The sequence below is a fragment of the Tenrec ecaudatus genome, unplaced genomic scaffold (assembly GCF_050624435.1).
Source record: "Tenrec ecaudatus isolate mTenEca1 unplaced genomic scaffold, mTenEca1.hap1 Scaffold_730, whole genome shotgun sequence".
Classification (NCBI taxonomy): domain Eukaryota; kingdom Metazoa; phylum Chordata; class Mammalia; order Afrosoricida; family Tenrecidae; genus Tenrec; species Tenrec ecaudatus.
Genome location: NW_027459626.1, coordinates 125706 through 197794, shown reverse-complemented (window position 1 = coordinate 197794; position 72089 = coordinate 125706).

Genomic DNA, 72089 nt, shown 5'->3' with positions numbered 1-72089 from the left:
TTGTTGTGGTGACCCCCCCCCCCGACCATTAAATGATTTTCTTGCTACTTCATCACTGTAATTTTGCTACAGTTATGAATTGGACGAGCCCTGTGAAAGGGTCATATGACTCCCAAAGGGGTCGCAACCCACAGGGTGAGAACCACTGCACTAAGGGTTCCCCTTCCGGGCAGCTCTACCAGTGTCTGATGTGCATAGTTCTGTGAGGTGAGAGAAATGAACTTAGTGTCTGCTTCTGGTGACAGTTGATGTGGGTGGGCTTTCTCCCTATGTCAAATCCCTCTCAAGCCATTTGTCACCACAACAGAGAGAGCCACACACATAAAGCAAGAAGAGGAGGCAGCATAGCAGGACGGTAAGCAGAACAAAGATTGAATAAGCACAATTCACTTCAATCATGAATCGGGTGCCCTTGAGATGTGAGGAAGACCCCAGTCTAGTGACATTAGATCAGGTTTAGGGATTGAGTGACGGGACCCTCTTGGCTCCCCTCAGCCCCTATCTTGCTTTCCCATTGACCCTGCCCCTTACATCGTGATTGGTCCTTATTCCAGCATGATGGTTGGTTTCATAATCACAACATGTGGGAATGTGTTAGTCGATAGGTTATACAGGCACAGTCTCTGGAATGGGTAAGTGAGGAGGTGTGACTGGTGACATGACTGGTGGAATGGATCATGTGAAGTGATTTGAGATCGTTGTTCAGACCTGATAGGTCATCCAGGCCTCTAGTTGATCCTGGCAGTACTCTAGTTTAAGGAAACAGAATGTTAGGCATTTAAGTCATATTTAAGCTTAAATTTTGAGCAATAGGCTGTGGCTCACAGTGAGAGTCTATGTGGAGACCCTAAATCCATTTTGAGGGGCCACACATTCAGCCACCATTGAGTTCTTTCCTACTGCTGACCGGCAGTGGAAAGCTTGCGTCCACTCCCCGGGCCAGACTCAGCGATATACGGTCGTGTGCACATCCCAATGAAGGTCCCGCTCATGCTCTCACAGGCCCTCCCGCAACTCCATGAATTGATCCGTCTTCAGGGACAGTTTTGTGACAAAGGTGTTTGTTTTCCATGTCTCATTTAAGCTTTCAGGAGCTCAGGTGGTGATGCTGGATAGTGTTGGACTATTAACAGCAAGATCGCTGGTTCGAAGCCACTAGTCATTCCACAGGAGAAAGATGAGGTTATTGCTTCCTGTAAAGGTAGCAACTTCAGGATCCCTACACAGAGTCACTATGAGTCAGAGTCAGCAGGACAGAATGAGTGTCATTTTATTTAAGTAACTGTGGCTGTGGGTCCTTCCGACACCATTGTGGCCTCATGCGGATGCTCTCCTTCATCCAGAACAGCGGTTTGTGTCTTTTTCTTGTGTAAAACATAGCAAAGGAGTTCCTAATAAAATAAAGTTGAATTGGGAGTCTTTTTTCCCTCAAACAAAGTAAATCCATAAATAGAAATGAGACTATGGTGCTAATAACCAGTTGGAGAGTTGAGAGAGCTGAACTCTCAATCCTGGTAGAAACCCATTGTGACTTTAAAAACTTGCTCAAGGTCATCCATAGCCTATGAGGTTGAGTTGAGCAGACACAAAACAGATGTGTTGGGGAGTAATTGTGTACATTAAGTAAACAATTTATCTTTCTAAAGATTCTGTCTAAAACTTACTTTAAATAGTAAGTTTTCCCCTGGGCTAGGGAAAGGTCAGGGAGCTTAACCCCCTAGTATCCACCCCCTCTCAGCATTCATCATGTTAGGCCAGAGGAGCCAAATCACACCCACTACCCAGGGAGCACTGCTTCCAAAAGCCCATTGCCTGTGCCGGGGCAGAGGGCAGGTACCCGGACCAGAAATGCTGACAGAGTGGAACCAGCGGGCTCAGCCCCCAGCTTCCTGAGAGAGCAGCTGTGATGGTTCACTTTTGGACAAATGTCAATGCATGACTTGGGCAGCACGAAAAGCAGATGTGCAGAGGTTGTTCGCTGTGTTCCAGAAGTTCACACACTCCCCGCAGGCTCTTTGGTGGCTTCCACCTTCAATCCCAAAAGGCCACTGCCGTCCAGTGGATTCCAACCACAGTGACCCTATATGGAGTTTTCAAGACTGTAAATCTTCATGGGAGCCAGCAGTCTCATTGTCCCCCTTGGGACAGGGAGCTAGCAGCCCGTTTCACCTCCAGGACCCCTTCCTCTCTAATTCTGGATCCAGTCCCTCCAAATATCCTGCCCTGCCCTTGTCTAGGCTTCTTAAATGCGTTCCATGCTGCTTATGTTAGTCTGGGTGCCTTAGCGAAACAAATCCACAGAAACGCGTATGTATAAGAGAGAGTTTTATGTAAAGGGTGAGTGCACATCAGGAAAACATGCCCGCATTTGCTTATGCACCCGCTTTGTCTTCAGCGATCATGTCGAGATAGGCTGGTGGCTTCTTCCATGTGGGCTTTGTTGTTTCTTAGCTAGATGGCCCCTTGTTTATCTTCCAGTCTTTAAGACCCTGGACACTATATCTTTTGATAGCCGGGCCCAGGGTGCTTAACCACTACACCACAAGGGTTCATTAGCTTGTGACTTATCTCCTGCCATTCACACTAGATGCTCAAAATAGCAGGAAACCAGGTTTCTCCTTTGTGGCCACACCAGGTACTGACAGAACCAAGAACAGAGAAATGCTTAGTTATATATCTTGACTATCATTAGCATATTATATGCCTGGCAATATGTAAGCCTTCGCTCCCCTGACCTCTCACAGTCTCGGTAAAATGAAGCTAATAAAAGTAGTGCTCTCACAAGCTTGGTAGGAGATTAAACAACTCACATAAGGGTACACAGCCTATCAACGAGGAGGCGAGATGAGGCAGTGTGTGGCTGCTGAACCCACACCCTTCACAACACCTGCATTAAAATGACTGAGGGCTATGAGGAACCAGACAGAAGCAGGTTCACACCCCAGATTGAGTCAATTTAACTGCCTATTGTGCCTGACCCTTCTATCTCTGATCTTAGAAATGGGGTTAACAACAACAAAACACTGTAGAAGAAATGTCCAGCAGATGACAGGCACGCGATTAAACAACAAAAAATAAATCACTTAAGTTGAAATTCGAACTCCTGGAAACCCCTCACACACGTGCAGAAAAGGATTGAGCCCATACGGTGTTTCCAGTGCCCCCGTCCTTCCCCCCTAAAATGAGCATTTGATAAGGTAATGCCTGGATTGTTCCAAGCCCAAGACTGTGGAGAACTAAAGGAAAACCCAGCATTATGAATCTTTGAGCACAGCCCTGCTGGGAAACCGCCCTGCAGTCACTTGTTGATGACTGGAGGAGGGACAAGAGTAGGGAGAAGAACGAGGACTGAATGTGACACATAAGCAGGGATGGCCTACATTCCATAAAGGAAAAAACTCAAGGTCTGCTTTTCTGGTGCCGGAAAGTTAAAACCCATCTGGTGCAGTTGAAAAGGTGTGTGTGTGTAGTGGGGGGGGGGTGTTAGGGAGGAGGGGCGATGAGTCCAAAGGATGAACTCCATCTGCAATTGTGTCCTCAACTGCTTTCCCCTGCTAGCCACACGATATTTGTGGCTGGCCTGCCCTGCTTTTGTTATCAAGCCCAGAGAGGGCAAGAGACTAGCTCGAAGCCACACTGCAAGTTGGCAGCAGAATCAGGCCGAGAACTCTGGATGCTTAGAAAGCTTCACACAGACCTGAGAAAGTACCAAGGGAAGACCTGTTCGCTAACTGGGCAGCACTCACTGCATGCCAGCGCTGTTCCAGTGCCCCAGCCAGGGCATTGCTCCCTGTGTCTGTGTGTCTTCAGTGATGCACACAGGTGACGGATTGGCTTTTAATAGCATGCTTGGAAGGTTGAGGCCACCCAGCGGCACCTAGAAAGAAGGGCCTGCAAATCTACTTCAGACCAAGCAGCCTTTCCAGACCCTGGGGAGCACAGTTCTTCTTGGACACACAAGGAGGCCAGGAGTTGAAGTTGATTCCATGATGTAGTTGATTCCATGGTTCCCGGTTGTAGCTATACCTAGAGTCACATCCACATTCATGTTTATATCTCTTCACTCCATGGGGTGTTCATGGCTCCAACTCTTCTGAAGCAGACCACCAGGATTTTGTTTAAGAGGCCTCTGGATAGGTTTGAACTGCCAACCTTTTAGTTTGTAGCTGAGTGCTAAACAACTTGTGCCATGCAGGGTGCTAAGCTCAGAAACTCAGTCGGTGCTTCATGATCTCAGTTGGAATTATAGAGAGGGTCAGTGATGACCCATTGACTGCTGGGTAATTGTTGATGTAGTCTCCCTGTGCAGACATGTAAAGTACCTGAAAACTTAAAATCCAACTCATTGAGTGCATCATCCTGCCGTGCGCCAGCCCAGCAGCATGCTCTGCTGGGGACATTTGGCCATGCCTGGAGACATTCTGAAGAAGGGAGTCCCACTGCCATCCTGGTGCAGGGAACAACACAGCCCCACAAGAACGATGTTGGCCAAAATGTCAGCAGAGCTGCCACTGGGAAAATGGTCTAGTCCAAGCGCTGACCTTCGTAGAGGAAGAAAGCCAATCCAGAGCAGCTAAGTGACCTGCTGTGGGTTGCACAGCCTGATTCCAAGCCCAGTACTATACCCAAAGCTGTTACCACGCCCAAAATTAAACAGCAATAGCTGCCCAAAGGCCTCTTAGTTTGAGGACCAAGTAAGACAGTAAATGAGAAAGCCCTTTGACAAATGTGGCATGCTGCACAAACATGAGATGTTATTACCCAGGATCTTTTGATATATGTAAATAGATCTTGTACCAGGTCAGTTAATTTTCCAACTGCTCTATCTGAGCTTTCAGATGGCAGCACCTCTGTCCAACCCAGGAAAGGACTCCTGTGCAGGCTGAGCAGCCCTGGAAAGCCTCATGCCTGGCTTCTCCCACCCCTCAGCTAATCTCCAAGTGATTAATAAGGGCTCTCACTATGTTGTGCCTCCCAGCTGACAGATACTAGGCTATCAAAGCATTCGTATCACCTCCTTGATGCCTGAGGAGGAATATAGTTTCATGTGTGAGAGTGCCCCAACCCGCGGGACTCAGTTATTCGAGGGGTTCCAAGGAGGACCCAGCCTGAAAGAGAAACGGGCGAGAGAGAGGAGCGAGACCAAGCAGATTCTTGTCAAGGTCTTAGTTTATTGCTACACAAGCCTCTCTATAAAGGGTGAGGCAAACAAGGGAGTTCAAAGGAGACATAAAAAAAAGGAAGGGCGGGAGTGTAGAGCACACAGGGCAGGCGGCCGCAAGTCTGCAGTTGGAATGTCCGGTGCTGGAGCAGACAAGGGTGGGCCATCTGGTGTGTGTCAGGGTAAGATAAGGTTGAGGTGACGTGGCTTTAGCCCTGCTGGGCAGGCAATATGGCCTTGGTTTTGTCAGGCTGATTATGCCCGGTTCCCAACATGAGAGAAGCCAGGAATATCTCCTCTCACAACTGTGCAGCAAACGAGATCAGATCTCCCAATCTGATTTTCAGCCCTCCTGTCTTTCCAAGTGAAGTGGATGGTCCATTTCACATTGTCTCAAGTCTTTGCACATTGCATGCCAACATTGCGACACAGGGCGCGGCTGTGGGTCTTAGTAGACAAAGCCCCCACCCAGAACCCTGCCCTCAGAGCTCCTTGGTCACCCTGCACAACGCAGGTCCAGGCCGGGCTCCACACTGCAAGGCGATCAACCCTGACCCTCCAGTGTGGCCGTCCTCACACGCTCCCACATCCACCTAGAAGGACTGGAGATGAGAGATTCCGGAAGCTCCCTGCCTCATCTGCCTCCCTCCCCAGAGCGACAGAGCAACTGTAACTGATTAGGCAGGATGCAGCCTCGTTCCCAGTCCCCACCCTCTCTGGGAAAGCAGGGATGTCTGGCACCTCATCCAAGGCCTTTCCCCTGTGATCTCATTACTAAGGAGCTGCTCCTCTACCGCCCACCTCCATCACCTCATCTACATATGGGGGAGATGAGTATGTCTTCTTTGCTGCTCCTTCCCTGAGTCCACCCCAGGAGCTCCCTGAACAGATCACCAATCACTTCTCATTACACCTGCAGCAGCCGTCAGATACTGCTGAACAGAGACAGGCGCCTCCCCTGCTGCTGCCAGGCTCCAGTGCACATGTGCACACACACGTGCACACACATTGTACAGGCACACTCACATGGACACACAAGCATGCACACCCATGTGCACAAACTTTGTTCAGAGGTGGGAATTCTGCCCATTTTAGCCTCTAATATTGCAATCAGAGAGTGATAGAACAATGAAAGATGAAGGTGGATGAAGGAAGATCTATTTATTCCCTTACTTGTTACATAACCATTCAGGGCTCTTTTTTTATCCGTACAAACACACCACCACACCATCAACAATCATCAAGTAGATGTCATGTATGCAGTGCTGCCCTATTCAAGGCGGTGCTGAGTATGTGAGGAGGATTCTCTCTAAAGCACAGCTCTGAGGAAGTCTGTCTCCTTCGCACTTTTACACACACAGGGTGAGGAGCCTGCAGGAGGCTCCGTGCGTTGGGTGAAGCCACACGATGAGTGAGGAGACCGAGTGTGTAGCCAGGGGAGTGAGAGCGCAGAGTTCACCACTTCACCACCATGCTGGTGTGCACAATCGATGAAAGGGTGGCTGCCAGCAGCAGGACAGAAAAAAAGTAAAGCATGTAACTTGTGGTTTTATCTCTGGCTTACTTCCAAAAGGAATTGTTTTTGTTGTTCTAAAAAGCTTTATACCGAGAAAAAAAAAAGAAAGAAAGAAAGCTTTATACCTCTATAAAAACAAAAGGCTACTGCTGTCAAGCACCTTCAGACTCAAGCCAGAGGAGAGCTCTCCCAGTGGGCTTCCAAGCTGAAAATCTTCACAGAAACACAGTACCTCCTGTGGAGTAGCTGGTTGGTTCAAGCCAGCAACCTGGCAGTTAACAAGTACGTCCCTTGTACCTGTAATACCTGTATAAAGTGTATTAAATATGAACTACTCCTGGTGTGTAATTTTAAATTGAATTATTGTGCCTGGAACTTTTTTTTTAATAGCTAAGAATGGTGAAATGAGACTCCTTTAGATGTTATGATAAGAATACACACTACACAGGGCTTGGACCCAACCCAGCTTAATTCAAAGGAAGGCAGATTTATTTTCTTCTGCTTCCCAGAAGGTTCCCCAGCAGAACGTGTGTTAAACAAAATTGTTTAGCTATGGAAAAGAGCAATCTCCTCTTGGGAAGATCCTGGTAGAAGGGGGCTTTGGTTACATATCCAGCTCAACCCAGCCCCAGAGGCCTCGTCATGTTTTATTTTGTTTTGCCCTTGACACTGATTGTCTTGGGAACTGTGGCCCCCGAGCAATGGCCAGGAAGTCAGGTCTTCTTGATGTAAATCCTCTAATATCCCCTACAATGATTTTCAGTGCCAATGGTAAGGCCCGCCCAGTGGCTGCCACATGCCCCTGAGCAAACACGTCAGAGCAGATGAGAGCATGAGACAGCATTTAAGAGAACGGTAGGCTGGCCTTGACTTAGCTGTTTGGCCTCTCCTCAGAAGTCATTTGTGACACTGACTGTCATGGGTTTCATTAAGAACAAGTCTATCTCTACCAAAGAAAACTGCAAGGTAAGAGGACTTTCAGCTCCAGCTACATATGTCTCCAAACTTACTTACATATTGTCCTGTTTTCAGAAGAAAAAAAATTTACTCAGTGCCTCCCGGGCAAATAAAAACTTTGGTACTACAACCTACAATCCCAGATAAAGTGTAGGTATCTGCTTTGGCAGCTCCCCTGGATCGAGCTGCTCCGGTAGCTCTCCACAAAAACCCTGTGAAGAGATGATCAGGCAGGATAGCCTAGTCTGTTCTGCAGAAAGAAGCTACCCCTGAAACCTCAGTGGCTTAAAATCTAGAAGTTTATTTCTTGTTCATGCAAATTCTGACGCTAGAAGGGCAATTCTACAGGGTGTTTGTCCTGCACACCGTCCGTCAGTGATTCGGGCTGCTTCACAAATATGGTGCCACCAGATCAAAAGGTGGATTCCAGGTCATCACAGAAGAGGAAGAGAGAAGTGGGGGTTGTGGATCAGTCTTTACATGCTTTGACACTTTAGTTGACATAGATCGCTGGATAGGGCTGCTTATATAAAGGTTATCAGTTCAAACCCACCTAGCTGTACCACAAAAGGAAGGGGTCATCTGCTTTCATAAAGGGTACAGCCTAGACAACCTCATGCAACAATTGTACTCTGTACCACAAGGGGTGAGCATGAGTCAGAACTGACTTGAAGGCAACAGGATTTGGGGTGTTTTTGTTTGTTTGGTTGGTTGGTTGATTGGTTTGGTTTGCTGAGTGGGAGGTGGTTCTACCTACAGCATATTAATCTGAAGTAGTCACTTTAGGTTTTTTTGTTTGTTTTTTGAGAGATGTGGAAAAGCTCATTGGCTTTAATGGGGAGTTAACTCTGCCGCAGACGGCCTCCTCAAAATTTCCCTCCCGCTTCATAAACTAGCAGAGATTTTCAATGAAGGAGCCTGCAGGCACCCGCTGGACATCTCCTTGCAAGGTCAGTCCTTTGGAGCCACTGGGAGGGAGAAAAAAGAGACTTCTATTCCTGTAAAGAATTCCAGCCCCAGAAATCCTCAGGGGGCAATTCTGCCCTGTCCTCTCGGGTCGCTATGAGTCCGAATTGAATTTATGGCTATGAGTTGAGTTTTAATTCCATTCACTTACTGCTATTGACAGGTTGCTAGATTAGGGCTTGTCTTCCCAAGTGCCAGCACTAAACGAAAATGAGCTGTCCGGGCCACAACAAAGGGGTTGGAAATAAATCAGGCACACTCATTAGATACCTATGGCAAAATTCAGAACTGAGCATGCTCTGACCCAAGTCATGTAGACCCAGGTGGAAGGTCCACCTGGTCATACAGAATAGGACTTCACAAAAGTGCACCAAAATCAACCAGTACGATCGACCAATGCCCTCCAGTGGTGTTGGGAGGTGATAGAAGTAGGCCTGGGCTCCTTGTCGCCCTCCCTTGTTCACGTGCTCTGCAAGTGGAGGGTGAGGCCCTTGGGGGTTCCTGCCGTGGCTCCTCAGCTGGTTCTGCACTCCTGCTCAGGTATTCCTCCCATGAAACCGCCATATTCAGCTGCAAACTTTCCCCACCCCTGCCATGCAGCCCGGCGTGCTTTCCGGAGATAGTGGGGACTTTTGGGGACTGCGATACCTGAAACTTTCTTTCATAACATTCACTTGGATTTACAAAAGTGCTTCTGCCATATGAATTCTTTCAGCGTTGCTAAGCAAGAACTGAGGTCAACCACCCCAGAAACCTAACACTATCAAGTCGATTCTGACTTATATCAATCTAGGGGGTCCTCAAACTATGGCCTGCGGACCACATGGCCCTCAGAGGACATTTATTCAGCATGCCGGGTGTTTTTGCCCCCCCTTTTTTTTTTACTTCAAATTAGGTATGTGCAGTGCGCATAGGCATTTGTGCATAGTTTTATTTTTAAACTATAGTCCAGCCCTCCAGCGGGTTTGAGGGACAATGAACTGGCCTCCTGTTTAAAAAGTTTGAGGACCCCTGAAAGGACAACGTAGAACTATGCTTGTGGGTTCCCGAAGTTCTAAATCTTTACAGGAGCTGAGAACCGCATCTTTCTCTGTGAGCCATAGCGGATTCCAACTGGCTGGCCTCATGGTCACACACATTCCATCAGGCTCCTTGAGCCTTAACTTGATAATTTAATGAAACGATACTTCTCCAAGTCACACTGTATCAAGGTCTATAATCTTGCTATTCTAATATCAAATTTAAAATAAGGAATATAGTTAAGCTCCAAATCCATAAGCAATAAGATCATTGAATCTCTTTGGACACTATTACTTAAAAAAAGAAAAAACTCTGTCCAATTATTTTCAGCACAGAAAAGCTTCCAGTGTTTACAGCTTAGTATGTAATTGCTTTTTCTCTTCTTCTTTTGCATTGGTGAATCATTTTGAGCTTATAATAATGTCAAAATAAATAGTTTCCAGAGCCTCCAGGCATTCACTGTGTAATGATCATTTAAAAGATTTCTTGGTTAGAGGGTCCTCAAAAGAATAAAAAGCGTGTCCGCATCCCTGGTCATTTCTATATTCAAAAGAAGAAATTGCTCATCAAATGCTACAAGCCAATTTCTTTCTTCAGCCAAACTGCCCATTTTAGCATCACTGAATTAAGCAAATGGTTCTACATTTCAAAGTCAACAATGATACTCTTTTCCCTTTAACACGAGCATCTTAAACAGCTCAAAAAATAGTCGAGCTCTTTATTATGGCTTTTCCTGAGAAAGCTGTTTCGTTGTTTATTTTATTTATTCATCTAGACTTTCATGTTAAGATTTGTGTATTTTAAGTTCTGCTAGTCAGGACATTTTAAATGGAGCCAGATTTTTTTTTTATACTTTGTCTTTTAAAATATAATGAGACTGAGCAGTACATCCGTTAATAAAATATAAAGTCTTCCTATTTCTGTTTGTTTGTAATTTCCCTAAGGATAACTCTTAATGTAGTAAAACCAAAACCCACCATAATGAATTACATTTGGTCTACTGGGGGTTGTGGCCAACCTTTTGATAGAAAAATCCAGAGACTCCCTTCTGCATCTCCTTTCCCAACCAAACCCCGGTGGCTGGAGGCTGGAAGGAAGAAAGAGGCTGGGCTGCTGGGGCAGGGTGGGGAAGGGGTAACCTTGCAGATTATTTCAAATTCTACTCTGAAGGCAGAAAGTTATCCAAATGAGATAGCTAGAGATTCACTTCCTTAGAAAAAGATTGAAATTAATGTGTCCCTTAGAAAAGCCAAAGGAAAAAAGTCGTTATTAATTTAGGCAATTGAAGAACTTTGAAAGCCATGTCTAGTACATAAAAACACCTGTCCCTAGAGCCCATCGGCCTAGGAAACTGAATTTTTATACCATGTAAAATAAAGGAAGGTCATTTCTTAGACTTGCTCAACAGAAGATTGTCATTTTAAACCGGTTACTGTAATGAGAAGCTGGGTTTTCGTAAAAAGGACTGAATGCTTGAGTCAGTGTGAAATGAAATTAGAGATGCATGTTCTGCGCATGGCGGCATTTCCGGAGGAGTCTGTGTTCCTGTGACTGCTCTCGATCTGTCTCGTGCCTTCTGGGAAACTCACAGCGTGGTGCCCACATCTAGTCTCTCGGACTTTCTTGCCAGCTTTGGAAAGGTGTTGAGTCTGTTGGATCTGCTGCACAGAGACAGCATGCAAGTGGACCCTTCCCACATTCCTCAGAGAGCAGCCCCCCAGTGTAAAGCTGTGGGTGAGGTTTGATGACCTTTGCCCCTTCATCATCCCGCATTCTTTGAGGGACCCAAGCGCTCCCCCGAGGCATTACCGGAGAAGCAGCTACCCCATAGTTTCCAGATGGTGGGTATCAGCCTGTGTGCTCATTGGGATCGCCAGAGAGCTGTCCAAAAGACATCTTTGTCCCATCTCCACTGAGTCCGATTTTATTGGCCTGGAATGCAGCCTAGGTGCTTGGATTTTTTTCTCTCTCATAAGTTTTTATTGTGAATTAGGTGAAGGTTTACCAAGATCATCAGTTTTTTATTCAACAATTCATACCCATTGTGTTTTATGCCACTTATTGCAATCTCCACAATATAATATGACTTGTTCCACTCCCTACTTATGTCTTCTGTTTCCCTTCCTCCTCTCTTCCTACCCTTCTGAACTTGGGCCTTGGATTAATACTGCCCTTTTGAGATCAAATGGTTTGCTGTTTTCAGGTTTGCGTGCCTCACTTGTGTAATTGCTCCCATTATAGACCAATCTATTATTTGGCTGAATACTGAACCACAGGTAGGAGTTCATTTTCAAACTTAGTGAATAAGGACCATCGTTTCAGAGGTTCTGTTAGTCCCTATCCAGCCAATAAGCCTGGTCTCTTTTATGACTGTGAATTTTGCTTCACTATCTAGGACCTTTGGATGTGATCCCTTTCAAAGAAGTTGGAATTGATAGTTGGAGATCATCTAGTTATTCTGTGCTCAGAGTCATGAAGTCTAATGTTCATGTGGTCCACTCACCACTCTTTCCTCCAGAGTGAGGGTGACAATACTTGCCACCTAGATGGCCACTTGTGAGCTTCTGAAATCCAGCTGCTACTCACCAGCATGGATGTCGAACATAGTCTTTACAGTCTAGGTAATGACAATTGTTCTTGGTGTCCTTCACAACTATAATCCCCAGCCCCCCAGCCCAATAAAGCACTCCCTCCAGTTGTTCGGTTATGCCTAAGGAGTTTTGATAACTTCATCTTCTGTGTGCTCCGGAATATTCAATTCCCTGGATGGTCAGAATGGTCAGTCAGGGCTCAGAATCTTGGTGTTAAGGCTTCTGGTGAGATCCTGGCACATCAGACAGAGAGGTTGTGAGGCTAGAGGATGGGCAGAAGGGGATCATACTGAGTCTAACAAGGAAAGAAAAGGAAATGAAGGATATAAGCAATTAAAAGCAAGCGCATAAATAGATACAAATACACAGATGGCCCTTGCAACATTATTCCCAATCTCGCAAACGTGTCAACGGTCTAAATACCCATCAATAGGTGAATGGATAAGTCAAACATGTTGCCTACGGTATATACAATGGACTACTACTCAGCCATAAAGAGAAATGAACTCTTGACACAGGCTACAAGAGGAATGAACCTCATAAGCATTATGCTGAGTGAAATAAATCAGCTTCAAAAAGGACACATTTTGCTTAATTCCACTTACAAAAAATATCTAGGCTAGGAAAATGAATAGAGACAAACATCTCCCAATTGTTTCCAGGGATAGGTAGGAAGGTAAGTATGGTTGTTACATAATGCCATGTCAATTGGACAAATAAGTGAGGTGGAGTCTTTCTTATACCTATATGAGTGTCCTTGGATTTATTTCTCTAGTCAACCCAGCCTAACCCAGTAGGGCCTGGAGGGGAAGTGCCATCCCTGAGACGATACTGAGCTTCCATAAGGGTGATGACATAATTTTGGAATGGGTAAGGATGATATATGAACAACATGCAGAATGCCACTTAATTATAATCTTGTAGAGCGTGGAAGTGACGAATGTTTTGATGCATGTATATTTAGTATGATTTTTAAAGAGTGTACGCAAAAGAGCAATATGGCAAGTCTGTGTTGCCATTTGCTATTGCTCAGCTAAAAGCGATTCGGGCCTGTGTAGTTCAAAGGGAACCACAGAGGCTCAGGAGGAAAGCTGGTACCATCTCCAACTGAGACTTGTCTGACCAAATGCAGAGTCTCCCTTCAAGTAACTGACAGGTCAGAGGCAGCTCATCTCTGCTGCAGAAGCAATGATTTGTCTCAATTCCCAGACCACTGTCACAGCCATGTCTTGTTGCTCTCGGTGCCCCCCTTCCCCACCACAATAAGTCACTAGAAAGCCATGCTTCATTTAAAAACAAACAAATAAAACCCTTCTGCCTCCATCCTGGCACTGTTTCAGCTTATTTAGCATCATAACATATGTCATCTGTTTCCCTAAACAATCTAACATGGACATGGCACGATGGGACTGATGAGTTAGGCAAATGAGAACCAGCCTGCCCTCTGAACACACACGATGGCATTTGACTTGCTGTCAGTAGATGCTGTCGCGTTTCTTCTCCTCTTTCCTGGAAAATAAATACAGAAAAGAATGAGGACATGAAAAGGGCTGCAAGATGTTTAGCTCTGGTCTTTCTAGAAAGTGTAGAAAAAAAGTATGTGACCCCTGCCTGCCTTTAGATGCCCCACTCCTCTGGCAAACAAGGATTGCACACTGACCATGGACAAGACATCTGGATCTGGGGGGAGGATATAACAATTGCCCCCACCAGCAAAGAGTTTCCAGATTTACGGGACTACACAGGCCAGGGAGCAGCTCATAAAAAGAACAAGAAGAATCACAAAGGAGGGTGTGCTCCAGCACCACTTCGTCCAGCTGCAGGCACATGAAGGCAAAGTTTCTTTTGCTTTCAGTCAAGTTTATGATTTCCGCTGCATCCCTTACCAACACCTTCACGAAGATCTAGGTTCTTGGGTTGTTTCGCTCCAGGGCGGACATCTCCTTGGTAAAGCTTTATGGACAGCTCATGGTCCAAGAATTCCACCTATATGTTTTGAAAGGGGCCACGTTAAAACCCCTGGCTCAGACTTTCAGGACTGGGCACAATACAGCAAACCCACCATGGGGACAGCAGGATTTGGTAACACTCTCATCTCCATCACAACCTGGACCTGGCAAAGCTATTCTCTTCCACTCACCATCTTTCAATCAATATTTACTCAGCTATTAGTTGCTCCCCAGGCTCAGCATCAGAAAAGTGTTCAAACATTACCGAATTGTCCATCTAATGGTAGAGGTCTGTGCAAGGGATATGAGAGCAAGAGGCTCAGAGATGATCAGTGGGTAACGAGAGAGGGATTCACCTTTATCATTTGTAGAAAGCCCCTGAGGCTTAGTCACATTGGCAGACTTTCCCTGGAGCAAGCAAATAAAGCTGCTCCCGGCTCAGCTCCATTCCTGATCTGGTCTTGCCATGAGACTATCCAGGCTTTGTCCCAACCCCACGTTCTGGAAACCACGAGTGGAAGGAGGTGAATCTTGGGGATACCATGGAAAAGAATGGGCATTGCACAACACTTCATTGTACTCATATGGAGCTTATGCAAAGGCCAAGAGATAGAACCAGGTGAGACTGTGAACAGGACAAGGTGATACTGCATGGTTTAAAATCAGAAAAGGTGTGCATCAGGGTTGTATCCTTTCACTGTTCTTATTCCATCTGTATGCTGAGCAATTTATACAAGAAGCTGGTCTCTGTGAAAAAGAACATGGCATCAGGATTAGACGAAGACCCATGTAATGTCATTGGGAACATTTTCTCACTAAAAATTTTAGGTCATGGCATCAAAAAAGTGTCATTTTAACCTAAATGGGTTTTTAGACCAGTGAAATAACAGCGAGAGTGAGTCAGCATTGTGCACAGAATTGAGCGATACTGGTTCTTTGGGAAATTCATAATCCAACACTGACACTGCTGAGATAAAGGATGACAGTGAGGAAGATTCTACACCTGAGCTCTGTGATGGGCCAACGTGGTGCTCTACTCTCTTCAGGAATGGATGAGCCAGCTCCACCAAGATTCCCCTTTACTGGAGCACCTGCTATGTATGTAGACGTTGAACACAAGAACGCTTTGGCGTTCCTACAATGATTTCTGACCGATGAGGTCATCGAAAAAATGATTATGATAGCCCGGAGGTTTACTTTCAGGTTTTAACCCCTCTTCAGTTAATTTCTGTGCATGGGGGAAGGTTTGGGGCTTGCTTCATTTTCCTACATACGGTATCTCAGTTTGTCCAACACCATTTGTTGAGCAAGCAGAATTTGTCCCTTTGGATATTTCTGTGTCCTTTCTCGAAGGCTAGTTTCCTGTTGACTGGTGAATATATGTGTAGCTTTTCTGTTCGAATCCATTGATCTATATACCTCTCAGTGTACCAATACACTGCTCTCCCTTAGGGAAAAACAACAACAAAAGTTGTATGAGCCCCTATATAATGATTTTTTTTAATGGACGATGAACTATTTTCCAGGCCAGCACTATCCTATGTTTGAGCACATTGCTGCAGCCACTGTGTCAATCCATCATGCCTTATAGCCTGCGGTACTCATGTTCAGGTATAGTGTTCTGCCATTCACAAGGTTCACACTGGCCAGTTCTTTCAGAAGTGGAAGACCAGGTCCTCCTCCCTCGTCTCTGTCTGGAAACTGCTGAAGTCTACCTGCAGTGAGTGACCCAGCAGGCATTTGAACTACTGGCTGCAAAATTTCCACCATTACAGCCAAATGCAGGCCACCACAGTACAACAGACAGTAACAGCATCTTAACACCACACAAAGGCTCCTCCCTGGGGAGACCACGTGTTCAGGCAATTGCTGCTGTTACACATGTAAGTGGGGGCTACATGAAGTCGCACCATCTCCTGTGGCCCTTCCAGGAACAGGCCATTCTGCTGTTGTTTCTACTGGACTTAGGCTCAGCTGCCAACCTGCCCTCTGCACGCATTCTTCTCCTTACCCTTCCATGTCACCTTCTCTTTGCCCAAGTCAATACTGCTGGTCAGTCACCTACTGGTGGATGCTTGCTTCTGAAGTTTCTGAACCACATTTCCCCATGGTTATGAGACATTGCTGCTGCCACTGCGAGCATTTAACAGGTTACTTTACACCTTCAATGAGAAATCTAGGGGAATAGAAAGAAAGCTTCTTCTTTCTCCCAAGGAGTGGGTGGTGGTTTTGAACCGTTTCCCTTGAGGTTAGCAGCCCAATGTGTAACCCACTACACCAGTAGAGCCTTGGTGGCACTGTCCAGCAATTATTAGACTGCTAAATATGAGGTCAGGGTTTCAAACCTACCAACTTCTCCTTGGGAGAACGATAAAGCTGTTCCCATAAAAGACTGACAGCTCCAGAAGCCCTCTATAGGGTGGCTATGAGTTGGAATTTTGCGGTCATTTAGGGCTTTTTGGTGGCATGTGATTTTTTAGGGCTTTTAGGTTGTTTGTGGACGTTCAAGGTGTGTTTGGGGCATTCGGGTGGTTTGGGGTTTTTAGGGTGTTTTATAAGATTTTAGGGAGTGTTTAAGGGATTTAGGGGTGGTTTTTTAGAGTGTATAGGTATTTTTCAGCACAATATGGTGTTTTTAGTGATGTTACAGAGTTCCTTAGGGATTTTAGGGTATTTTTCATATTATATGTGTTTTTTTCCCCCAGCATTTTAGGTTTTCTTAGGGCTTTCATGGTGTTTTCAGGGCATATATGGGGTTTAGGAATGTTTAGGGTTTGGGAATCTTCTAAGGATGATTTTTGGAAGTTTCACATGTTTGGGTGGGCATTTGGTGTTTTTTTGTGGCTTTAGAGTGTTTATGGGATCCTGTCAATTTGCAGCTTTAATTCCGCAAAGAAAAGTCAGACAGCAAGCCAGAAAGGAGCAGGAAATGAAGGGGAAGCCCAGGCCACATGTTACAGCTGCCAAGTCCGGAGAACCTAGGTGTGGTCGTTGGCTACCTGGGACCGGGAGTGGGGCTGTGCTCCTGCCCAAGGGTGCTAGGGAGTAAACCAATCTCAGCTGGACGTTTGGCTTATCTACTAATTAGCCGACTCCATGAACTTTCCCAAGGGCAGCTGGCGAATTGCCAGGGGAACCCAGCTAGACCCCCCACACAAAAGCACAGGGATGGTTACAGGAACAGGAGGTTTCACACAGTGGATGTGCAGGGCTTGGGGTCGGGATTGGGGGCCAAGGTGAGGAAGGGGCAGCAATAAGGCCTGGTCCCAAATAATCAGACACTGAGCAATAAAAGTACAAGGACTGCCAAGAGAACATGGGGACAAAGGATGGCTGGACTTCATTTGACATCTTTGGACGTGCTGTCAGGAGAGACCAGTCCCTGAAGGGACATCAAGTCCATGAAGGACATGATGCTTGGCAAAAAGTGGAGGACGGGCAATAAAACAGCTTGAACCAGTGGCTACATCAGTGGGCATAGTAACAATGGTGAGGATGGTTCGAGACCTGGCAGTGTTTTATTTTACTGCTTGTGTTTTTCTAGAACTGTCTTTCCTGGATGCACGAGGAAGGATAACTGTGCTTGTGGGAAGCAAATGCACAGTGGGCAGCGCTTTGGCCAACATAGGTACACCACCGGCACACAATGCCCCCTTACTTGGCATCCAAAGTGACAGGATTTGTCTTTCCCCAGAGCTCTCCAGCCCTGGGGGAAGCGGCCCTGCCTTCGGCGCACCGCCAGGGGGCAGCACTGCTGCTCTCTCACTGGCTACATCTGTGAGGACCCAGAGAGCAGCTCCTTTCTGCTGCTCTCCTCTCAGACTTCTGCCAGAAGCCTTGGCTCGTCCTGGATCCTCCCTTGATTCCCACTCTGCACCTTTGGGGACGCCCAGCCCATTAACTCTCTCCCATCCTTCCTTGCTGCCTCTTGTCCAGATGCCTGAGCTGGGCTTCAAGTAGTTGTAATGTTATGCTTAGGTGAGATGTGTTCAGCTTGTTTACTGTCTGTATACAAGAAAAGAGTGCAGCCCAAGACATCCACCCTTTTGTTCCTCTATGGAAAGCCTGTTACGTGTCATAGTCTTCTCTCTGTGCAGTGCTTTCCTCTGCTGCTGATGCTTTTACATGAAATAGGACTCGGTGTGTCACCGCTACAGGAAATTATCTCTGAAAAAATAATATGCCCAGAACTCAGAAACAGTGTCAGCTTGCATCTGGCATCATGGAAGCATCATGGGTGTGTTTCCATTCATTCGCTCCTGAGTGTCACATGTTAAACTCAGTGCATAGCATAAGCAGCAGCAGGCACAAACTGAGACAAAGCACACCCTTTGCTGTGAAGCACATTCCGACTCCTGGCTGCCCCTGTGCCACAGAGTAGAACTGCCCCGCAGGGGCTCCCTACCTGTCATCTTTACAGAGGCACATGGCCACACCTCCCTTTTGGGAAGCCACTGGGTAGGTTTGAACTTCAGGGTTGCAGTAATTGATATTGTAGAGCCCTGGAGTCAGTTCGGATTCATAGGGGCCTGTGCACTAGAGAGAGAAACAAAGCCCAGTCCTGCGCCATCCTCGCACTTGTTACTGTATTTGAGCCGATTCTCGCAGCCACGGTGTCAATCCACCTAAGTAAGGGTCTTCCTCTTGTTTGCTAACCCTCTGCCAAAAATGATGCCCTTCTTGCAGGACTGGTTCCACCATAGTAATATGTCCAAAGTACCTGAGACAACGTCTCCGCATCCTCTTTCAGATCTCCTGCCTTTAGTTTGTCAGCTCACTTCGATGGAGTCGATGCTGAGCCATAGCGACTCTATGAGATCAGAGCAGAACTATCTCTGTGGGTTTCCCAAAGGCTAACTCTATGGGAGTAGAACGCCTCATCCTTTTCTTCTGAGGACTGACTGGTGGTTCCCCACTGCTGACATTACAGTTGACACCCAAGGCATAAGGTACTATGCCACCAGAAGTCCCTTGCCCCTGTGCAATAACCAACACCACCTACACACAAAACCCACCCCTTCTCTGTCAGTTTGATGTATGGTGATGGCTTGAGTTGCTATGAAATTGGAAGCTACTAGGGGGAACCCGACAAAAACTACAATTTTTTCAAAACTATGCATTTAAATTTTTTATCCCCTTCATAGTACTCTCCATTACACTTCACACATTTGTCTAATCTGTGATTACATTCTTGGAAACATTTTTCAAACTCAGCAGTTTGGGTGACACCCTTGTTTTTCCCCCCCTCTTCTGTGTTGTCAAACCACTGTCCTTCATTCATGGAAACAGAAAGAAGTCACATGGAGTGAGTTCAGGTGATTAGGATATGAGGGACAAGAGAGGCATGCTTTTTGGGGGGATGTTTCATACTGTTATTTCTTTTCTCTTTTTTTATAATCAATTTTTGGGGCCTCATACAACTCTTATCACAATTGATACATACATCATATTTGTACATTCATTGCCCTCATCATTCTGAAAACATTTGCTCCCCACTTAATCCGCTGGCATCAGCTGATAATTATTCCCCATCCCTCATGAACCCTGAATAATTTCTAAATTATTATTTTGTCTTATCTTACACTATACAATATCTCCCTTCAGCCACTTTTCTGTTGTCTGTCCCCCAGGGAGATGGTTATATGTAGATCCTTGTAATCGGTTTCCCCTTTCCATTCCTCCCTCCCTCTACCCTCCTCGTATCGCCACTCTTACCACTGGTCCTGAAGGGATCATCCGCCCTGGATTCCCTGTGTTTCCAGTTCCTATCTGTACCAGTGTACATCCTCAGGTCTAGCTAGATTTGTAAGGTAGAATGGGGATCATTTTAGTTGTGGGGGAAGAAGCATTTAGGAGCTAGAGGAAAGTTGTATGTTTCATTGTTGCTACAGTGCACCCTGACTGGCTCCTCTCCTCCCTGCTACCCTTCTGTAAGGGGATGTCCAATTATCTACAAATGAGCTTTGGGTTTTCACTCCACACTCCCCCGTATTCACAAAGATATGATTTTTTTGTTCCGATGATGTCTGATACCTGATTCTTCCGACACCTCGTGATCACACATGCTGGTGTGCTTCTTTCATGTGGGCTTTGTTGCTTCTCAGCTACATGACCACTTGTTTAACTTCAAGCTTTTAAGACCCCAGAATGTATAACTTTTGATAGCCGACCACCATCAACTTCAGTCACCACATTTGCTTATGCACCCATTTGCCTCCAGCAATTGTGTTGGGGAGGTGAGCATCACGCAATGCCACTTTAATACAACAAAGTATTTTTGCATTGAGGGAGTACTTGAATGGAGGCCCAATGTACATCTGTTACCTTAATACTAAACCTATAAATATATGCATATAGATCTATTTCCCCATCGTTATACATAAATATATTTACATATGCACATGCCTTTATTTAGACCTCTATAAATGCCCTTTGCTTCCTACCTCTTTCCTTGATTTCCTTTTACTTTCCGATTGTCCCACTCTCATGTTCAGCCTTCATTTGTGTTTCAGTAATTCCTCTAGGTTACATTACTCTTGGTTACACTCTACCAAGCCTCCTACACCCTCCTCACCATCTATTTGGATCACTTGGTGTTCCCTTGTCCCTGGGTTTGTTAACAGCACTTCCTTTTTCCCTACACCCCACTTTCCCATCTCCCTCCCCCAGCTGTCAGTCCCATTGTTTTCTCCTCCAGATTGTTCATCCAGCCTATCTCATTTAGACAGACCTGTGGAAATCATAGCATGCACAAAAACGAGACAGAGCAAACCCAAGCAACAAAATGAAACAAAAGAACAACACCACCACCAACAAGCCAATGACAAAAAGCAAAACAAAACACAAGAAAGAAAAGCTTTTAGTTAGTTCAAGGACTGTTTGTTGGCCTTTAGGAGTGTTTTCTCATAGAGTATGATGGGTCAGCTAGCCCTGGCCCCAAAGTCTATTTTTGGTATTCCCTGGGGACTTCGTTGCTCTGTTCCCCTTCCTGTTCTGTTGTACACCCTTAGTATTTTGCCTCGGTGTGCTGGGATCAGATCGGGCGATAGAGGCATGCTGTTTTTTTTGTGTGAGCAGGTGCACTGTCATGGTGGCAAAACCAGTCCCCTGTCTACCACTAATCAGTCCTTTTTATTTTAAATAAATCATTTTATTGGGGGATCTTACAGCTCTTGTAACAATTCATACACCAATTTGTATGAAGCACATTTGTACATACATTGCTATCATCATTTCCAAACATGTTCTTTCTCCTTGAGCTCCTTTTTTCCCCTCCTCCCACCCACGTGAACCACTGATACTTTATACATACTTTTTAGTTTTATATTTTACGCCTCTGCTGTATCCCTTCACCCAAACTTCTGCTGTTTGTTCCCCTGGGTGGTGGAGTGGGGCTGTATGTCCATCATTGAGATTGGTTTCCCCTTTCTTCTGCTTCTCCCCCCTACCTTCCCTCGTGGTGTTGCTACTCTCAGTATTGGTCCTGAGGGGTTTATCTGTCCTGGATTCTGTGTGTCGGAACTTCTAGTCAATAGCAGTGTGCAAGCTCTGGTCTAGCCAGACAACTCAGACCTTCTTACACAATATCTTCAGAACCTCTATATAGGAAGCTTGATTAACAGTCTGACCTAGTGCAATGACTAAACTCCAAATGCACTATCACCCTCACATCAACAAAACCAAACAAATGAGCATCTTCTTGAAGTTTGAGTTCACTTGACGAGGTGTATTTGAGTGAGGTGATGATGGCGTCTTACACTGACTTGATTTATGTTTGCATTCTGGCTTGTGAGAAGAGCACAAGGTCTTGTCACCAGCAATGACCTTGGGAAAAAAGTGTGGGTGCACTAGCTCGGAGCAAGTTGCCAGATGCCTGCCCAAACAGGAGAATGTATATTTTGAAATGTGTACCCAGTGGAGCTTTGTACCGCTTGGTTTTTTGGCGGGGGTGGGGTGGGGGTGGGTGGAAGGCCGGCTACTCCTTTGTAGGTTAGATAATCTGAGATGTGCTATTTGAAATTTCCTGGGGCCAGTTTTAGACAAAACTAGAAAAGTTAATTTTGCTGTATGGAAAAATCTGACAGTCTGGAAGTATCTAATTTTCCTCACATGCCATCATTCCCCTAGTAGCATTATTCTTAGTTAAAGCTCTCCTCTGTTCCTCCTTAGGGTTTCCCCCACTACCTGATGTTCCTTTTCTCCTACTCATCATCAAGGGACTTGTGTCCAAAGTGAGGACAGCAAATAAGAGACCCTCCTGACTCTCTGTTAAGAAGGGTGCTCTGGTGCATGCGTGTGTTTATGTGTGCACATACAATCGCATTTGAATTTTGTTGGAAGAGGCTTCATAGAGACAGAGAGTGACATGGTTAGAGCTGCTGCACATGTAGAGCACTGTACTCTATGGTGTTCTAATTCAAATGCATGTAAGGTCCAAGAGAGGTAATAGAAGCAAGTGACCAGGGTCAGGGAAGGCAGTAGGAGGAACTGAGGGAGCCTGAATGCCTCACACCCTGCCAGTTTCACTGATTCTTGGATGGGAGAGTACCAACCTAGTGCTGTGAAATCTTCGCAGTTTTCAGAGGCTTGGGGGATTTAAATTTTGTATGTAAAAAATAGACATCTAAATGCTTGTAATTTATTGATTTCGATAAACACACTGAATGCCAGTACTCAAGTCAAACAAACCAAACTGACAGCCATCGAGTCTTTGCCAACTCATAGTGACCCTATTAGACAGGGTAGAACTGCCCCTCAGTTCAGCTCCCAGCCCTGGAGGCCCACCAGTTCCTCGTTATTATCATGAGGAATACTATTTTCACAAGAGCATTACATACCCCTAGAGACTAAACCATAAAGCCATATAGGCTTTGACCATCAATTCTGATATGCTTTTTCCTCAAACTGATGGGTCATTTGATGGAATCCTTGTATTACTTCCCTAACATAAAAATTAATCAAGCAAAGGAGATTCAGTGCTCAGTACTACAGCCCCCTATTTAGAGATTAACTCTTAAAAACCACCACCACCACCACCACCACCACCACCACCACCACCACCACCACCACCACCACCGCCACCTTATCTATGTTGATAAAAACTTGAGTAGGCTGTATAAATATCTCAAGTATTTAGGATAAAATGGATTCTTATTCTACTGTCACATATTTAGTTTGAGTTATGTGTTTCCATCTGAACACAAATTAAATAGACCTCATTGACATCTTTTCAAAATGCCATAAAAATTAAATGATTACCTTAAAAGATACTCAGTATAATTAGGCATCAGAAAAATGTACATCAACACTAGAGCGAGATAGTGTTTCAACCCATCAAGATGACACTAGCCAAGAATATTAAAAATACCAGTGAGTGCTGGAAGAATGAACAGATTTGTGTCAGAAGAACAGTCTGAAAGGTCCTTAGAAGCAAGCACGGGGAGACTTCACATGCTTTGGATATGTTATCAGGAGATGCCAGTCCCTGGAAAAGGCTGAAATGTTAGGTTCAAGTATAACAACAGTTTTGAAGATGGTGTAGGACTGCGCAGTGGTTCATTCTGCCTTGAGTTGGAACTGACTCAATAGCACCTAATGCTAAAAGCTAGATGCTTTTGATCCTAAATGAAAAGTGGATGGTCCAGCCTCCATACCAGCTACGTGGACAACTGCCCCTCCCCCCAGAAGAATTTACTTTAGAAGACGGCACTGAACCTGTAGCTAGGGGAGATGGACATGTCTGATCAGAGCACACAGGGGCAAATGAAGGGGGAGGAAGAGAGTGGAGCACACACTGGTCCACCAGGCTTGGAGGATGATTTTGGCACTCTGAACAGCCAATGTACAGAGTGGACCATATGGCTGATCCCACTATGAGACATGCCATCCCTTGCTGGCCCAGAGCCCTATGGGGACAATACCGGAGACTCTGTGTTGGGACTGACCCGACTGGCCCTCCAACACGGAGGCAAATCACTAAAAGCATGCAGCAGAGCAACCATGAGAGCAGAGCGGGTAGCCCCTGAGGGAGTACAAAGGACAGACTCTGGGGCCAGAGCATGATACGCCATCAGACCTGACTGAAGGACACACCTATAGAAAAAAAAAATCAGACCTTGATCTATTTACAGGTTTTTCTTTCTTAAAAAATTTTTTTGTCTTTTAATTAATTTACTCTTTTATTGATCATTGGTTTTCTGTTGTTGTTTTTTTTGTCATCACAGTGTTCTCACCCATCGCCTATCTTGCTATGGTTTGATTTTTGGTGCATATTATTATCTCAACAGATCTATCTAGATAAGATAGGCTGGAAGAATAGTCTGGAGGAGAAAACAACAGGACCAATGGTTCCCGGGGACATGGGAGAGAGAGAGGAGGGGGTAAGGAGGTGATGCTGACCAATCCAGCGACAGGGGAGCAACAAGTAATCCAAAATCCGTCGCAAGGAGGGTGTGAGAAACCTGGTAGGTATTCAGCAAGGGCAATGTAACCAAGAGAAATTACTCAAACCCAAGTGAAAGCTGAGCATGATAGTCGGACAAGAGGAAAGTAAAAGTAAATAGAGGAAAGAACTAGGTGACAAAGGGTATTTCTAGAGGTCTACATACTGGCATGTACATATGTAAATATATTTATACAGGAGGGTTCGTAAATAGATCAACGTGCATATATTTATAGACTTAGTATTAAGGCAGTAGATGGACATTGCCAAATACTTACTCAATGCAAGAAGACGTTATATTAAATTGGCATTCCATGATGAACACCTTTCCAACATGATGGTTGAAGAAAAATGTGTGCACTAGCAAATGTGGTGAAGAAAGCTGATGGTGCCTGGCTATCAAAAGTTATAGCATCTGGGATCTTACAGGCTTGAAAATAAAGAAGCGGCCATCTAGCTCAGAAGCAACAAAGCCCACATGGAGGAAGCACACCAGCCTGTGTGACCATGAACTGTTGAAGGGATCAGATATCAAGCATCAAAGAACACAAAAATCATGTCATTGTAAATGAGGGTGAGTGCAGAGTGGAGACTCAAAGCCCATTGGTAGGTAACTGGACACCCCCTTCCTGAAGGGATGTGGGGAGGAGATAAGCCAGTCAGGGTGCAGGGTAGCAACAATGAAACATGTTTCCTCTAGTTCCTAAATGCTTCCTCCCCCCACTATCATGATCCAAATTCTACTTTACAAATCTGGCTATACAAGGGGATGTACAGAGAGATCGCCTTGGAGATTGGGTGGATGTTCCCACAGTAGCGTGGAGCCTCACAAGTGGTGGTCAGGCGTTTCCCCCAGTCACTTGTAGGACCTCAGGATTTAGGCTGGGGATGCCCCCACTTTTTATAGGGGAGAACAACCTGTGGCCTGGTGTGTGGGAGAGGACCAGCGTGAATTCCCCAGCTGCTTGCCACACCAATAAGTGAGGGGTGGGAGCTCCCTCAGTTGGGCCTTCAGGTTTGCCCTAGGCAGAGGGGAGTGGCCTGGAGACAGCTATTGTCTTGTGATGGGAAAGAGAGTGAAAGGAGAGGAAAAAGAGAGAAAGAGGAAGACACAGACTGGGGCAATAATGCCAACCAGACTGACAACCACTCACCCACACACAACTAAAATGCACAGAGTAAACAAAGGTGACAACAGTAAAAAAAAAAAAAAAGAAAAGAAAACAACTAAAAAGGAGAACCAAATCTGTGGAGGCTGTGGTAGGAAGTAGAGAAGAGCTAGATGGAGCGGAGAAAAGCAGAAAACCTGTAAGAAGAGTCCAATAAAAGGAAAAAGAGAGAAAAGGAAGGAGAAGGAGAGAGTATTTTTTAAATGGTTAAAGAAATAACTGACCCTGTGTTATGCTGTGTGTAGCTCTGACTCGTCCTGTGTGCAGTACTGTCTTAGGGGTCAGGCTGCCCACTAGGAGGACAGGGTTGCCCTAGGCAGAGTGTAGGGCTCTGGAAACCAGCAGTGGTATGTGCAAGCAATGAGAGGGAGCAGAGAGAATCGTACAAGCTAAGAGAGAGGTGAAGAAAGCAAAGACAGAAAGAGGAAAGAAAGAAAAAGAGAATAAAGAGAAAGAAGGAAATAAATCCAACTGAGTTCACTAAGGTTGGCTGTGATGGTAAAGAGCAAGGAGAGAGAGAAGGAGGAAATAAAGTATAAAGTAGTAGCTGATCCCTGATTGCTTGGATGAGGGGCCAGAGGGGTTTAGACACTGCTCCAACATGGCAGGTCAGTGTGCCCTTTTAATGCCGGGACCCAGTGGTGCTGGGCAGAATTGCCCTAGTTGACGAGATCACCTTAGAGGCATGACGGAGGTTTCTTCAACGGTGCAGCGCACTGTAGGTGTTTGTCCCAGGTGCCTTGTGTGGTGTACAGCACTCCCTCACAGAACAGGCTGGAGTGCCTCCTGCTATTTGGGTTGATTTGCCCTAAGCGGAGGGAAGTGACCTGGAAGCCTTTAGTGGCATATGAGAGGAGAGAGTGGGAGAGAAGAGGAAAAAGAGGGGAAAAGGGGAAAAAAGAGGGATAAAGAAGAAAGCGAGTAAATAAAAGCCCAACACCAACCTGAGCACGTTGAAACTGAGTGCGGTGGAAAAGTTAGAAGGGCTAGTGAATAAAGTGAGAATAAGTAGAGCAGTGGGTAAGGAGGTAATGATACTTGATCACCTGTCCTTGAGGCCAGAGGAATTCCAACTCTTCCTCAAGGTCACGGGGTCATGGACTTGTAAGGTCTCTCTCTCTGGCCTAAATTCCAACCCCAGTCCTTGGCTCCCCGCGAGAAAAATTTCATGCGGAAGCCAGGCTCGTGATCCAAGTGAATTTAATGAGAGTTAAAAGAAGCTTCAGGTTTTACAAGGCACCCATAGGATTCCTTTGACCATGGGGCCTGGCAGAGACTGCCTCAGGTCATGCAAGGATCTCTCTCCTCCCAGGAAGACGACCAGACCACCCCTCTCCCTTCTGGTTCCTGCCTTTTCAAGGGTTCCCGGGGAGGCTGGTGAAGGACCCCAGGTCAATCCCATTGGCTGAACTGCAATCATCTGGCCCAGGTGGGCTGCTCCAGGTGCAACATCCATCGGAGCCCACGGGCAGGAAAATCCAGCTTTCCTATGCTGGCTCTCCTGGGCATGCGTTAATGGACTTTCCCATCCCTGATGTAGGGTTCCACAGATGCTGTGTGAGATTACTTCAAAAGCAAGATCGCGCCCGTGGCCAGGGGTCACTTGGGTGCTGGAGTACCTGCCTTGTGCTGCATGTAGCACTGCAGCAGGGGCTGGGAGGGGGCACTGGGGGGCTCCCTCAGCCCCGTCTAGGGCTCCAAGACCGGCAGGGCCTCCCCAGCTATGTGTAGAATCACTGAGAGGGAAGCTTGTTGTCCTATCTAGACTGCTGATGCTTCCTAGATCAGAGGATTTTCTTTTTTATCCCTCTGGCCAGCTAGAATGAAATTGTCTCCCACAGTCTCTGGGCTACAGCTCAGTGCTGTTTAAGGCTGACACTGCTACAGCGGGTCTTTGTTATGGTAAAAGCTGCCAGGCCCTGTGGCTGAGTTCTGGCATTCCTTAGCTAGGTTGCTTCTTATGCTGATTTATGTTAAGGGACTCCCCTATGTGGTGCTTGGAGCTGAGCAACCAGACTTGGGTTTGAGTTTTAAACCAATCATTTATGTTTCACCCTTAAAAAAAATTCTACTTGTGATGTGCTCAGATTTGGTGGCTGTCAAGCTGACCCCCAGAGGGGGAGATGCAGCTTATCAGGGGGGTTGTTTGCTAGTCGGCCAATTGGAACTAAATTTGCTCCCTGGACTCCCGACTTTCTGCCTTTTTCTCCCACACCATGATCTTCCTAAGGTAATAATATATTTTTTCTTCTACTCTAAATTATGGCTACCCACCACCAACCCCTGACCGTGAGCTCAAGGCATCCAACCGCATGGAGAGCTCAGTGTGGGGTTCCCCTCGTGTCTGAGATTCTGCCCCCTCTCAGGGCGTCCACCTGCAGGGATCCCTGCTCCAGGCAAGGGCATATCTGGCACCTGCCACTTCGTCAAAATTATAGTGCTTTAAAGCATTCTTGGTTTGCTTTGTGAGTGGAAATCCCACAAAAGAAGGGGTTCAGGAGAAACCCTGTTACCCTAGTTCTAATTTCAGAACTCCACCTCCCCGTTTCCTTCACCTAATTTCCTATTTTTCTGGTCTGGCAGCAGGAGCTCCAGATAGATGGGTCCTATCTGGTCGCCATTTTCTCTGAATCCCTCCATCTATTTTTTTTACACTCTTAAAAAGTACAAAACATTTACTCTACAAGCGCAAACAGATTTTCAAAAGCAGGGAAAAACCTGAACGTTCAGTACATGGTTCAATCGTCTTTTCATCACTGTGCCCTAACTATGCTGAGCTCCATGGAACTGCATGGAGGGGAGCTATTCTGGCGTCATCGAGCCAAGTGAGTGTTTTGAATTACCTCAAGTGAATATTTGACTGGAAAGCATAGGGTGTAAAAAAACCCTGAAATCAGATGGTGCACATCTATCACAAAGAACAGGGCCTTGTACTTAAACCTTTTTTCTGAAAATAAGCAGCCATCTAAGTGAGATATCAACTAAGGCCGCCCAGAACAAGCAGCACAGCCAGTGTGATGCCAGGGTGATAAATAATAGAATCTCAATCTGCAGGTATGAACAAGAATCAGAGCTTAAGTTCGGAACACCCAGTTTGCAAAAGGACTCAAATGCACATGCGGGGTGAATTCCCTCTGACCACAGTCCATGGACATGAACAGATACAGTTAAGTTCAAATGTAACACCTGATCATTTGATCTCTTCAGACTAATTTTATTTTGGTTCCAGTTTTTAGTATTTTTCACTTTCTGTTCGATTGAGGTTTTTCTCTCTTTTATCATTGTTAGTTTTTCTTTTCTACTTGTTTCTTGATTTTGTTTTGTATTTTTTTTTAATACATATGAAATCCAGGAGAGGTAAATCCAGAGAGACACTAACAGAATTAACAATCACCTAGGGACAGGCAGGGAAGATTTGGGGGAGTGAGGGGGGGGGGGCTAACAAAAATGAATATAAAAGAAGGAAATGATGTAAACCTGATTGTGGTGAGGATTACACAAATCTTAATATGACTGAAGTATTGAATGATATATGTGAATTATATGAGAATTAAAATAAAACAAAAGCTGAGGTCAGAGATAGGGCAGCAATTTAGCCCTGAATCTTTTGGTGAAGATTGAATGTCATTTTGTGCCAAGAGCCCATTTTTCCACTCATGGAGTTTGGGGAACCGGCCATGCTCCTTCATCACTTTTCTTACCTCAATAAATGGGTACAGTTCACTCTTCTCCCTTTTCTTCTCTGTCACATACTTTGCAGCAGTCAGGGGAACAGAACTTACAGTCCTGAAAGGGATCCATGAGTGTTAGTCCAGGTAGACTAGAGAAACAAATCCACACTCAGATGTGTATAGGAAAGACCTTTATATACAAGAACAGTTGTATATTGAGAAAGCATTCCAGCCCAACCAAGATCAAGTCCATAAGTCCAATATTAGCCCATGTCTGATATCAATCTATAATGTTCTCTTCAGACTCATGAAACACCTTCAATGACCCCAAATGCAGGAAGATCACAGGTCAGTAGTTGCAAAGTCTTCTGCATCCAGTGGTGGTAGAAGCATCTCAGCTTTGGCAGGGTCTCCATGTGGCTCCTCCAGTTCCCAGGGCATGGGTTCTATCAGTGTGGTGCCATGTGTCTTGTTAGTAGGACATCTCTCAGGGAATGAGCAGAAAGATAGTCTCCTGCCTCCAAGGAGGAAATACCAGATTTCCCAGAACCCTGACGGGAAGGCCAGGCCCACAAAGAGGCCTCATTGGCCATAACCCAATAGAGAGACTAGAGTCTACCCCTTCACTCTTAATCCTCTCAAGTCCCAAATTGACACCAGATTGTATAACTACAACAGACCACCCCTTGTCCATTTGACATTTTCACAAAATTCTTTAGCCGTATATAATTTCAAAACAATAATAGAATCATATCAGTATCTAACAGTATAATATGAAAATGCATACATTTCACTCCGTGCCACCCTCCTTTAAACATAATATTCTGTAAGTGATGAAACAAAAATATCCTATGCTTAACAATTGCAGGTAAGGTACACCCACATATTAATCCTATAATTCTATGAATATATTCCAGTATCTATGAAATCTTGTAAGCTAGCCACTTCACGCCTTTATCTGGCCCATTTTGGCTATTCAGTTTCTCTACTGCCTACTTCCATCAACCCAGTGCTCTGAGGAGACAATCATATTCTTCAATATAAAGAGTCTTCATGCCAGTTGGAACCTTGTGCAGTCCACATCCACAAGAAAGTCAAAGCAGGACAGTTCGTCTATACAGTCTGCAGCAGTATATACCAGTGCACAGGCTCAACATTCTTCTCTTCATCTGGTCGGGTTCGGGTCAAGTCAATGTGGGCTCCCTCTCTTGGCCTCACCTCAGTGTCCATTGGTCGCATTGCCTTTAGGCCTTGGCCCCATCACCAATTCTCCACAACTCTAGTCCCCTCAGAGTAGGTCATGGACTTCAAACGAGTCAACCTGCTCTCATCTTCTTCTCTACTGCCTGTAAACCAGGTCCACGAGTGTCAGTGGTCAGAATGAACCCGCTGCTCTATTGCTGCTATTCTGCCACTTTCACTCAACAAGCAGATCCAGGTGGTCACCTAGCAATCATTTCAGGCTTCTACAGGCTCCCTTGAATGTTCAGTACTAGAAAGGAGTTTCTTCAGGCTTTGAGATTTTTTTCCAGTTTCTGACAAAAACCACTATTCAAAATTCAAATATTACAAAAGTTCCCTTTTAATGCACATGAAGCTCTTCCTCACAGTGGGAGCAGTGCACAGAAACGGACCTTGATGCTGGGCTGCTCTGTGCGTGCTTTGGTCAGTTGGGAGCTGCTGATTCACAGATTCACTTCACGTGGATGAAGATGCTTGTTTGCTTCCCCGTGAGTTTATCGCGCTTCAACAGAGAAGAACCCTGTTCTTGGGTTTTGCCTCTGCCTTGCTCCTAGCACCGCTGGAATAGAAAGATTACAAATGATTTTTTTGTTGTTGTTTTAAAAAACAGAAAAGAAATGCCGTGTACCTGTTAGGTAAGTAGAGGCAGAACTGAGGGTGGTCGCTGTGCATGCCAAACCTCCTCCCCATCACAGACAGTTGAAAGCTGCTTCAGGCTGGAAAGATGCACACATTTAGGTCCTTGTGACAGGAAGCAGGTCAACCTGGGCGGGCCCCCATCTAGACCAGGTGGGCTTAATTCAGTCAATGGGGTCAAACAGTACCGTCAGCCATGCCTACCAACAGGGTATGGGTGGGGGCCTCCCACCAGCTGTCATGCAACCCAGCGCGCGTGGGCTGTCCAGTCCGCCCCCACCCCCCACGAGCATATTTGCCTCTTCTATCCTTTATAAAGTCACTTGGATCACAAACTAGGTTTCTGCGTCAATTGGTTCTTGTGTGAAGCCAAGGACAGAGGTACATTTCTCCCAGAGAGAGCCCTCACATAACCAAATCAGATTATAGCCTTCAGTGTTAGGGTTCCAACGAATTTTGGGGGAATATCTCAAGTGGTAGTGGTAAGGACACAACTCAATCCATATTATCTCTTTATTTTGCTCAGCCAGATGCTTGCCCTTTGAGCCTGAATTGTTGCAAGGCTTATTACCCCATCAAGTGTTCCCAGAGCAAGCCCTAAATGGGCAGTAGTCACACACAAGGAAGATTTGCAGGGGACACTGTTAAGAATGATTAATGCTTAAGTGTTCCTTGTCTCCCCAAATGTACCATCTGGCAGAAAATTTCTTAGATCTCTCTCCTGGGAGAGATATACCTCAGCTCTTGAATAACTCTCCTGGTCATAGAAGTCAAATTCCAAGCTTTTCATCCAACATTCATAAAGCTAAATAAATGTTACATAAACCTAAGTTCTCTATCTTGGATAAGACAAAGTAAAACCATGACTTGAGAAGGTTTTCATTGAGGACAGAGACAACTTCAGATATTCTAAGCCTATGAAATTGGTCATGATTCAGGCAACTTGCCAAGGAAGCAGGTAATACCTAGGTGGGAGGTGGAATGAATAAGAACTTGCACTAAGATTCCATTCCATCAGGTGCAGCTGGTGACTTTGGAGGCCCAGAGCAGGCAGTGGGAGAGAGAAGACCAGAGCAGGGGAGGGATGTGATGAGCTGGAGGGTAGAGGGAGGGATTATGTGTTGTCCTGCTGTCACCTCCCACCCCACTGTGACCCTTTAGTGATGTGGGCCCAGGTTTGTGATGCAAGTGGGTTTGAAGCCAGAGGGGACTCAGAGTGCTCAGTTGCCTGAGTGCAACTGCTGTATCCAGAAGATGGAGGAGATTCTCTTTCTGCTGGAACAGAAAAGTGCTTCCTGGCTGACCTACCAATACCCCACCTGGTTCACTGTTTTGACCTTGGGCATCCTGTATGGAGTGGGTTGCTTCTTCCTGGTCCTCCCCTTCCTTCCAAATACTCCACCTGTGCGACCACCCAGGAAAAGGATAAAGGTAAGAAATTCTCAACCCAGCCATAGGAGAGATTGATTTTTCCTTGTTTTATAAATTTTTCCTTTCGTAATTAATTTCCTGATAGGGGAAATCTCAAGAAAGAAGAGACCATCAGCCCTGGCTTTGGAATGTTGATGAGGGCTGGTGCGTCCTTACTCACTGTTAGGACTTTGTTCACTGCATTGGTATCATTTTATCCTTGCCGGCTTATGTTGATTTTCATTATTTCTGTTGGCTTTCCCTGTTTGTGAAGCACAGGAGGCGTGGATGCATCATGATCATGGACACAAGGGTTGACAGAGTTGCAGGTGGAGAGATCTCATGGCAGAGGGAGGGATTGTGAGATCAGCAGTGTGGAGAACTTCCCCATCGGGAAGCTAGGGAGTGAAGGGGGATTGATTTCAAGACGAAAAAATGAAGGAGGCCAGAGGGGACAGAGAGCTTTAGACCTGACTGTGATTACACAACTCCTTTTGAAGGCAATTTAACCATGGAGGGGGGGGGGTGTTGTTCTAAAATGGATATGGTAATCATTGATTGTACCATTGCCCTTGATCTGATTGAACGACTGAACTATTGACTCGTATGATATGTAAATCATTTGCCAGTCAGATGAGCATTCAAAAATATTTCTCTTTGAAGATCTCAGACCTCCCATCTCTAGTTGTTATAGAGGGCAATAGGTAAAAATCCCCAATATAGTGACGCAGTGGCTAAGGACTAGATGACTAGACATTTCAAAGGGCAGCTCTCATCACTGGGTCCTCAGTCTCTTTCCTTGAGCTCCAGTCTCTGGGCCAAGGCTCCTTTTCTGTCTGGGCTAATTGAGAAAGCATGGCTGACCCCGGGGAGGAAGTGGTCAAGGGCTGGCCCAGAGCTTCAGCCTCCATAATCAAAATCTTGCCCACCAGAACACTGAGTGCTGAGAGTGTGTGCTCTCCGTGAGCAGAGGAAGGCTGACGGAAGAAATGCACTCTAGGTCTCACACAGAAGCTGGTTTCTGGGCTTTAGTCATTCCATGGAGATTGTCATTCTTCTAATCACCAGTAAATGCCTGCAGTTTGTCACAAAGAACTGATGCAGGATTGGATTCCAGCCTGACTTCCTCTCTTGTGCCCCAGCCTCAGGTGGAGACAAGGAGAAGCAGCAGGTCAAGGGACAAAGGTGACGCTCTGAAAGGTAAGGTTCTGCCCATTCAACCAAGCTCTGTAAGCTCTCCTGTCCCCTCCTCTGCAGGATGCCAGTGGCAACAGCCCGTCTCTCTCAGGTAATAATCCTGAACAAAAGGATACTGTGGATGGAAACAGAACCCAGATATTTCCCAGATGTACAGGAGGGGCCTAGGATGGGATGAAGGCTGGCCAAGGTAGGACCCAGTAGGGGGCAGTGGGGGTGTCAGGAGCAGATTCTGGTGGATTTGGAGGTGGAACATTGAGGGGTAACTGCGATAAGCTGTGTAACTTTGCCAAGGTTCAGATTGCTCACTGAGACCCCACAGACAATATTGGAAACCGATGCTCCTTGAAATGCCAAAGCACCTCCTGCCCGTGGGAGTAAGCTATCATTTGACCTTGAGCTCTGGAGAGTCCAACGTCCTAAGTGCACAGCCCGTGTGACATTCCTTTCGGTCCTCTGGGAGGGCTGCACCATAACGGTTCTCTTGATTTCCAGTTTTCCGAAGCTTCCTGCAAGAACTATATGGCTCTCAGAACCTGCGTTTGCGTCTTAGGCAGAAGTAAGTAACCTTCCTGCTTCACCGCGGGGTGCATCTTCCAACCAGGGTGCCTGTGTGGCCTCGGGCTGCAGAGCAGCTGGGATGCGCTGGTTTGGGGGACACTTTCAGGGATGGGCAGAGAATGACAGGAGTCCCGGGCAGTGGGGTGGGGCAGGAAGAGCAGGCCATCAAGGCTTGGGGAGGGGCTGAGCTTGCACCGTCCCTTGCTAGCCTGCTAGGTCTCTTGCCCCTTCAGTCCTGGCTGTAATCTGGTCCTTCTGTCTCCTGCAGCCACTTGGGAAACCCACTTGACACTGGCAGCTTTGGTCAACAGAAAGCTCAAGCCCTCTCTGGTAGCTGGCGAAATAGAGGTACGGCTGAAGTCCACGTCGGTACGCGCGCCCCACACGGTTCTGCGGCTCATCCATTCCGGACACCTAGGTCTCAGAACTCCACCCTTCCACGGGCCCAGATGTGCATCTCAACTTCTCATGTCTTACCCGCCTTGAGTCAATCACCAGACTGCGCACATTCCCATGAACCTGACAGTCTTTCACCCACACCACTGGCTCTTCCCTCACCCAGTGCCAAACCCCCGGATTCAAAGGCCTACCTGCAGCCTCCAAGCACTCTCTGGGACTCACCAGCCCCGCACCCCACAGGGACTCATTCTCAGAATGACTTGTTGGCAAGGCCCAGGCAGAGCCCATCTCCACACAACCGCTGCTCCACACCTGCCATGGCAGCCATCACAAGTCAAGATCCCACAGGCCTCCCTACTGCCTCCCCACCCCAGTGTTGGGCAGCTGCCAAGAACTTACAGCTTCCCTCCTTGGAATACTTTGGGTCTCTGAAAGAGCACTCTACCTGGCACCCCCAAGAAGACACCTTTCGGGAAGGACCCACAAAGAGGCAGGGGGAAGTAGGGAGGCCCACCTTGCTCAACCCCAATGTCCACAAGCTGCTGGAAATAGAAATCACAAAGGCAGAGAAATGGAATATTTGGGAAGAAAAAGGAAAGGGTGTATCAGAATACCATCTGCAGGCCTTAAATATGTTGAAGGCACTCGATGGGGAGCAGATCACTGCACCTCCCCAGCCCTTCTGGAATGCCAGCATCAAAGCAGAGCAGATACCCAGCGCTCAGAAGCATTTTCCACAAAAATTCAGTGAGTTTTTCTGGGGTCTACCTTTTCTGCACAGCGAGTCTCTGGCAGCTGCTCTCAGGGTCTCTGGATCCACCCTAGAGTTTCCCACTGTCTTATTTAATGAAATTCCTAATGCCTTACCAGCTCAAATGCAAGCTAAAGAGTACCCACTCTTGTTGCAACGTCACTCCTTGCCCTACAGTGAAGGCCGATTCCAACTTTTACTTCCAACTGCATGCCAAGCCCAGGCCCCACCGCCTGCTACAGTCCTGACTCCGCCCGGTCCACAGCCCCGTGGCCCACTCGCAGTACCTTTTCCTCCTCCTCACAAGAGTCCCTGTGATGAATCCTGTCTTACCGTCCACACTAAGTCCCAATCACGCATTCCAAATTCACTTCAACAGCTGGAAAGCCATTTTTTAAAGAAACAACAGGAAAGTGAGAGTTCTTTACCCTTTATGATACCACCACCCCAGGAAGCTTTTTGTCTTCGCAAACCCACTCATCCCCAGGACAATCAGAAGGTCCAGACCCCAAAGACAGACCCCAAGCTTCCTGGCTGCTTGAAGCAATCGGAGCTCCACCGCCAAAAGAACTTCCCTCAATTGCAGGGGCCCCTCGGCAATGGGACTCTTGAGTCTCTGACACTAAAGCAGCCTCAGGAAAAATGGCCAGGGACTTGTCTGGATATGAAGCAGCCCGAATGCTCCTGCTCAACACCTGGAGACAAGCAGGGGAAGAATGTAATGAAGACGGTGTCCCCAGGAAGATGCACACACCCTGGACCGTCGCCTGCGTGCTGCAGAGCCGGTGTCCAGCTGAGGAACAACTCGGTCAATGGACAAGGGAATTACTTGAGGAAAATATCCAAATGTAATCTATCTCTCTGTGGATCAGGAAACTACTGCCCAAAAGGAACTCCGGGAGCCGACTCAAAGGAGTTAAGTGATTTGAGGATACACAAGGGGATTAACGCAGGAACTTACACCCTAAGGGGTCCAAATAAAATCCTACTGGAAAACACCCTGAATGTCCACATGTGCAGGAAGGTGGAGCAGATTAGAAAGGATCAGATCCCTGGCATTGTTTGCCGTTCATGTCTTGCGACCACGCACGCTTTGTCTATTTCCCTGACCCACCCACATGTTGTCAATGTGGCCTCCTGGGGAGAGCTGGAAGATCTGAACACAACGCAGAGCCTTTCCTTTCTCAGCCCGGGCACTCAACAGGTGCTGGACTCGCATATCGTAAGGCTCCAAATGAGGCAGAGGTGGTGCATGCCCCTCAAAGTCCTTGAGCCCACAAACCTCTGTAGGACAAGAAAAGACAACGCAATGTCCTTTCCAAAGTCCACCTGCTTAGCCACCCCTAAGTATTGAACTAACCTAGTAACTGAGGCTGCCAAGGTCCTGGGAGAACCCTGTCAGGCAGACTGGGGAGAGAGAGTGACCACAAAGAAATCAAGCCCTATCCTGGAGAGTCCTTTTGCTGATTGCTCCCCTACAGAGGAGCCTGTTCAGGGAACCCCAGCCTACCCCCCACTTGATAATGACAGTGGATGCTCATTGGCCCTCAGGCAGCCGTTTCCAGCCTTCATGCCCAGTATCCTTGGCAGAACCTTCCAGAATGAAAGTGTCCAGAGAGAGAGCCTAGAGCAAACCTCAAATCCAGTACTGACCAGCAAGGGGTCAAGGAAAGAGGGTGCTAGTTGTGCCCCAGGAGGCCCCAGATTGGAAGTGAACTCTGAATGTCCATCTTCAAGAGCCAAAGAGACAGGGTTGGTGGTGGTCAAGAAGTCCTCTTCAATAGAGCTAGACGATAGAGACACTTTCAAAACCAGTGTGCTGGCAAAATCTCAAACCAATGATGTGGACCCGGGGGTGCTTCGAGGCTCTAGGATGTAGTAAAAGTTTCCTGCTACCTGGAAAGTGTGCTCCAGTTCCTGAAAAGCCAAGCCTTACAGCACGAGTGTGCAGTGAGATTAAGCTCCAGGTGGAGGTAGAGGCAGAGGATGGTTCTCCATGCTGTCCTGTTGACGGGCTCCTTCAGGACTGCACCACTGATGTGCTCACTGCCACCAATGTTTTGCCTTCTCAGGTGGTCCATTGCCGCCCCCAGCATTTGTTCACTGGGGATAAGCCAATATGTCAAGGGCCAAGTGGCTTCGTGGTGGCTAGAGCAAGTTACATGGGGCAGCAGAAGCTCAAAAGCCCCAACCTTCAGGACCCCTCGACAAGGAGAAGGAAGGATGCTGTTCCCACTGACAAGAGGGAGACTCATAAATGGCCCAATCCAGAAGAGCATGGAAAAGGATTAGCGGGAAGAGGCATCTCCCAAGTCTGTGGGTTAAGCCAGCCTGTGCAAGACAAGGCATTGGCTGAGTGCCTTGAGATCAAGTCCTCACAGCTCCCACCAGAGAAGGGACAGCTTCCTGCTGAGGGCCACAGCAAAAAATGGAGGAAGCACTTTGTCCAGTGGATTTGCTCCAGCAAAAAATCTACAGGACACGGTGATCCTTTGCAAAAAGGAAAGCCCGTATTACCCTGTGGTCACAGCCTTGGGCCCCTTCAAAGACAACCAGTGTCTCCTAACAAGGTCACGGAGGCTCAGGTGCTCACGACAGATGTTGGCCAAGTCCTAGAGGGGACACCAGGCTGTCATCAGGAGTATCTTGCGTCAACGTTATGTCCACGAAAAGAAGCGCAGGCCTCAGTTAATGGATGTTCCTCCAGCTGCAGGGCTCCTTTCTTTGTAGAACACTGGAGAGTGGCAAGTGTGAGACCCTGCCTCCACCAGGCGATACCTGACTGCCAGAGCCTTCCCACCACGAGCACCTGTATCAGGGATGTATTCACAAATTTCTGTCCGTTCAGGGGATTCAATATCAGAAGCCACACTCAGGCATTGCCCCCCAGGGTGTTTGTGTGCCCAGTCAGCTTGCAGCAGCAGAGGCGGAGGAGGTGGGCTTACTCCAGTTACCCTTACCACTGCCCACGTCACTGTCTTCGAGAATATGTCTTATCTGGCAAATTAGAAGACGCTTCTTCTGCTCTGATCAGTAGGAAAGTATCCATGCCAGCCACTTTAGCCTGTTCTGCACAGGCTAATGGCTTCTCTCAGCCATGATATTCATTGTTCCATAATAGAGATTTTCCCCCTCCTACATTAAAGTGTGACTTCTGTGCTGCATGGCGGGATCTAGAGGGGGTGTCATGTGTGTTAGTCTGTGTAGACTAGAGAAACAAAATTCATACACTCATATTTTATGAGTTTTATATAAAGGTTAAGTGAACATTGAAAAGCATCCCAACCCAGTTCAATCTAAGACCACCAGTCCAATAGTATCCCATGTGTCTGACACCAATCTACAAAGTCCTCCTCACAATCCAAAAACACACGGGGAGACAATGACTGCAGGAGGAAATTGTAGTCCGTGCGCTGGCAGGTTCTCCATGAGGCTGCTGCAGAAACCAGGGCTGCAACAGGGTAGGTCCATGCGGCTTCTCCTCAGGGATCTCCCAGGAAATGAGTCTTTCCAGCTGCTTTAGGGACCTAACAAATGCATATCCACCCTGGTGGCACTATCAGAGAGCAAGAGACCAGAAAGGCTAGGCTCACAGAGCCATTGATCTCCCTGCCCTTCAATTAACCCCACATGAGTTCATTGACGAGGTTGGCATAATATACCTTTAACTATGTTAGATACTGCATCTCCTTCTCTGAGTGCTAGCTCTGACTTCTCAAAGGGCAGGGCTCTGGAGGAGGTTTTCAGCAGTGTTTCCCACCCACTTCCATCCCAAGTTCTTCATTTTGCACCTCTTATGATTTATGGTAACACCCCTACTGTGAAAACCTCAGAAGGTCCCAACACAGTGAAGAATGTTCCCTGGTGCCATTACTTTGTCTTCAACGTTATGTGGCTGCAGTTGATAGGTTTTGAGAGGCGCAATCCAGCCAAGAAATTCCATCGAGGGTCCAGAAGAGGTTTAGACCAAAGTAGCGTCTCATGGTACCAAGCAGGCATGAGACATGTGGCGGCCTGTCTAAGTCCCACATGTGCATTTGATGAAGGCTGCCAAGTTTGGCATGGATGTTCCGCCTCAATACACCTGTCACAAAATGTGAAATGACATATTTTGCTACCTTTGCCTCTCTCCCAGCCTAGGGTAACCTCCAGGATGGAAGTCCCAGGTCTGACACATGTGGGTGGGAACTGCTAAGGAGGCTGCCAGCGGGGGACTCTGCTCACCCACTGCACCAAGGGAAAATCCGGTTCACAGCTCACATGCCTTCCTCTGTATATAAACCCGGAGAAGGAGCAACAGCTTAGGCTGAGTGGTACAGGATGAGCGTCTGTGTAATAACCACTAATGGTTAGGCACCATGGACACAGGGTAGGGAAGGATACAGTGAAGAAGAATATGAAGCGTTGGACGTAGCAAAGGGGGCCAAAGAGCATGAGGATCCCCAGAAATGACGCAAGACACAAGCGGAGCTAACACAGGCTTACAAAGGGGAATCGGCCAGGTGCTTCACCCCAGCTTTAGCTAGCTGCCCCCACAGCAGAACTTTATCTCCTACAGAGAGCACTGGGTTGGATAGCAAAGGCACAGCTTTCAAGCAGGGAAGGTTACTTTCTCAATACTATCTTTAGTGGGGCGACAAACTGTTATTTTACTTGATTTCCATCTCCTGACTGGGGGAAGGATGAGTTGATAGCCAGGGTGGGGTAGAGTGGGGATGAGTCAATAACAGGGTGCCAGGACTCAGGAAACATGACCCCAGGCTTTTGGGCTTCACACATGCATACACACACGCGTCCGCGCTCTAGGAATGTTCTCACGAAACATGACCCCAGGCTGGTGGTCTTCACATGCACACACACGCGTGCGCACACACACACATACATGCTCTAGGAATGTTCTCAGCAAACATGACCCCAGGCTGGTGGTCTTCACACACACACACACACACACACACACACACACACACACGCACACACACACACGCTCTAGGAATGTTCTCAGGAAACATGATCCCAGGCTGGTGGTTTTCACACACACACTCACGCGCACACTCTAGGAATGTTCTCAGGAAACATGACCCCAGGCTGGTGATCTTCACACACACGCACACACACACACACACACACACACGCGTGCACGTGCTCTAGGAATGTTCTCCGGAGAGAGTGGCTTCTAAGGACTGAGTGCTGCAAAGAAAGTCACAACTGGGAGCAGCCTTCCCTTCCCCTAGAGACTCCTGGGAAATCAGGATGTGCACGGAGATTAGACATCACCTGTCTTGATAAGGGAAACCAGTTCAATAGTGGTCAGTGTTTCCTCTGTGCTTCTAACACAGGGTTTTATTTCCTGGGCACCAGATTATAGAAGAAGGCAGGAGGGCCCCCCAAAATATGATTAGTTGATCCGCTAGAGTAAATTCTCATGTGCTTAAAAGAACACCCCTGGTGGGCCAGGGTTTACTGTTTACTGAACTAAACAGTAAAGGATGGCGAGGAAGACATCCACTGAGCCTTGACCTCCATGCCTCAGTCAGGACACCAAGTGTGTGTGTGGGGTGGGTGGGGACTGACACCAGTGGTGGAGGAGGGAAGTGGACATAGGCCCCAGAGACTGCTGGTACAGCAGCATGATGTTGTTTCTGGAGTCCTGATTGTGCCAAGGCAGCCTCTGGAGTGACTGTGGCAGTAAAAAATCAGATTCTGGATCTGCAGAGCCTGGATCTGGGGCCTCTTGGGTAGCAGGTAGCTTGGGTGTGTTCCTAGAGAGAGTGAAGAGCTGGACACCGGACTACCCGCTGCTGAACCCTACCGTTCGTGCTAGGTAAGTGCACGGAGATGGAGAGAAGACCCTGAAAGAACAGCAAGGGGTGCATGGACCAAGCCCCTTCCCTTTCCCCTGCCACCAGGTCCTCTTATATGGTGCTGTGAGGTCAAACAAAGGGAAGCCCACTCAGACCTGCAGAGACCTCAGCGAAACAACTGCCCCCCGCCCCCCACAATTCAGCAGACATCTCACAAGGACACTCACACATACCCGAGAGAGAAACCTCACACACATACTTCCTTGGAGACTTCCAGAGAGACTCAGAGGCCTCGCACAGAGACTTCATATGAAGTTCTCAGCATCCTTTATGGAGACTTCTCAGAGACCCCACAGGGACCTCACACAAAGCCCTCCCACATAGCTCACTGCCAGCACGGGAGAATTAGCAGCCGCTGTCCACCCCTGAGCTCCTGGAAACTTTCACACATTGTCTGCAGTGCCCCCCATGCTTGTGCATCTTTGTCCTCATAGCCTTGCTTGGGAACAACAGAATCACAAACTGCACGTAGTTGTGTGCAAATTTTTTCCACTGAAACGTTTTCACTAGCCTGAACTCTGAAGTGTAGTTTACAATTGAAATACAAGTAAAACTGCCAACACCAAATGAGAGTGTGATTTTAGATGGTGTGCAGTCAAATGTCGTACGCCACACTTTTACTTTTGCTTCGGACAAATTCTCTAATTGGTGGGGAAGTGACTGACTACTTTGGAAGCAACAGAACAGTCCATCAAATGGGCTTCAGGACTCAAATATATAAATAGACATCTGATCTGAACTCAAACTCATTCCCCAAGGGGCTCATGAACCTAATTTTTTTGGAAGAGTGAAGGAACCCACATGAAAATAACAAAATGTACATCACATTATGTCTGTCTGGCTTAATTTCTCAATGAAACAGCTGTCATATCTGAAGATATTCAGGGCAACATTCCTTTTATAGCTCTGTCGACATAATTAATATGATTTTTCTGTGAAATGTAATATTTCTAAGTTATGCAAAGTCCTAATGTTTATCTACCACAACAAACTGATAATATTTCGAAGGATGAAGAAATAGATCAAGAAATAATAATTAATGAAATACACATTTTCAGGTAGTACCATTTACAATAGCCAAGCGTAAATGAAAATATCTATATCTATACTTGAATAAAAAAACAACAGATTTATATGAGGAAAACTACAGAAATTACAAGAAATCAAGTGTGACCTCAGCAAATGGGATAATATCCCATGCTCCTTGACCAGACGACTCAATGTAGTACAGTTATCAGTTCTACTCAAGGCACTAGACAAGTTTAATTCACTCCTGATAAAATTACCCTCATCTTTCTTCAAAGAATTGCAAAACCACTGATTACTAACTTCATATGGTAAGGGCATAGGTCAGGGGTTGAACCTACAAACTTCTCCTTGGTAGAAAGATAAAACTGTTCTCATAAAAGACTTGTAGGCTGGCTTTGAGTTGGAATTTTGGGGTCATTTAGGATTTTTTGTGGCATGTGATTTTTAGGGCTTTAAGGTCATTTGGGGTCATTTAATTTTTTTGCGCATTAGGGTGGTTTGGGCTTTAAGGGTGTTTTATAAGGTTTAAGGGAGTTTTTAAGGGATTTAGGGGTGATTTTTTGGAGTGTATAGGTATTTTTTAGCAGGTAGGGGTGTTTTTAGTGATCTTACAGGGTTTCTTAGAGATTTTAGGGTATTTTAAAATATTTTATGTGTTTTTCCCCAGCATTTTATGTTTTGTTGGGGCTTTCATGTTGTCTTCAGGGCATTTATGTGGTTTTGGAAGTTCATGGTTTGGGAATCTTCTAGGGATATGATTTGGAAGTTCCACATGTTTTGGGAGGCATTTAGTGTGTTATTTGTGGCTTCAGAGTGTTATTTGAATTTTAGGGAATATTATGGCTTTTCAGACATTTTAAGGCTTTTAGGGTGATTTTAGTGTTTAAGGGTGTTTATTAGGCTTATATGTGTTTTTATGGCTTTTAGTGTTTTGTTAAAATTTTAGGGTGCTTCTTAAGGCCTTAGAGTGTTTGGGGGGATTAGGTTTTGGTTTTCAGGGCTTTAGGGTTTTGTTGGATTATTTTTTGCTTTCATGGTGAATTCATGTCTATTAGGCTGTTGGACTTTTACAGGGTTTTATAGTGCTTCGGGTTGCTTTGTAGGGATGTTCTTGGGGTTTTAAAAGACTTTTAGCGTGTTTTTAGGGCTTCACGTGTTCTTTATTTTGCGTTTTAAGGCATTTGCATAATATTAGGGCATTTATTATGTTTTCGGGACGTAAGGAGTTTTTTTTTAAGACTTATGGCGCATTAGGGTGTTTTAGAAAGCCTTTTACCATGTATTTAATGGTCTTAAGATGTTTTAGAGGGTCTTTAGGAGTGGTCTTAGCATTTTAGAAATATTTTAGATGTTTTAGGGTTTTTAAGGCATTTATAGTGTTTTTACGACTTTTAAGGTGTTTTTAGAACACGCCTGACAGGTACACACTATTTCAATCAGGCTCTGGTTAGTGCCTCTCAATCAATTGGTGACATGGGAGTCTGGATAATGGATTACCTTTACTCTGCAGATGAGAAAACTCACTCAAAAAGACACAGGTGTTGACCCACAGGCACACAACTGGTTAACAACAAAGACATATTCACAACCAGTGTTGGGAGCCAGAGCCCTAAGCCCCACATACCTGTCCCCAGCCGAACAGTCAATCTATCCTGAACCATCAAATGATCTGAGCAGATCCTCCCACCCAACTCACCTTCCCATGCCAAATATTTTATTTCAGAAGGTGGCAGTGAATCTGCAGCTCTGAGAGAGGGACATATCTGATCGGAGCACATGGAGCAGATGAAGGGGGAGGAGGGGAATGTGGAGCACATCCTGGCACACCAGGACTTGAGGATGATGTTCCCACTCAGAGAATCCAGTCCACATAGAAGACCACATGGCCAGCCCCACGATGAGACAAGACACCCCTCAAAGACCCATAGCCTTAGAGGGGACAACACTGAAGACACAGTGTGGGAAATGCGCCCGAACTAATCCTGCCACACCGAGGCATAACACTAAGGGGGTACAGCAGAAGAGCAAGAAAACGAAGCATCAAGGTACCCAGGGAATGCCAAAGGATGACTTTGAGGCCAGTACTTGGTACACCAACAGACTGGACTGGAAAACACTCTTAAAGGCCAACAAACCGACCTTGAACTAACGATGAGCCACTTCTTTCTTGTTGAGTTGTTTTCATTCATTGTCATTGGATTTTGGTTGTTTTGTTGCTTTTAGTGCTTGGTTTTGCTCTGTCTTGTTTTGTGTATGTTATTACATCTACAGGTCTGTCTAAATAAGATAGGCTGGACGAACAATCTGGAGGAGAGAAAACAGGACCAACACTTCTGGGGAGACATGGGAGAGAGGGGGGTGTGGGGAAAGGTAGTGGTGTTAAGAAACCCAGAGAAAAGGGAAGAACAGGTGATGCAAATCGGTGGTGAGGGGGATGTAGGAGGCCTGGTAGGGAGTGATCAAGGGAAATGGAACCAATGGAACCAAGAGGAATTACTGAATTACTGAAGCACAAATGAAAAGTGAGCATGGCAGTGGGCCCAAGAGGCAAATCAAAGGGAATAGAAAAGCAAGCTAGGAAGCAAGGGTCAATTATAGAGGTTTAAAAAAAGGCATGTACATATTTAAATATATGAGCATGGGGAAATAGATCTATGTCCCCATATTTATAGGTTTTGTATTAAGGTAGCAGATGGACATTGGGCCACTGCTCAAGGACTCCCTCGTTGCAAAAATACTGTTCTATTAAATTGGCATTCTATGATGCTCACCTTCCCTACACGATCACTGAACACAAAGCAGGTACATAAGCAAATGTGGTGAAGAAAGCTAATGGTGCCCAGCTATCAAATATATAGCATGTGAGGTCTTAAAGGCTTAAAGGAAAACAAGCGCCCATCTAGCTCAGAAGAAACAAAGCCCACATGGAAGAAGCACACCAGCTTGTGTGATCATGAGGTTTTGAAAAGATTTGGTAGCAGGCATCATCAGAACAAAAAAAATCTTATCATTGCGAATGAGCAGGGAGTGCTGGGTACAGACACAAAGCCCATTTACAGTCCTCTGGACATCCCTAACAGAAGGGTGTCAGGGAGGAGATAAACCAAGACAGGTACCAGATAATAACGATGAAACACAGCTTTCCCCTAGTTCCTACATGTTTCCTATCTCCCACTATCATGATCCCAATTCTAATTTACAAATCAGGCTAGACTAGAGAATGTACACTTGGACAGATAGGAACAGGAAACATGGGGAATCCAGGGTGGATGAGCCCTTGAGGACCAGTGTTATGAGTGCAGACTCGGGAAGGGTGGAGGGAGGGTAGGTTGGAAAACGGAAACCGTATACAGGGATCTACATTTAACCTCAACAGAAAAGTGGGTGAAGGAACATCAGACAGTGCAAGATATGAGAAAATAATTAGTAAATTATCAAGGGTAGCTCGAATGGAGGGGGAAAAATGAGGAGCTGAGGCCAGGGGCTTGGGTGGGGTGGAGAGTGGATATTTTGAGAATAATGAGGGCAATGAATGTACAAATGTGCTTTACACAACCGATGTATATATGCATTGTGGTTAGTGTTGCATGAACAATTTAAAAAAAGGTCTGGACAGAGGGCACATGCAAGGATGATCTCAGGCTGGATTAGATCAGCAAAATCACCTCCTGGAGTTGCCTCACCCTGTGTCTATTCCTGAGTCAGGCATGAAGCTTAGGGCCCATAGTCCCAGGAGCTGGACAGGGAGGGAGGCGGGGTTCTGAGGTCATTCCATAGGGGCAATGGCCCTCCTGTCCTGCCGGGCCCACCCTCCTTTGTAATCCTGCTGGCTGGAGCACGGCTTTCATGGAGTCCACACCATGGGAGCTCTACTACTCATGGGGGATTGGCAGGAAGCCTCTGCTTATGCGCACACACCACCACCTAGCTGGAGGATCTCTGTGAACAAAGCCTGAGGCAGACAACAAGCCCACTAATTGATGCTGTAAGAGATACAATCAGCATCCAGAAACCTGCAACTGGGAGTAAGAGGCAGCATACTTGGCCCCAGCCACTCCCACTGCCATCTTCAAGGAGTGACATTCTAAAGCAGAGGGTTTTCAAAAGGCACTGCCAGGACTGTGGAATGAGCAGCTCATTTGTGGACATGGATACTGTGTGATCCAGAAGTATTACCTCTTCCTTTCCATTCAGGTGAGACAAAAAAAAAGTTCCAAATAGAAAGCCATGCATCTAAACAGTATCCAATAGCCACTCATGTGCAGTGCTGCTGCCTCCAAAGAGCTTTCCTAGGTTTTTCTCTCTGTGGACAGATATACCTTGGTCCTTGGCTCTGCATGAGAAAGAATTCACGCCAAAGCCAGGTTTGTGATCCAATTGTGTTTTAGGAGAGATAGGGAGGCATGGTAGGCAACCCTGGTGGACCCCAGTGGCTGAATTGAATTTACTTGGCCTAGGTGGGTCAATGTGGGTGCAGCACCCACCCAGGTGTACCTGGCCTTCCTGACTGGAAACCTGGACCTCTGAGCACGCTCGGTGTGCCACTCTTTCCTGGGTGGCTAGCTTGGCCCTCTGAGCATGTATCATGGACAACCTAGTCCCTATGCTAGCTACCTAAAATTTACACCCTGAAGAGATATGGACCCAAATCTTTGGGGTACAAGGCGACGACATCTTTAGGTCCTTCCTGCTGGCAAAAGGGTGAAGTGGGGCTTTGGGTCCATACCCTTTCTACTCTGCTGGGAGGGGTTGTCCATTCAGGTCTAGGATGGATAAGGTTGAGGTGGTCCAGGAGATGGTGGTCCTAGAGGTGGCACACTTGGTTCAGAGGGCTTGGTAACTTGAGAACTTCTGGAAAAACAAACAAACGGACAAAAGGGTGAACAGTTTAACTGAGGCAAGGCTAGGCTTGTGAGGTGGCAGTGCCCTTGAAATTAGGTGAGTGTCACAGGAAACAAAAAAAATCTTAGGATTATCAGGCATGTGTGTTTGTTCGTTCTAAGTATAGGCACGGGAGTAAAAGCATCCACAATTTCCCCTATGAGGGTACAGGGTTTGGGAACTACTGGGTGCACTGAGATCACTGTTTCATTTATGATCCTAATGTTTGGACCCACTGCTAAGAACCATGCTTCTATTTAATCCTATTATCCCTCAATTATTAACTTTGGTCAAACAAATTTTGTTTTCATTAATTACTTTCATAGTTATCTATCTATCTATCTATACACACACATTTAATTGAATGGAATGAAAAGGTCATGCGTTATAGCGTTAAATTGTAATATTGGAATACTACAGCGGGAGTCAACAGGGATCAAAAGAAAGTAAGTGTCTGAGTCATTTTTAATTTTCTTGGCTTCAAATTGAATAAAAGACTTGTAAATTACCCAGAGACCAAATTCCCATGGTGCCTCCTACAACGGGTAGAATGTTCAGGGATGTTTCAGGGCTGGGAGATTAGTAACCCCTAAGTCCAGGATCCCTTAGGGCAGGGGTCCTCAAACTGTTTACACAGGGGGCCAGTTCACTGTCCCTCAGACCGTTGGAGCACCAGACTATAGTTAAAAAAAACCAAACTATGAACAAATTCCTATGCACATTGCACGAATCGGCTACTAAGTAGGACATGCAGAGGCAGCAAAAACACCCTGAGGGTGGGATAAATGTCGTCAGGCCACATGTGCCCCACGGGCCACAGTTTGAGGATGCCTGCCTTAGGGGTTCCTGGGTGCAGTGAGGATGAAGGTCTCTACTGCTCCTCAAAAGGAGAAATGCTGTAACTTCTGGCATTTCGGCCCACTTTCCAATCACTTTACAAAACTGTTCCAGGTGAATCAGGGTTAGAAGGGAAAGTGTACCATTCTCTGGCCACCATTCTCCTTTCTCAAATAAAGTTGCATAGTGTATCAGCTTTTGTTTGTCTAGCCTCTGTGTCAACTCTATCCCAATTGGACAGGATTCATGCAAGGGGGCAATTCCTGAGTATGAAGCTGCTAAGTCCCATCTAGAAAGCACAAAAGAAGGCTATGTAGAGCTTGCTGCCTCAAGGTCAATAAACCCCACTTGAGAGCGAGCCCTTTATTGCCCTGAATCTGTTGCCTCAGGAAGATGCCCCAGCAAGAAGTAAGGGATCAAAGACAACTCACTGAGGTCGACTTTAAGTCCAACCATTATTCTAGACAAGCTAGGAGAACCACTGCTTGGAATGGCCCCACGGCCCTCCAAGATGCCTGCTGGCGGGAGCAGACTCTCAAATCTCTGAAGGGAAGGGGCATCTGGAAGCTCAGGGAACCTTAAGGGAATTGGAATTTCTGTCTGGAACATCGTGGCAGTGGAACTGTGTAGTAAGAGCTTTCCCCAAAAGTGCCTTAAGCAGCAACACTGAAAGCCTAAAGGTAACAGTTACACAGGAAGGGTTCCATATGCCATTGGCCTAAGCCTGGGCCAAGGAAAACCAGCCTGTAACAAGGAACAAACCTACACTGGTAGAACACTAACACTATAACGCCTCAAGTTTTAAATTCAGGAAATAATTTTAAACATTTTTATTCTTTACTTTCATAGTTATCAATATGTATATATGGCATTCAAATATATAAAACGTGCAATGTTTTTGAAATGTAACCAAATTGTCACATTGATAATTTATAAGTTTGGTACTAGATAAGTTTCAATTAAATGTTATAAAAATGTTGTGCTGGGCATTATAGGGCTAAAGCAGCTTGTTTGAAAAGCCAGGAGAAAGGGAATGGAGGGGAAAAGGGAAATATTTGGCTCCCAGGACAAGGCAGGGCTAACTCCCAGGTCTATTCAACCAGCTCCCTAGGCAGTGCCCTTCCACATGTTTGGGCTGGTGGGCACCATCTTGGCCAGGGTCACAGGCCCCGTTTCCCCATGGCCACAATGGCGGCTATATAGGATCTCTGGGAAAAGCTTAAACAGCCTTGACAAGAGTGAAGCCATTATGAGCTGACAGAAGGCACCATGTAAAGTAAATAAAGTAGCTATGAACTGTAAATGAACTAGCTGATATAGGGGAGGTAGGCTGTGCAGATGTGCCCAAGGGAATGTCCCAAAGGATATGGATGCTCAGAAGATTCGCGAGAGCGACCAGAGCAGTCTTTGTTCAACTAAGAATGACTAACTGCAACACCCTGCTTCTCTACTCTGCCTGCTTGCACACCTGCACATTGCAAAAGTATAAAAACCTTTGGACAATTAGACTGGGGCTGCTCAGGAAAAAAAACTTTTTCTGTTGAACTTGCCAGCGGTCGGAGTAGTTTTCTTTCTGGGAATGGAGAGTGGCTACAACATTTCGAGGTGCACCGAGATCCAATTGCCACTGTCTGGGCTTGCTTAGAAAGGAAACCTCCTTAACAGGAGTGCTCTCCCCAGAACTACGGATTTCTGATTTCTCTAGGCCAGGGGTCCTTAAACTCTTTAAACAGGGACCAGTTCACTGTCCCTCTGATCAGTTGGAGGGCCGAACTATCGTTTCAATAAAACTATGAACAAATTCCTATGCTTCCTGCACATACCTTATTTTGAAGTTTAAAAAAAACACACAAACAAACGGGGCACAAACACTCGGCGGACAGGATCAAGGTCCTCGGCTATCCGCATGTGGCTCACAGGCTATTGTTTGAGGACCCCTGCTCTAGGCGCTCACAAAGAGAATGTAGTTTCAGCCCTAAAGCCTGGAGACTCCGCAATTTGTTTAAAGGTGATTAGACAGAAGGAGTTCCTGATTTGCCCATGCAAGACTCGTTTTCCCTTCCCCTATTTCTCAGAGTTCATAGTTATGTTTATGGGGAACCAGGACATCCCTATCTGATCCCTAAAATTGATGCGTGGAATGACATTGCCACTAATAAGCCAGCATAAACAAAAGACTTACTTCCTCCTGCAACAGAAAGGGTTCTTGTTTCAAGATTTCAGGAAACATGGCAGGACCAGAAAAAAAATAGACCCAAGGTCCTAAAACCACTAAGGTGGAGGCTGCCCTTCCCCAACCCCTCCCCATACCCCTCCGTCTCGTCTTTATTCCTTTTTGCAGGAGGACTCTGGGAGTGGGAGAACTAGCTTACGACCCTTCATTATCACTGCCACCCTGTCAGGTGCATGGGGCTGGAGAGAGAGAAATACTCATAACTCCTTTCTGAGTCCACACCCCAACATACACTAGGGCTGGTATGGGATCTCGACCGCCCCACCCCCCAAGAAGGATGATTCGGCAGCAGCCATTCTACACTCAAGGCAAGCAGCCCCAACACCTGGGGAAGACCCCTGAGTCCCTTTTTGGGTATATATCCCCTTGTATTCCAGTGATTTGTATAATTGGAATCAACAAAATCCCTTTTTCTGACAAAGCAGGTCTGATTCCTTGATAGAAACGGTTTTCCATATGCATTAGCCCACCTCCAGAAATTGCCAGCAACTTCTCCAGGTGCTGTTCACAACACAGGTATAGTAGCCCTGCCAGAGAGAGGCCCAGTAAGCAGTCAATGGACATGATGGTCAGACAGCAGGCACTCCCCATGTGAGGGAAACTCTTTTTGCCACTGCACGAAAAATGTGAGATCCAAACTCCTTGCAAGGCACAGAAGGCCTAACCAGGTATCACCAGTTTCTCTTGCAGGCCCTCAGTGGAACAGCTAGAAAACCTATGAATTTATCTAAGGTCAGTGAGAATTTTCAGGCTCTTACAAGAGAATGTCTGCGTGCCTTTTTAGAGTGACTGATGGAAGCCTACGGGCTTTATATCCCTAACGGCCTGGAGGCCCCGAGAACAGGAGGGCAATAAGTATTGCCTTTATTACTCAGTCTGCCTCAGACATGAAAAAGAAGTGGGAAGGGTTTGACGGGAAAAATCTTAGTGATTTGGTACAAGTGGCTCAGCGGGTGTGTAACAACAGAGATGATCCTACCACGACAGAGACAAAGAAACTAGTTAAAATACTAGTAATTGCCATGAGAGACCCCAGAGACTCAGGAAAAGGAGAGCATGGCCCACTTACGGAGAGACTGACCTGTGGGCACCGCCAAGCCATGGGGCAGGATCAATGTGCCTACTGCAGGAAAGAAGGACATTGGAAAAATCAGTGCCTTGAATACCCCAGGAGAAGCAGACAACCCTCCAATAGAGAGGACGGGCCTCATCCACACCTAGAAAATCCCAAGCAAGAGACAATAATGCTTGAAGAAGCTGAATGAAGGTGTCAGTGCTCTGTTTCACTTGGTCCCCAGGATCCCAGGCTAACTGTCCAAGTAGGAGGCCAGCCAGTCAATTTCTTAGTGGACACAGGGATTACCTTCTCAGGTTCAGAAAAGAGTACAGGCAAATTGTCAAAAGGAAAGATTTGAATTACTGTCAGCATATGATTGCTTCCAAAAATAACTCACACCAGAAGATTTGCATGGAGGTTAGGTGGGTTTCTCAAGACATCATGATAAAAAATATCTGTCTGCCCTTTGTCCCAGTTAGCCATATGATTTTTAAGGCACTGGCCCCTGGCTTGGCTGTTGAGCCATGGAAACTGTTTTTGCAGGACGTGAGGTGGTGGCCTGTGGCCATCAGTGGAAGGACAAAATCTCCACAGTGGTCTTCCTGTTTCAATATGGAGCCACCTATATCACCTCTCGGACATTATTGTTGTCCTGGGCTCAGAATCGCCACCCCAGGTCTAGAAGGCACCTAACAGATCCACACTATTTGAATCAGGCTCTGGTTAGCCCCTATCGATCACTTGGTGACATGGGAGTCTGGACAATGGAGTACCTTTACTTTTCGGATCAGAAAACTAACTCAAAAAAACACAGGTGTTGACCCAGAGGCACACAACTGGTTAAAAACAAAGCCAAACTTACAACCATTTTCTGGAGCCAGAGTTCTGAGCCCCTCGTGGCTGTGCCCAGCCGAGCAGTCCCTCTCTCCTGGACACACCAAAGATCTGAGCAGATATTCCCCACAACCCCTCCCAAAGATTTTATTTCAGAGGATAGCATTGAATTTGCATCTCCTGGACAGAGACATTATCTGATCAGAGCACACAGAGATGAAGGGGAGAAGGGGAGAGTGGAGCACATCCTGTCCCACCAGACCTTGAGGATGATGTTCCCACTCAGAGAAGTCAGTTCACATAGAAGACCACATGGCCAGCCCCACGACGAGACACAACGTCCCTCAAAGACCCATAGCCCTAGAGGGGACAACACTGGAGACACAGTGTGGGAATTACCCCCAAACTGATCTCGCTACACCGAGGCATAACACTAAGGGGGTACAGCAGAAGAGCAAGTAAAAGGAGCAGCAAGATCCCAAGGAAATGCTAAAGGTGGACTTTAGGGTCAGGGTTTGGTGCCCCAAAAGACTGGACTAGAAAACACTTCTAAAGGCCAACACATAGCCCTTAAACTATCTATGAGCTTTTCTATCTTGTTGACCTTTGTTTTCTTTTATTGTAATTGGATTTTTGTTGTTTTGTTTATTTTGCTGCTTGGTTTTGTTCTTTCTTGTTTTTGTGCATGTTATTGCCTCTACAGGTCTGTCTAAATAAGATAGGCTGAACGAACAATCTGGAGGAGAAAAAAAAACGGAACTAGCACATCCTGGAGGACATGCGAGAGAGGGAGGTGGGAAGAAAGGTAGTGGTGTTAAGAACTCCAGAGACAAGGGAACAAAAAGTGATGGAAATCGGTGGTGAGGGGGATGCAGGAGGCCTGGTAGGGCGTGATCAAGGGTAATGTAACCAAGAGGAATTACTGAAACCCAAAGGAAGACTGAGCATGACAGTGGGCACAAAAGGAAAATCAAAGGGTATAGAAGAGTGAGCTGGGAAGCAAGGGCCAGTTATAGATGTCTAAATAAAGGCATGTACATATATTTACAAAGGGGCATGGGGAAATAGATCTATGTCCATATGTTTATAGATTTAGTATTAAGGTAGCAGATGGACATAGGGCCTCCGCTCAAGGACTCGTTCATTGCAAGAACATTGTTCTATTAAATTGGCATTAAACGATGCTCACCTTCCCTACACGATCACTGACCACAAAGCGGCTGCATAAGCAAATGTGATGAAGAAAGCCGATGGTGTCCAGCTACCAAAAGATATAGCGTGTGGGGTCTTAAAGGCTTGAAGGTAAAGAAGCAACCATCTAGCTCAGAAGCAACAGAGCCCTCATGGAGGAAGCATACCAGCCTGTGTGATCACAAAGTTTCAAAGGGATAAGGCAACAGGCATCATGAGAACAAAAAAATCTTATCATGGAGAATGAGAGGGGACGGCCGGGTATAGACCCAAAACCTATTTGCAGTGCACTGGACATCCCCTTACAGAAGGATCTCAGAGAGGAGATAAAAGAATACAGGGTATGAGACAGCAAAGAAAAACACAAATTTCCTCAAGTTCTTTTTTTTTTTGCGCACCCCGCGGGCGCCCGGTGCCGCCCCCTCCCCGGTCCCGCGGCGGCGGCGGCAGCTCGGGGCCGGGGGGGGGGGGGCGGGCGCCAGGGGAGGGGGCAGACACCAGGGGCAGCGGTGGCGGCGGCGGCTCCCGGCGCCATTTTGGGCTGATCGATGAATTGAACAAAGAGGATCAATTTCCGATCAAGCGAGTTATCAATGGGGGCCGGGGAGTGAGAGGGACTTGTCCCCGAGTCGGCCCCGCTTTCCCCGGCACCCCCCTCCTCCCCTCCGCCGCGGCTCCCCGGCGGCAAGGCAGCCCGGCGCCCCCCGGGGACGCCGCGACCGCCCGCAGCCCCCACCCCCGAGCGAGAGGCCGAGAGAGAAGCCTGACCTGCAGCTGCTGTAAATCAAAGCGCTTCCAATATTGAAACATCGATCCCACATTGGCCGCCATCTTGAGACGTATTGAGACGGAGTGAGAGGCTGATAGAGAGGGGGCTGGAGTTCTGGAGCCGCCAGGAGGCAGCAGGCGGGCGGCGCCAAAACCCGGCCTGGAGCCGGCCGCCGCCGCCGCCACAGAGGAGCGCGGACTCCTCCTCACGGCGCCACCGCCGCCAGGGCAAGCCGAGCCGGAGTCAGAGTCTGAGCCCGAGGGCGTGGCGGCCGCTGGCCCGGCCTCGCGCGCGGCCGCCCGGCCACGCCCCCCGCCAGCGGCCGAACGAGCGACCCGCCCGTGACCCCCGCCCTTCCCAACCCCCAGCCCCGGCCGGCGGCCGCCTGGCTCGGCGCGGCCCGGCCCCTAGAGGGCGGCGAGAGGGGCGCTGGAGGGCGGCGAGAGGGCTGCCCCGCCGCCCGCCGAGGCCCAGGCCGGGCTCACCTGGCGCGGGGGGGGGGCGCGGAAGGAGGGGGCCCTGGCGGCAGCGGAGCGCAGCGCCCCCCGCCCGCCTCTACGCCCGGGCGCTGGGTGCCGGCGACGCGCCGGGGGTCGTTGGTCATCCTGCTGGGCGCCCGCCCGCCCGCGGAGCCGCCGCGACCACCTGCTTGAGCCCAGACCCCCGGAAGGCGCAGGCCTCAGCGCACCCGCGCTTGTGCCCGAAGCCTTGACTGTGGGCGGCCCCGCCAGCCGGGGCCTCAAGGACCCAGCACCCCAGAGCGCCCTTGCTGGGGGAGGGCAGGGGCATGGGGAGGCATCAGCCCCTGACCCTCTTGAACTTGCTCCCGCCAGCGTCCCACGCTGGGGCCCCAGAGTCCCCGCTCAACACCACCCGGTGACCCAGGGCCCCCTAGCTGTCACCGCCAACTTGGTACTTAGGAGACATGCTCTCTGGAGGCGGTTGAGGCTTGTCTTGTGGCCAATAATCATCTCCTACGCCTTCCTTTCCAGTCACTAATTTGATGTCTTCACTTAAAGAAATGCCCATAATTTGAGGTTTCAGAGGAGAGCTCCTTGAGCTCCCCAGACAACAAGGGGGCCGAGTGTCACCGTCATTATCCTGAGCTGGGAGGGAACACTAGTGTTCCAGAGGCTGGGAATCCGTCACTGCCTGCCCACAGCACAGACAGAGCAGGTGCTGGTTATAATTGTTTCTAGACGTCCTGCCATGCTCAGTTGAACGTCAAAGCCATAAACGTTGCCCGACTACAATCAAACTGGAGTACGCAGACATTTCTGCATCATTGCCGGGTGGAAATACACTGAGTGGAGTTGGATGAGATGGCAGCAAGTGCTTAAGGAGGGGGTGCTGTGGGAATACCAACAAGATGACTGCTAGTCTCCGTTTCCTTCTCTCGTCTGCTTTGTGTTTTCTTTCAGGACCAGAAGAAATGATGCATATGTAAGGAAAAAAACTTTTCATTTCCAGAGGAGTTTTCCACCCCACAATCTACCCGCAGCCTCCTTTGAGCAAGCCAGTAAAAGCTTTTTTTTTTAACGTGCCTTCTCACTATGACAATTTCCGGAGCTGCTATGTGGCTGTGTTTAAAAGTCCCCCTCGGGATCCAGAGTGCAATCCATATCACAAAGGCATCCTCCCAGTCCCAAATAGCAATGTGACCTCATTTCAGAAGGTTGTTCTTGTTTCCATAGACCCAGAATGGAGTTTAAGCTGTTGATCTTGACTGTGGTTGTCGACTCAGCCTCTCATGGGCACCTCATGGGCAGTGGAGCAAACTGTGCCAATCTGTGCTACCACCAGGACTGGGAGAGGAAGCCAACAGTGGTGGGCCATAGGTCAATGTGTGGATGGGGATGATCAGGTCTTTCTTCATTATTCTGTTTCAGTCTGGAAACACCACTGAAGCCTCAGTGTCGTAGCAACACACAAACCTTCACTGACAGTCTGGGGCACATTGGCTGCAAATCAAACCCGGGTCTTCCCGGTGAAAGACGATGAGAGGTCTACCACTGAAGCACCGTGGCCCTCACCTCAAACCAGGGCAGTCATTTCCGGAGTTCAAACCAGACCACAATGCAGGATGACTGAGATTGCCACCAGAATCTGATACTGATGCAGAAAAAAACCTAACTACCATTTTATTGACTCCCAATAGGACAAAGATCTGCCCCTTTGGGGTTTTGAGACTTTAAATCCTTACAGCAGGGGTCGCAACCTGTGGGTCGCGACCCCTTTGGGGATCAAATAACCCTTTAACAGGGGTCATCCAATTCATAATGATAGCAAAATTACAGTTATAAAGTAGCAATGAAAATAATTTTATGGTTGCAGGTGACCACAACATGAACTGTATTAAAGGGTGGCAGCATTCAGAAGGTTGAGAACGATTGCCTTACAGAAATTGACAACCTCATATTTCTCCCACGGAGGGGCTAGTCAGTTCAAACCCCTGACCTTGCGATTAGCAGGTTAATGCATAGTCCACTACACCACCAGGGCTCCTAATGATATAATAAGAGATACTATTGTTAGATCTCTCGTGGGAGAAATATACCTCAGTCCTTGGCTTCGCGAGAGAAAGAATTCACTCCGCAGCCTGGATTGTGATCCAAGTGAGTTTTTTGAGAGAAGAAGTTTCAGGTTTACACAGGCACCTCAGGGCCCCTCACCCCTGCACAGCTTGCCTAGAAGCTGCTGGAGAGAAAGTCACTACGTGGGCTCCAGGATCCTGCCTTTTCTTTCTTTTCTTTTTTTTTGAAATCGTTTTATTAGGGGCTCATACAATTCTTATCACAATCCATACATACATCAATTGTGTAAAGCACATTGTACACTCACTGCCCTCATTATTCTCAAAACATTTGCCTCCACATAAGCCCTTGGCATCAATCAAGTCCTCATTTTTACCCCTTCCTCCCCGCTCCCCCATCCCTCAAGAAACCTTGATAATTTGTGAGTGGTGATATTGGGAGGGTAGCGGGAGGGTGGATTGGAAAGAGGGAACCGATTACAAGTATCTACATGTGACCTCCTCCCTGGGGGACGGACAACAGAAAAGTGGGTGAAGGGAGACATCGGAGAGGTCAAGATCCTGCCTTTTCAGTTCCTCCATAGGGAGGCATGGTTGATGGTCCTGGTCAACCCCATTGGCTGGATTGAATTCACCTGGCCCAGATGGGCCAATCCAGGTGTAACAACCACCTAGGTGTACCACCCCTTCCTGGCCGGAAGTTTGAACCTGAGCATATGTAATGGATGATCCAGTCCCTATGCTAAGCTACCTAACAGTATTTGCAAGATGCCGAGCAATGTTCTAAGCTTTTTGTATATAATAATTCAATTATTTCACTTAACAAGCCTATGTGTGGACTCTATTCTTGCCTCATTTTACAGATGAAAAATCAGTGGCACAGGATGATAAAGTCATGAGCCTATGACCACACAGTGAGGAAGTGGAAAGGAGAGATTTGAACCCAGGCTGCAGAGCCCATGCCTTGGGTGCCTACAGCGCCACATAGAACACAGGAAAGCATGGAGCAGACTCGGCATAAGACCTTAGGGAGTTGGGAGGACTGTGCATGCATGTATGTGCTAGGACTGCATGAGAGTAGCTGCTACTCAGATCCAGAAGAGAATACAATGCTATTGCAAAAATTATTTTTGCCAAAAGAGGGTGGAATTCTGCATCTTGTGCGAAATCCCCCAACCTGCACATGGCACAGCTACTTCAGAAGGTTCCCAACAATGTGTGCTGTGCGGCAAACCAAAATGAGCTCAGGGGGAGCTGGTCTGTGGGTTTTGTTAGCCAGAAGGTGAGCAGTTTGAACTCACCAGCCACCACTCCAAGGGAGAAAGAGGAGGCTTTCTGCTCCCATGGACTTACAGTCTTTGAAGTGGCAGAGAGCATTTCCAAGCGGCCTATGATTAGGATCTAGGAGGGTGAGGGTGGATGGAGTTGGTTGAGACCTGGCTTCAGGGCATTTCCCAGAAGGGCTTCCTGCAGTGACTCTGCCTTCAGGAATGTCTGGTGACCCTGAGGGCAGCAAAGTCCTAAGCACACTCAGGCAGTGGTTCTCAACCTTCCTAATACAGGTCCTCTTGTTGTGGTGACCCCCTGACCATTAAATGATTTTCTTGCTACTTCATCACTGTAATTTTGCTACAGTTATGAATTGGACGAGCCCTGTGAAAGGGTCATATGACTCCCAAAGGGGTCGCAACCCACAGGGTGAGAACCACTGCACTAAGGGTTCCCCTTCCGGGCAGCTCTACCAGTGTCTGATGTGCATAGTTCTGTGAGGTGAGAGAAATGAACTTAGTGTCTGCTTCTGGTGACAGTTGATGTGGGTGGGCTTTCTCCCTATGTCAAATCCCTCTCAAGCCATTTGTCACCACAACATAAAGCAAGAAGAGGAGGCAGCATAGCAGGACGGCAAGCAGAACAAAGATTGAATAAACACAATTCACTTCAATCATGAATCGGGTGCCCTTGAGATGTGAGGAAGACCCCAGTCTAGTGACATTAGATCAGGTTTAGGGATTGAGTGACGGGACCCTCTTGGCTCCCCTCAGCCCCTATCTTGCTTTCCCACTGACCCTGCCCCTTACATCGTGATTGGTCCTTATTCCAGCATGATGGTTGGTTTCATAATCACGACATGTGGGAATGTGTTAGTCGATAGGTTATACAGGCACAGTCTCTGGAATGGGTAAGTGAGGAGGCGTGACTGGTGACATGACTGGTGGAATGGATCATGTGAAGTGATTTGAGATCGTTGTTCAGACCTGATAGGTCATCCAGGCCTCTAGTTGATCCTGGCAGTACTCTAGTTTAAGGAAACAGAATGTTAGGCATTTAAGTCATATTTGAGCTTAAATTTTGAGCAATAGGCTGTGGCTCACAGTGAGAGTCTATGTGGAGACCCTAAATCCATTTTGAGGGGCCACACATTCAGCCACCATTGAGTTCTTTCCTACTGCCGACTGGCAGTAGAAAGCTTGTCCATCAGGCAGTGTGCTTGCGTCCACTCCCCGGGCCAGACTCAGCGATATACGGTCGTGTGCACATCCCAATGAAGGTCCCGCTCATGCTCTCACAGGCCCTCCCGCAACTCCATGAATTGATCCGTCTTCAGGGACAGTTTTGTGACAAAGGCGTTTGTTTTCCATGTCTCATTTAAGCTTTTAGGAGCTCAGGTGGTGATGCTGGATAGTGTTGGACTATTAACAGCAAGGTCGCTGTTTCAAAGCCACTAGTCATTCCACAGGAGAAAGATGAGGTTATTGCTTCCTGTAAAGGTAGCAACTTCAGGATCCCTACACAGAGTCACTATGAGTCAGAGTCAGCAGGACAGAATGAGTGTCATTTTATTTAAGTAACTGTGGCTGTGGGTCCTTCCGACACCATTGGGGCCTCATGCGGATGCTCTCCTTCATCCAGAACAGCGGTTTGTGCCTTTTTCTTGTGTAAAAGATAGCAAAGGAGTTCCTAATAAAATATAGTTGAATTGGGAGTCTTTTTTCCCTCAAACAAAGTAAATCCATAAATAGAAATGAGACTATGGTGCTAATAACCAGTTGGAGAGTTGAGAGAGCTGAACTCTCAATCCTGGTAGAAACCCATTGTGACTTTAAAAACTTGCTCAAGGTCATCCATAGCCTATGAGGTTGAGTTGAGCAGACACAAAACAGATGTGTTGGGGAGTAATTGTGTACATTAAGTAAACAATTTATCTTTCTAAAGATTCTGTCTAAAACTTACTTTAAATAGTAAGTTTTCCCCTGGGCTAGGGAAAGGTCAGGGAGCTTAACCCCCTAGTATCCACCCCCTCTCAGTATTCATCATGTTAGGCCAGAGGAGCCAAATCACACCCACTACCCAGGGAGCACTGCTTCCAAAAGCCCATTGCCTGTGCCGGGGCAGAGGGCAGGTACCCGGACCAGAAATGCTGACGGAGTGGAACCAGCGGGCTCAGCCCCCAGCTTCCTGAGAGAGCAGCTGTGATGGTTCACTTTTGGACAAATGTCAATGCATGACTTGGGCAGCACGAAAAGCAGATGTGCAGAGGTTGTTCGCTGAGTCCAAAGGATGAACTCCATCTGCAATTGTGTCCTCAACTGCTTTCCCCTGCTAGCCACACGATATTTGTGGCTGGCCTGCCCTGCTTTTGTTATCAAGCCCAGAGAGGGCAAGAGACTAGCTCGAAGCCACACTGCAAGTTGGCAGCAGAATCAGGCCGAGAACTCTGGATGCTTAGAAAGCTTCACACAGACCTGAGAAAGTACCAAGGGAAGACCTGTTCGCTAACTGGGCAGCACTCACTGCATGCCAGCGCTGTTCCAGTGCCCCAGCCAGGGCATTGCTCCCTGTGTCTGTGTGTCTTCAGTGATGCACACAGGTGACGGATTGGCTTTTAATAGCATGCTTGGAAGGTTGAGGCCACCCAGCGGCACCTAGAAAGAAGGGCCTGCAAATCTACTTCAGACCAAGCAGCCTTTCCAGACCCTGGGGAGCACAGTTCTTCTTGGACACACAAGGAGGCCAGGAGTTGAAGTTGATTCCATTATGTAGTTGATTCCATGGTTCCCGGTTGTAGCTATACCTAGAGTCACATCCACATTCATGTTTATATCTCTTCACTCCATGGGGTGTTCATGGCTCCAACTCTTCTGAAGCAGACCACCAGGATTTTGTTTAAGAGGCCTCTGGATAGGTTTGAACTGCCAACCTTTTAGTTTGTAGCTGAGTGCTAAACAACTTGTGCCATGCAGGGTGCTAAGCTCAGAAACTCAGTCGGTGCTTCATGATCTCAGTTGGAATTATAGAGAGGGTCAGTGATGACCCATTGACTGCTGGGTAATTGTTGATGTAGTCTCCCTGTGCAGACATGTAAAGTACCTGAAAACTTAAAATCCAACTCATTGAGTGCATCATCCTGCCGTGCGCCAGCCCAGCAGCATGCTCTGCTGGGGACATTTGGCCATGCCTGGAGACATTCTGAAGAAGGGAGTCCCACTGCCATCTAGTGGGCTGAGACCAGGTATGCTCGCTTAGCATCCTGGTGCAGGGAACAACACAGCCCCACAAGAACGATGTTGGCCAAAATGTCAGCAGAGCTGCCACTGGGAAAATGGTCTAGTCCAAGCGCTGACCTTCGTAGAGGAAGAAAGCCAATCCAGAGCAGCTAAGTGACCTGCTGTGGGTTGCACAGCCTGATTCCAAGCCCAGTACTATACCCAAAGCTGTTACCACGCCCAAAATTAAACAGCAATAGCTGCCCAAAGGCCTCTTAGTTTGAGGACCAAGTAAGACAGTAAATGAGAAAGCCCTTTGACAAATGTGGCATGCTGCACAAACATGAGATGTTATTACCCAGGATCTTTTGATATATGTAAATAGATCTTGTACCAGGTCAGTTAATTTTCCAACTGCTCTATCTGAGCTTTCAGATGGCAGCACCTCTGTCCAACCCAGGAAAGGACTCCTGTGCAGGCTGAGCAGCCCTGGAAAGCCTCATGCCTGGCTTCTCCCACCCCTCAGCTAATCTCCAAATGATTACTAAGGGCTCTCACTATGTTGTGCCTCCCAGCTGACAGATACTAGGCTATCAATGCATTCGTATCACCTCCTTCATGCCAGAGGGACTCAGTTATTCGAGGGGTTCCAAGGAGGACCCAGCCTGAAAGAGAAACGGGCGAGAGAGAGGAGCGAGACCAAGCAGATTCTTGTCAAGGTCTGAGTTTATTGCTACACAAGCCTCTCTATAAAGGGTGAGGCAAACAAGGGAGTTCAAAGGGGAGATAAAAAAAAGGAAGGGCGGGGGTGTAGAGCACACAGGGCAGGCGGCCGCAAGTCTGCAGTTGGAATGTCCGGTGCTGGAGCAGACAAGGGTGGGCCATCTGGTGTGTGTCAGGGTAAGATAAGGTTGAGGTGACGTGGCTTTAGCCCTGCTGGGCAGGCAATATGGCCTTGGTTTTGTCAGGTAGATTATGCCCGGTTCCCAACATGAGAGAAGCCAGGAATATCTCCTCTCACAACTGTGCAGCAAACAAGATCAGATCTCCCAATCTGATTTTCAGCCCTCCTGTCTTTCCAAGTGAAGTGGATGGTCCATTTCACGTTGTCTCAAGTCTTTGCACATTGCATGCCAACATTGCGACACAGGGCGCGGCTGTGGGTCTTAGTAGACAAAGCCCCCACCCAGAACCCTGCCCCCAGAGCTCCTTGGTCACCCTGCACAACGCAGGTCCAGGCCGGGCTCCACACTGCAAGGCGATCAACCCTGACCCTCCAGTGTGGCCGTCCTCACACGCTCCCACATCCACCTAGACGAACTGGAGATGAGAGATTCCGGAAGCTCCCTGCCTCATCTGCCTCCCTCTCCAGAGTGACAGAACAACTGTAACTGATTAGGCAGGATGCAGCCTCATTCCCAGTCCCCACCCTCTCTGGGAAAGCAGGGCTGTCTGGCACCTCATCCAAGGCCTTTCCCCTGTTATCTCATTACTGAGTAGCTGCTCCTCTACCACCCACCTCCGTCACCTCATCTAAATACGGGGGAGATGAGTATGTCTTCTTTGCTGCTCCTTCCCTGAGTCCACCCCAGGAGCTCCCTGAACAGATCATCAATCACTTCTCATTACACCTGCAGCAGCCGTCAGATACTGCTGAACAGAGACAGGCGCCTCTCCTGCTGCTGCCAGGCTCCAGTGCACATGTGCACACACACGTGCACACACATTGTACAGGCCCACTCACATGGACACATAAGCAAGCACACCCATGTGCACAAACTTTGTTCAGAGGTGGGAATTCTGCCCATTTTAGCCTCTAATATTGCAATCAGAGAGTGATAGAACAATGAAAGATGAAGGTAGATGAAGGAAGATCTATTTATTCCCTTACTTGTTACATAACCATTCAGGGCTCTTTTTTTATCCGTACAAACACACCACCACCACCATCAACAATCATCAAGTAGCTGTCATGTATGCAGTGCTGCCCTATTCAAGGCGGTGCTGAGTATGTGAGGAGGATTCTCTCTAAAGCACAGCTCTGAGGAAGTCTGTCTCCTTCGCACTTTTACAAACGCTGGGAGAGGAGCCTGCAGGAGGCTCCGTGCGTTGGGTGAAGCCACACGATGAGTGAGGAGACCAAGTGTGAAGCCAGGGGAATGAGAGCGCAGAGTTCACCACTTCACCACCATGCTGGTGTGCACAATCGATGAAAGGGTGGCTGCCAGCTGCAGGACAGAAAAAAAGTAAAGCATGTAACTTGTGGTTTTAGCTCTGGCTTACTTCCAAAAGGAATTGTTTTTGTTGTTCTAAAAAGCTTTATACCAAAAAAAAAAAAAGAAAGAAAGCTTTATACCTCTATAAAAACAAAAGGCTACTGCTGTCAAGCACCTTCAGACTCAAGCCAGAGGAGAGCTCTCCCAGTGGGCTTCCAAGCTGAAAATCTTCACAGAAACACAGTACCTCCTGTGGAGTAGCTGGTTGGTTCAAGCCAGCAACCTGGCAGTTAACAAGTACGTCCCTTGTACCTGTAATACCTGTATAAAGTGTATTAAATATGAACTACTCATGGTGTGTAATTTTAAATTGAATTATTGTGCCTGGAACTTTTTTTTTAATAGCTAAGAATGGTGAAATCAGACTCCTGTAGATGTTATGAGAAGAATAGACACTACACAGGGCTTGGACTCAACACAGCTTAATTCAAAGGAAGGCAGATTTATTTTCTTCTGCTTCCCAGAAGGTTCCTCAGCAGAACGTGTGTTAAACAAAATTGTTTAGCTATGGAAAAGAGCAATCTCCTCTTGGGAAGATTCTGGTAGAAAGGGGCTTTGGTTACATATCCAGCTCAACCCAGCCCCAGAGCCCTCGTCATGTTTTATTTTGTTTTGCCCTTGACACTGATTGTCTTGGGAACTGTGGCCCCCGAGCAATGGCCAGGAAGTCAGGTCTTCTTGATGTAAATCCTCTAATATCCCCTACAATGATTTTCAGTGCCAATGGTAAGGCCCGCCCAGTGGCTGCCACATGCCCCTGAGCAGACACGTCAGAGCAGATGAGAGCATGAGACAGCATTTAAGAGAATGGTAGGTTGGCCTTGACATAGCTGTTTGGCCTCTCCTCAGAAGTCATTTGTGACACTGACTGTCATGGGTTTCATTAAGAACAAGTCTATCTCTACCAAAGAAAACTGCAAGGTAAGAGGACTTTCAGCTCCAGCTACATATGTCTCCAAACTTACTTACATATTGTCCTGTTTTCAGAAGAAAAAAAATTTACTCAGTGCCTCCCGGGCAAATAAAAACTTTGGTACTACAACCTACAATCCCAGATAAAGTGTAGGTATCTGCTTTGGCAGCTCCCCTGGATCGAGCTGCTCCGGTAGCTCTCCACAAAAACCCTGTGAAGAGATGATCAGGCAGGATAGCCTAGTCTGTTCTTCAGAAAGAAGCTACCCCTGAAACCTCAGTGGCTTAAAATCTAGAAGTTTATTTCTTGTTCATGCAAATTCTGACGCTGGAAGGGCAATTCTACAGGGTGTTTGTCCTGCACACCGTCCGTCAGTGATTCGGGCTGCTTCACAAATATGGTGCCACCAGATCAAAAGGTGGATTCCAGGTCATCACAGAAGAGGAAGAGAGAAGTGGGGGTTGTGGATCAGTCTTTACATGCTTTGACACTTTAGTTGACATAGATCGCTGGATAGGGCTGCTTATATAAAGGTTATCAGTTCAAACCCACCTAGCTGTACCACAAAAGGAAGGAGTCATCTGTTTTCATAAAGGGTACAGCCTAGCCAACCTCATGCAACAATTGTACTCTGTACCACAAGGGGTGAGCATGAGTCAGAACTGACTTGAAGGCAACAGGATTTGGGGTTTTTTTGTTTGTTTGTTTGTTTGGTTGGTTGGTTGGTTGGTTGGTTGATTGGTTTGGTTTGGTGAGTGGGAGGTGGTTCTACCTACAGCATATTAATCTGAAGTAGTCACTTTAGGTTTTTTTGTTTGTTTTTTGAGAGATGTGGAAAAGCTCATTGGCTTTAATGGGGAGTTAACTCTGCCGCAGACGGCCTCCTCAAAATTTCCCTCCGGCTTCATAAACTAGCAGAGATTTTCAATGAAGGAGCCTGCTGGCACCCGCTGGATATCTCCTTGCAAGGTCAGTCCTTTGGAGCCATTGGGAGGGAGAAAAAAGAGACTTTTATTCCTGTAATGAATTCCAGCCCCAGAAATCCTGAGGGGGAAATTCTGCCCTGTCCTCTCGGGTCGCTATGAGTCCGAATTGAATTTATGGCTATGAGTTGAGTTGTAATTCCATTCACTTACTGCTATTGACAGGTTGCTAGATTAGGGCTTGTCTTCCCAAATGCCAGCACTAAACGAAATTGAGCTGTCCAGGCCACAACAAAGGGGTTGGAAATACATCAGGCACACTCATTACACACCTATGGCAAAATTCAGAACTGAGCATGCTCTGACCCAAGTCATGTAGACCCAGGTGGAAGGTCCACCTGGTCATACAGAATAGGACTTCACAAAAGTGCACCGAAATCAACCAATACGATCGACCAATGTCCTCCAGTGGTGTTGGGAGGTGATAGAAGTAGGCCTGGGCTCCTTGTCGCCCTCCCTTGTTCACGTGCTCTGCAAGTGGAGGGTGAGGCCCTTGGGGGTTCCTGCCGTGGCTCCTCAGCTGGTTCTGCACTCCTGCTCAGGTATTCCTCCCATAAAACCGCCATATTCAGCTGCAAACTTTCCCCACCCCTGCCATGCAGCCCGGCGTGATTTCCGGAGATAGTGGGGACTTTTGGGGACTGCGATACCTGAAACTTTCTTCCATAACATTCACATGGATTTACAAAAGTGCTTCTGCCGTATGAATTCTTTCAGCGTTGCTAAGCAAGAACTGAGGTCAACCACCCCAGAAACCTAACACTATCAAGTCAATTCTGACTTATATCAATCTAGGGGGTCCTCAAACTATGGCCTGCGGGCCGCATGGCCCTCAGAGGACATTTATTCAGCGCGCCGGGTGTTTTTGCCCCGTTTTTTTTACTTCAAATTAGGTATGTGCAGTGCGCATAGGCATTTGTGCATAGTTTTATTTTTAAACTATCATCCGGCCCTCCAGCGGATTTGAGGGACAATGAACTGGCCTCCTGTTTAAAAAGTTTGAGGACCCCTGAAAGGAAAACGTAGAACTATGCCTGTGGGTTCCCGAAGTTCTAAATCTTTACAGGAGCTGAGAACCGCATCTTTCTCTGTGAGCCACTAGCGGATTCCAACTGGCCGGCCTCATGGTCACACACATTCCACCAGGCTCCTTGAGCCTTAACTTGATAATTTAATGAAATGATACTTCTCCAAGTCACATTGTATCATGGTCTATAATCTTGCTATTCTAATATCAAATTTAAAATAAGGAATATAGTTAAGCTCCAAATCCATAAGCAATAAGATCATTGAATCTCTTTGGACACTATTACTTAAAAAAAGAAAAAACTCTGTTCAATTATTTTCAGCACAGAAAAGCTTCCAGCGTTTACAGCTTAGTATTTAATTGCTTTTTCTCTTCTTCTTTTGCATTGGTGAATCATTTTGAGCTTATAATAATGTCAAAATAAATAGTTTCCAGAGCCTCCAGGCATTCACTGTGTAATGATCATTTAAAAGATTTCTTGGTTAGAGGGTCCTCAAAAGAATAAAAAGCGTGTCCGCATCCCTGGTCATTTCTATATTCAAAAGAAGAAATTGCTCATCAAATGCTACAAGCCAATTTCTTTCTTCAGCCAAACTGCCCGTTTTAGCATCACTGAATTAAGCAAATGGTTCTACATTTCAAAGTCAACAATGATAATCTTTTCCCTTTAACACGAGCATCTTAAACAGCTCAAAAAGTAGTCGAGCTCTTTATTATGGCTTTTCCTGAGAAAGCTGTTTCGTTGTTTATTTTATTTATTCATCTAGACTTTCATTTTAAGATTTGTGTATTTTAAGTTCTGCTAGTCAGGACATTTAAAACGGAGCCAGATTTTTGTTTATACTTTGTCTTTTAAAATATAATGAGACTGAGCAGTACATCCCTTAATAAAATATAAAGTCTTCCTATTTCTGTTTGTTTGTAATTTCCCTAAGGATAACTCTTAAAGTAGTAAAACCAAAACCCCCCATAATGAATTACATTTGGTCTACTGGGGGTTGTGGCCAACCTTTTGATAGAAAAATCCAGAGACTCCCTTCTGCATCTCCTTTCCCAACCAAACCCCGGTGGCTGGAGGCTGGAAGGAAGAAAGAGGCTGGGCTGCTGGGGCAGGGTGGGGAAGGGGTAACCTTGCAGATTATTTCAAATTCTACTCTGAAGGCAGAAAGTTATCCAAATGAGATAGCTAGAGATTCACTTCCTTAGAAAAAGATTGAAATTAATGTGTCCCTTAGAAAAGCCAAAGGAAAAAAGTCGTTATTAATTTAGGCAATTGAAGAACTTTGAAAGCCATGTCTAGTACATAAAAACACCTGTCCCTAGAGCCCATCGGCCTAGGAAACTGAATTTTTATACCATGTAAAATAAAGGAAGGTCATTTCTTAGACTTGCTCAACAGAAGATTGTCATTTTAAACCGGTTACTGTAATGAGAAGCTGGGTTTTCGTAAAAAGGACTGAATGCTTGAGTCAGTGTGAAATGAAATTAGAGATGCATGTTCTGCGCATGGCAGCATTTCCGGTGGAGTCTGTGTTCCCGTGACTGCTCTCAATCTGTCTCGTGCCTTCTGGGAAACTCACAGTGTGGTGCCCACATCTAGTCTCTCGGACTTTCTTGCCAGCTTTGGAAAGGTGTTGAGTCTGTTGGATCTGCTGCACAGAGACAGCATGCAAGTGGACCCTTCCCACATTCCTCAGAGAGCAGCCCCCCAGTGTAAAGCTGTGGGTGAGGTTTGATGACCTTTGCCCCTTCATCATCCCGCATTCTTTGAGGGACCCAAGCGCTCCCCCGAGGCATTACCGGAGAAGCAGCTACCCCATAGTTTCCAGATGGTGGGTATCAGCCTGTGTGCTCATTGGGATCGCCAGAGAGCTGTCCAAAAGACATCTTTGTCCCATCTCCACTGAGTCCGATTTTATTGGCCTGGAATGCAGCCTAGGTGCTTGGATTTTTTTCTCTCTCATAAGTTTTTATTGTGAATTGGGTGAAGGTTTACCAAGATCATCAGTTTTTTATTCAACAATTCATACACATTGTGTTTTATGCCACTTATTGCAATCTCCACAATATAATATGACTTGTTCCACTCCCTACTTATGTCTTCTGTTTCCCTTCCTCCTCTCTTCCTACCCTTCTGAACTTGGGCCTTGGATTAATACTGCCCTTTTGAGATCAAATGGTTTGCATGCCTCACTTGAGTAATTGCTCCCATTATAGACCAATCTATTATTTGGCTGAATATGGAACCACAGGTAGGAGTTCATTTTCAAACTTAGTGAATAAGGACCATCATTTCAGAGGTTCTGTTAGTCCCTATCCAGCCAATAAGCCTGGTCTCTTTTATGACTGTGAATTTTGCTTCACTATCTAGGACCTTTTGATGTGATCCCTTTCAAAGAAGTTGGAATTGATAGTTGGAGATCATCTAGTTATTCTGTGCTCAGAGTCATGAAGTCTAATGTTCATGTGGTCCACTCACCACTCTTTCCTCCAGAGTGAGGGTGACAATATTTGCCACCTAGATGGCCACTTGTGAGCTTCTGAGATCCAGCTGCTACTCACCAGCGTGGATGTCGACCATAGTCTTTACAGTCTAGGTAATGACAATTGTTCTTGGTGTCCTTCACAACTATAATCCCCAGCCCCCCAGCCCAATAAAGCACTCCCTCCAGTTGTTCGGTTATGCCTAAGGAGTTTTGATAACTTCATCTTCTGTGTGCTCCGGAATATTCAATTCCCTGGATGATCAGAATGCTCAGTCAGGGCTCAGAATGTTGGTGTTAAGGCTCCTGGTGAGATCCTGGCACATCAGACACAGAGGTTGTGAGGCTAGAGGATGGGCAGAAGGGGATCATACTGAGTCTAACAAGGAAAGAAAAGGAAATGAAGGATATAAGCAATTAAAAGCAAGCGCATAAATAGATACAAATACACAGATGGCCCTTGCAACATTATTCCCAATCTCGCAAACGTGTCAACGGTCTAAATACCCATCAATAGGTGAATGGATAAGTCAAACATGTTGCCTATGGTATATACAATGGACTACTACTCAGCCATAAAGAGAAATGAACTCTTGACACAGGCTACAAGAGGAATGAACCTCATAAGCATTATGCTGAGTGAAATAAATCAGCTTCAAAAAGGACACATTTTGCTTAATTCCACTTACAAGAAATATCTAGGCTAGGAAAATGAATAGAGACAAACATATCCCAATTGTTTCCAGGGATAGGTAGGAAGGTAAGTATGGTTGTTACATAATGCCATGTCAATTGGACAAATAAGTGAGGTGGAGTCTTTCTTATACCTATATGAGTGTCCTTGGATTTATTTCTCTAGTCAACCCAGCCTAACCCAGTAGGGCCTGGAGGGGAAGTGCCATCCCTGAGACGATACTGAGCTTCCATAAGGGTGATGACATAATTTTGGAATGGGTAAGGATGATAATATGAACAACATGCAGAATGCCACTTAGTTATAATCTTGTAGAGCGTGGAAGTGACGAATGTTTTGATGCATGTATATTTAGTACGATTTTTAAAGAGTGTACGCAAAAGAGCAATATGGCAAGTCTGTGTTGCCATTTGCTGTTGCTCAGCTAAAAGCGATTCGGGCCTGTGTAGTCCAAAGGGAACCACAGAGGCTCAGGAGGAAAGCTGGTACCATCTCCAACTAAGACTTGTCTGACCAAATGCAGAGTCTCCCTTCAAGTAACTGACAGGTCAGAGGCAGCTCATCTCTGCTGCAGAAGCAATGATTTGTCTCAATTCCCAGACCACTGTCACAACCATGTCTTGTTGCCCTCGGTGCCCCCCTTCCCCACCACAATAAGTCACTAGAAAGCCATGCTTCATTTAAAAACAAACAAATAAACCCCTTCTGCCTCCATCCTGGCACTGTTTCAGCTTATTTAGCATCATAACATATGTCATCTGTTTCCCTAAACAATCTAACATGGACATGGCACGATGGGACTGATGAGTTAGGCAAATGAGGACCAGCCTGCCCTCTGAACACACACAATGGCATTTGACTTGCTGTCAGTAGATGCTGTCGCGTTTCTTCTCCTCTTTCCTGGAAAATAAATATAGAAAAGAAAGAGGACATGAAAAGGGCTGCAAGATGTTTAGCTCTGGTCTTTCTAGAAAGTGTAGAAAAAAAGTATGTGACCCCTGCCTGCCTTTAGATGCCCCACTCCTCTGGCAAACAAGGATTGCGCACTGACCATGGACAAGACATCTGGATCTGGGGGGAGGATATAACAATTGCCCCCACCAGCAAAGAGTTTCCAGATTTACGGGACTACACAGGCCAGGGAGCAGCTCATAAAAAGAACAAGAAGCATCGCAAAGGAGGGTGTGCTCCAGCACCACTTCGTCCAGCTGCAGACACATGAAGGCAAAGTTTCCTTTGCTTTCAGTCAAGTTTATGATTTCCGCGGCATCCCTTACCAACACCTTCACAAAGATGTAGGTTCTTGGGTTGTTTCGTTCCAAGGCGGACATCACCTTGGTAAAGCCACACTCTATGGACAGCTCATGGTCCAAGAATTCCACCTATATGTTTTGAAAGGGGCCACGTTAAAACCCCTGGCTCAGACTTTCAGGACTGGGCACAATACAGCAAACCCACCATGGGGACAGCAGGATTTGGTAACACTCTCATCTCCATCACAACCTGGACCTGGCAAAGCTATTTTCTTCCACTCACCATCTTTCAATCAATATTTACTCAGCTATTAGTTGCTCCCCAGGCTCAGCATCAGAAAAGTGTTCAAACGTTACCGAATTGTCCATCTAATGGTAGAGGTCTGTGCAAGGGATATGGAGCAAGAGGCTCAGAGATGATCAGTGGGTAACGAGAGAGGGATTCACCTTTATCATTTGTAGAAAGCCCCTGAGGCTTAGTCACATTGGCAGACTTTCCCTGGAGCAAGCAAATAAAGCTGCTCCCGGCTCAGCTCCATTCCTGATCTGGTCTTGCCATGAGACTATCCAGGCTTTGTCCCAACCCCACGTTCTGGAAACCACGAGTGGAAGGAGGTGGATCTTGGGGATACCATGGAAAAGATTGGGCATTGCACAACACTTCATTGTACTCATATGGAGCTTATGCAAAGGCCAAGAGATAGAACCAGGTGAGACTGTGAACAGGACAAGGTGATACTGCATGGTTTAAAATCAGAAAAGGTGTGCATCAGGGTTGTATCCTTTCACTGTTCTTATTCCATCTGTATGCTGAGCAATTTATACAAGAAGCTGGTCTATGTGAAAAAGAACATGGCATCAGGATTAGAGGAAGACCCAAGTAATGTCATTAGGAACATTTTCTCACTAAAAATTTTAGGTCATGGCATCAAAAAAGTGTCATTTTAACCTAAATGGGTTTTTAGACCAGTGAAATAACAGTGAGAGTGAGTCAGCATTGTGCACAGAATTGAGCGATACTGGTTCTTTGGGAAATTCATAATCCAATACTGACACTGCTGAGATAAAGAATGACAGTGAGGAAGATTCTACACCTGAGCTCTGTGATGGGCCA